General features: G+C 37.0%; 3 protein-coding genes and 1 long non-coding RNA gene across 4 annotated transcripts in view; 1 reads left to right on the top strand and 3 right to left on the bottom strand.

Annotated features, from left to right (window-relative positions):
* LOC139958463 (uncharacterized) overlaps nt 1-922 on the top strand; it is a 4,768-nt gene extending 3,846 nt beyond the window's left edge. The window contains exon 3 of the long non-coding RNA XR_011789795.1: nt 181-922. This is a non-coding gene — a long non-coding RNA (uncharacterized lncRNA). The remainder of the gene's footprint in view (nt 1-180) is intronic.
* Nucleotides 923-12,171: 11,249 nt separating this feature from the next.
* LOC139964416 (protein FAN-like) lies at nt 12,172-40,387 on the bottom strand. The gene is made up of 25 exons (XM_071965977.1): nt 40,177-40,387; nt 38,461-38,568; nt 37,581-37,679; nt 36,174-36,252; nt 35,075-35,130; nt 32,995-33,082; nt 32,179-32,292; nt 31,535-31,720; nt 30,810-30,881; nt 30,041-30,149; nt 29,165-29,258; nt 27,442-27,604; nt 26,659-26,813; nt 23,498-23,673; nt 22,678-22,809; nt 20,192-20,234; nt 19,036-19,274; nt 18,236-18,311; nt 17,865-17,923; nt 17,443-17,578; nt 16,903-17,116; nt 15,260-15,410; nt 14,673-14,775; nt 13,723-13,832; nt 12,172-12,427 (listed from the first exon to the last, which is right to left on the bottom strand). Exons 2-25 carry the CDS (start codon nt 38,496-38,498, stop codon nt 12,336-12,338), a joined length of 2,784 nt encoding a protein of 927 aa, XP_071822078.1. The 5' UTR covers nt 38,499-38,568; nt 40,177-40,387; the 3' UTR covers nt 12,172-12,335.
* Nucleotides 40,388-42,767: 2,380 nt separating this feature from the next.
* On the bottom strand, nt 42,768-45,956 carry LOC139964387 (acyl-coenzyme A diphosphatase FITM2-like). The gene has a single exon (XM_071965974.1). It carries the CDS (start codon nt 45,391-45,393, stop codon nt 44,422-44,424), a length of 972 nt encoding a protein of 323 aa, XP_071822075.1. The 5' UTR covers nt 45,394-45,956; the 3' UTR covers nt 42,768-44,421.
* A 4,143-nt stretch (nt 45,957-50,099) lies between these two features.
* Nucleotides 50,100-71,408, bottom strand: LOC139964379 (tyrosine aminotransferase-like). Its single transcript, XM_071965961.1, has 11 exons — nt 71,178-71,408; nt 66,863-67,049; nt 64,699-64,803; nt 64,113-64,180; nt 60,149-60,307; nt 59,174-59,312; nt 57,891-58,026; nt 56,380-56,578; nt 54,790-54,873; nt 53,942-54,040; nt 50,100-52,795 (listed from the first exon to the last, which is right to left on the bottom strand). Exons 2-11 carry the CDS (start codon nt 67,011-67,013, stop codon nt 52,682-52,684), a joined length of 1,254 nt encoding a protein of 417 aa, XP_071822062.1. The 5' UTR covers nt 67,014-67,049; nt 71,178-71,408; the 3' UTR covers nt 50,100-52,681.
* Nucleotides 71,409-72,089: the final 681 nt, after the last annotated feature.

Genomic DNA, 72,089 nt, shown 5'->3' with positions numbered 1-72,089 from the left:
GCTAATAATAATTTGGTAAAGCTGCTATTCCTGGCTTATAATTTGAGGGACCTAGATTTAAATGTATACCTCCCAATATGTTATAAAATTTTAATGTAAATGTATGTTTATGATAATGTGAGTTATCATGTGCTATATCTGTATCTGTGCTTACACGTATATCATATTTTCTGTTCACAGGTCAATAATGGTGCAGATTTTGGCTTCCTGAAGACAAGTGGGAGGCCATTTGTAGTTAAGAGAAACACTCTTTGTTCGTGAAGACTTAACTGGTGTCGATTTGGGGTACCACTTTAAAACGAAAGTCATGAGGAACCCTTGCCCAAGACTCAACTTTGCATTATTGTGCAGTGCTATACTTTTGCGATTCATGTTTGATCCATTAACTTGTCTTAACTTTGTTGGAAAAAAATCAGATTTTCAGATTTTATTTACAGTGATTTCTTCTCTATCTGTCGAAAGTCAGCCTTTTGTAGACATCAGAAGTTTTATCAGAAATAAATACTGCCAACGTACACATTATTTGTGTTTCTTCTGCTCTCTTTTCTTTCAGTGATACTAGTCAGTGAAACTAGTCGGGTTTAATTCTTTCAGTGAATCTAGTCAGTGCAACTAGTCAGTCGATACCGACTAAGAAAGGTTAGTCGGGAGAGGCACCATCCTGACTAATGTAAAACCTGCTATAAACTAGTCGGTGGCTCATATAAATTAGTCGGTAAAGACCGACTAATGTCACCAACTAATGTAACTGACTAATAAACATTTACCGACTAAAAAATTGTTGATCGACTAAGCTGACGGACTAAGATGACCGACTAAGAAATCCAACTGACTAAGGAATAAATTAGTCGGTATAGCAACTAACTAAGGCTATGTTAGTCGGGAGAGGCACCAGATGGACTAACGTTTTGTTAGTCGGTGAACCAATTTAAGTTTTCAGTGCAAGACTGAAACATTAATAATCATTCTTTTAATCACACGAGCCTGCCAAAGGTCATAAATATCTTTAATAAACGTGTAAGATTAGAGAGTGAGCTAACTTGGTGAAATTCTATATTTTCTAGTAAAGCGTAGAACCAAGCAAATCAAGAGCGACACTTTCTAACTGAAATTAGTGCAAGCTAGACGTGGTGGGGAAAGCGGAGGGGTGGGGGTGGGGCTGTGTGGTCAGGGGCGGTGAAAAGCAGGTCGGGAGCCATCAACCCCCCACCCCCATTTGGAAGTTTTCATGATGTTTTCCACGCAGTATTGCGATTTGTCCTGATGTATATTAAAGGATAATACATTATTATTTTTCCTTTATTTCTCAGGGCCCGCTGGTTAATCGCAGACATCAAGGCTGTAGCCCCTTCTTACCCAATCCCTTTCATTCCCGTCAGATCAGATTAATGTTTGTGTGTGCTTATTAGAACTTAAACTCAACCACATATTCTCGCCATATTTCAACATTTGATTTACAAAGAAGTTCTGGTTCACTATACGACAAGGTTTATTCATAAAGAAGGAAAAAAAAACGAAGAAAAAAAAACATTGAATTTGATCAGGTCTGGATGGGATGAGGATTTTTTCTGCTCCAATGGATCGTACTTGAGTCGGTAATTTACTCAAAGTTTTACTCAAAATTACAGATGCAAAAAGAAGCCATGCAATGGAATGATCAAGTTTATTTTCGTATACCTCATAATCCGTCGGAAGTGTGGATGAAAAAGAAACAACTTTGAAATGAAAAGGAAAATATCTCGATAAATTTTTATGTTATAAAATTACCTTTTAACGTTTATGTGGACAAAAGCAACGTGAAAGATAAAAAGTCTACACTTCAAGGTACTTATGTCTAATTCTGAGATAAAATATAATTTTTGAAAGTTGGACATTGTATGTAAAAATGTCGACAAAAAGATCGAAATTTCAAGCGACATTTTGAGACAAAAGAGTTTCAATGTTCCGTCTAAGCCACCTTATAGCAACTACAAAACTAAACTTCTTCTGGAGAAGATCCTCAAACTTACTGTTTACTAACCCCACCCCAACCACCCCTCCCACACACCCCACCCCTCACTCGGCAGTATAGCTTGATACGCCCATGTACTCTACTTTAGTTCCTCATATGTTTGGTGTAACAGAGGGTTCTGTGGTTTGTCCATTGAGGGAGGGCGTTGTGGTCAAGTGGTTAAGGCAGTGGACTTGTGATCTAAGGATTACAGGTTCGAGCCCTGGCCAGATCATTACGTTGTGTCCTTGGGCAAGGCGCTTTATCTCCATTGCCTCTCTTCACCCAGGTGTATAAATGGGGACCTGCGAGGTAACTTGTAAATATAGTTGCGTGCGCCGGTTTGTGGCTGCACCCTATGGGAAGTCCCCCGGGGGACACGTGGTTGTGGTGCACTGTGGTGCCCCAGGAGATATTGATTGAATTGTGCACACTTTGGTGTGTGGGTGTGACAAGTTACCAATGACCAGGGGTTAATAATCAGCGCATTGAGACTTAAGTGTGTATTTGCGCTTTATAAGAACTGCGTATTATTATTATTATTGATACAGCATCTCATGTTACTCGTTCACTTGGTATATCCATGTATGCAGATGACAATGGTGGATCCAGGAACGTATAAAGGAAGGGGCGGGGTTGTTGGGCTACGTAGGGGATCTGGGTGTAGTTTCATATGGGTTCAGAAAGACAATTTACATGTGAAATGGTGTATTCTAAGGGATAATTAGGCTATAAAGTAGGTCTATAATTATTATCTTCACTTAAGGATGTGCTAATAACCTGATTTCATTTTTTTGTGTGGGGTTGATAATGAGAGGGGAGGTGTGGGCTACAGCCTACACCCCTCTTCTGGATCCACATCTGCATGATACGCAATTCTACCTGCCATTGAACTTTAACATTAAACTGTAACCATATGTAGAACTACTGGCTAATATCACTGACAAATGTGTGCTTGATAGAAATCGAGCCATGTCAGTCGGGATGAATCAAACACAAATTAACGATAAACAATGAAAAGACAGCATTGTAATTAGTAGGCCTAAAAATAGGCCTACAAATTAGCATCAATATAATTGGATTAAGAGATTATCATATTCATAATGGTTTTATACCAACTGTACTGCAGACTGCTTACAATATCGGTGCAAAATTTGACAATATCCCAAAGGTCTAGGCAAGGAACACTACGTTCAAAATATGGATCAGGCCGGGCACTCTCAAATTCGTATATACTTTTAAGAGGAAACGTAATAGTCTGTCCATACTTTGGACAGACTTATGATCCATCTGTTGCAACTGAGTCCATGTTTTGGTCGCCTCGAGAACCGGACAGTGATAACTACTGTATTTAGCATGCCATGATCGTGAAAATGTGAAATCTCGACAGATTTCAAATTGCCACGTCTCACGCAGTTTTATTGGTACTCACGGATTGTACGACATATCAATTGATTCTTAGAAATTTGCGCAAGCTGCCTATTTCTGTGAGAGAACATGTTTGAAAATCAGTCACTTTCAAAAAGAAAAAAAAAACTCCCACGCATGAGCCATGTATAGCCTACATTATCTGTTCTCTGGATCACGTTCTTTTGTAAGTGGCAGGCCTGTTTACTTCACAACGACCTCAAAATAAAATGAATTTGGGAACCTCTATGTTTCGTATTACAATCACTGCCTATAACCCCCCCCCCCCAACCTCTTTTCCTACCGACTTTCTTTAATTTAGATTTTACGCCTTGTAAACGACCCCATATATACGGCCTCTTTTCACGTGCCTCTTGCCGACAGACAATTCTACGTCCCCAATTTATTATTAATTCATTGTCATTTAATGCGCCGCCGTATCAGTGAACAAATCCCCGCGTGCTGTCCTCCAGCTAAATAAGGATATTCTATTTCCAAATTATTTTGAGGGATCTAGTTTGGGCGATGTATCCGACTTGCCTCTTGCATAAAGTGGTCGTCGGGGTCTGAAAACAAGAAATCTGATCCTCCCCTAAGTGATAACTAATCCACTGAGCGTGAGGGTGAAAAACATGAACGTAAAGTGAAACCCACTCGGACTTGGAAACTATTAAAAAATTCTATTTTCAGTAATCCAAGAACTCTGCACTTGATAGAAAGATATATTTAGTGTATATATGTATACGCGTTGCTTTGTATGCGCATTCATATAGCAGGAGTCGCATGGTGAAACATGTACATATGGTAAATATATACCCGTGCATTTATCTTCGCGCGTCCCCTGACTTCATGTACTACCGTGTTATATATATGTAGCTGCAAACACCTTGTAAACACCTTTTCGAAAGCAATTTTTAATGCAAACACGGTCTCAAAGAAACCAGCTAAACCGTATAGTGAAACGTTTCTTGTATTCTGAGGCACTCTCACGGGCTGATTGCACCCATTTACCGGGATTGTATATCACTTTACATCACTTTATTCGCCGATATAATCGGTTTTACGAGCGCAAAAACAAGGTTTATCGCGAAAACCTAAGTCTGTCGAGTCAAAAACAGAGTTTTTCAAAAACTCAGTTTTTCAGATTGAAAGACTGTTTTTCAAGACGGTAAACTCAGTTTATCGAAAAAAAAAATGTTTTTGTTCGGTCCAAAAACAGTGTTTTTCGAAAACACACTTTCTCGAAAAACAGAGTTATTCGATAAACTCTGTTTATGGAGCGAAAAACAACGTTTTTCGATAAACCCAGTTTTCGAAAAAGAGATTTTTTTCGATAAACTCGGACAGAAAAACTCTGTTTTTCGTTCGATAAAAAAAAGGAATAGAAAAAAAAAGAGAAAACACAGAAAGGACAGACAGACGTTCTTTGTAAAACCGAACTTCCAATTTGTTCTGAATTGACCTAATTAGACATCGCCATTTGCTAGTATTGTAATAATTATCTTATTGACCAAAACATAATTTCTCGGTCGCTTTTCTTTGATAGCACTTGCTTCTATATAATTGTGTATAACGAGTACGCATCATTACAGTATATGGCTGTCAATGTGACCTGCTTAACCGTCACATCGCTATCAGAAATGCGCTAAGTTGGAAATTAATATCGATCTTAAACATAACATCAATATTGTTTTGGTGGAGAGTTGGCTCCCGCAAAATCGATTTCATCAAAGACTGTAACATTTATCACTGTGCATTGTGAATGTATAAGTATAGTATCAAAGTAGGTCTACTGTATATATATATATATATATATATATATATATATATATATATATATATATATATATACATATACATATATATATATACATATATATATACATATATATATATATATATATATATATATATATGTATATATATATGTATATATATATGTATATATATATGTATATATATATGTATATATATATATATATATATATATATATATATATATATATATATATATATATATATATATATATATATATAGTCCAGGCGGCAACTTAAATAATCGAGAGGCGGGTCTCACAAGGAAGGGGTGGGAGACAATGCAGTGAATGTCTTCCCTTTCTGCTTTTTTCCACGAAATATCGGATGGAGCATTACTTTGCTCAAAACAAGATAAGAGAAATAAATCAGTGGAGGGGGATGAGGATAAGAAAATTTGCTGACGCCTGGTAATCGCTACATCATTCCCCCCTCCCCCCTTTCCTCCACCTCGCTATCCAAAGTATCACGCGACCTAACCCGATCCCGACTTATAGCCAGCTGTAAAAGTAAAACAGATATATGACTCTCCTTTCGGTTTCTAGGAAGCTAGGATTCGAAGAAGAGTAAATATATTCATTTTATCTCAAAATAAGTAGACGGAGACGGCAACGACGAAGAATATGCACCGAGAGACGGCTGCAGAGAACAGGTTTAGGACTTCACGTGACATTTACACGCCTCGTATAGGGCCTCAAAATATTCAATTGTTTTTTACCCTTCGCGATGTTCCAAGGTAATAAATCAGTAGATAAGTTAGACACGTTATTAGAGGCGGTATTGATGGGTGATTATCCAAGTATACTTTGAAGAATTATCGAGAAGAAAAATGGAGAAAGGATGAAACATAACTAAGAAAATGAGCTGCAACAAAAAGAAAAAAGAAGAAAAAAAAAAGAAAGAGGAAGAAGAATATAAAAGAAGACAGAAGATGTAAGGAGATCCTTTTAACTTCTAGCTTTGTATTATGAAAAGAATGACTGGTGAAATAATTCAATAACGGTTGCTTAGTTTTAAAAAAAAGAGCGAGAAAATGAGGAATGAAAATGTGTGAAGTCAAAATATTAATTCACAATTAACTGGCATTCAAATATAATACAGATACTATAATACAGACAGACAGAAATGAAACTGGCGTGTTTTCATTCATTGCGTAATATGCAAATTAGTTTTCCATGTGCGCATGTTTTGATCCCTATAATAATATTGTAAATTTTGCGCAAAAGGTCCCGATGAGATTCTGTACCGTATTGGGGGAAGGACGCATCGGTGATATGGCGCTTAGGAGATATTTATACAACCAAAGTCTAAATGATATATATTGCGCTGAGCATTTTGATCTATTGCATTATGAACCCATCTTATACTTTACCATTACTTTTTGCATTAGTTTGTAATGTGGTATGACAACTCGTCCTTTAACATTTGTGGTAATGACAAACTTACTTAAGGAGAGTCTTCACTTGGCATATAAGACAGGCTCGGTACGTCAAATCCGTTCAGTGCGACTTTGTTATACTCAAAACAAGGAAACAGATGAGGATGAAAATCAATTTTGAAACGCATTATCGAATGATAATATAAGACATTATTGTTTTTACGAAAAGGAAAAAAAAATAGGGAATACCAAAGAAGAAATGAAAAAGAGAAGATAAAGATGGTCCCGGCTCTTCTCTTGTCACTTCTTCGTTCGTCTAGTAAAGCCTTCCCGATCATCCGAGGAGTGGGGGGGGGGGGGGATCAAGAGAAAGAAACGACAAGAACGCATCTACCGATGGGTCAAAGAGATCAAAGTACATGTTTACGACAGAATATAAATAAAACGATATTTTCTCGCCTTTAGAACAGAGCCCGAAGGGAATTTCGGCGCCTGTTTTGCTTTGCAAATGTCACTTGGGCAAGTCTAATTCGAGCCCCTCGATCACGTCAAATTCAAATGAAGCGTTGAATGTATAAAACCGGTCACATCTATCATTCAACATCCTCTAGGATTCGTCAGGTAAAATTTGCTTCAATTCCACTTGGCAGATCTGTGTTTATAACGGATATTGGGGGTAGTGATTGGATTTTGCGTCGTATGTGTGTGTTAAAGCTCCCCTTGTGCTGTTGAATATGGCCTACAAAATTTGACAAAATTCGGGAAGTATATTGAAATTTTATATGAAATTATATTTTATATATATATATATATATATATATATATATATATATATATATATATATATATATATATATATATATATATATATATATATATATATATATATATATATAATTTTTTCATGCGACAAAAACAATAGTTTAAGGAACGAAATTATCAGTACCAGCACTGCATTAATATTGTACTGTGAATACATAGTGAATTTGCTACAATACTGTGAATTTGCTGCAATTCTTGCAAAGTGTAATTCTGCAGTTTGATATTCATTGATTACTTGTACAGACCACTAGTATTAATCCTGTAATTTGATCCAGTAGCAACGAGACGAAGGTTAACCATAAAATTCCCTCGAGAGTTAATAGTAATCCGTTCGAAGTGTCAATCTTGACGTTCAAGTTTTCGAAACGTTCAAAATGTTGAAGACCAAGGACAGGATTTAAACTATCGCTGTATTTGATCAAGGTCAAGGCCTCGGTTATTTACCCCGCCATATGACTAGCGGATGAATAGAGACCGCCATGAATAATTAACGGCTACATGAAACACAGAAACTCGTTAAGTTTACTAAAAGCAGAAACGTGGACATAAAATAGTCGACATTTTCAATGTCCCATCTGGGCCACCGTAGTATCTACAGCCCCCCCCCCCCATAAACAAATTACATGGTGAAGGCCCCCGACCCTACCGGTTTTCTGTCCCATCACATGTTTATTTATAACTTGCTACGCCACGTCATTATATCAATAGATAACATCTGTACAAAAAACAGCAACATTGTTAGTGGAGCTGTACATTTACACGAAACACATATACTTTACCAAGTCCGCCGGATAAATTATGAAGGAAAAAAAAGAAAGAAAACATTACTGATTACTGAAATGCTTCGGTAATTCTACGAGACTCTACTCTATCAAAATTTGTATCAGCGATTTACTTCCTACCATAGCATTATGACTGAGATGGCAAGGCATTGAAATACTTGAGGCAACCGTGAAATTACAAACATGTTGATTTGATAAGATCTGATCTACAGGTACAGCCCAGAAGGAAGCAAAATGGCATATTTCAAAAGTCTTGGAATATAAGAACAGATAGAAAAACCACTTGTGAATGTTGGCGGTAAAAGGAGAGGAGAGGAGAGGTAGAGTTCCTCTATATTATATAAAGGAACTCTAAGGAGAAGAGGAGAGGGTAAGACAAGCTACATTTTTACTTTTGATCGGAAGATTGAATCTTTCTGATTGAGACAATATCCACTCCCTCCTGTAACTAGGGTGTATATGTTGTTACAACCGTTTTGCTAGCCATTTAAGAAAAGAAAAAATTGTGACCCTTTTTGTTTCATTTTATTCAATATATGCATAATTATTTACGTTCCTGGTGGGGGTTTTTATGAATAAAGTAAACAAAAATGTTTTCTTGTATCTTATGTTATCATGGTAACAACAGATTGTCACAAATTCTACATAAAACAACTGTTTTAAGAGCAGGTCTTTCAAAAAATAAATAAGTAGAATCTAACAGAAACAACACAAGAAAGAAAACCGAGAAATAGTTACATGTTTGGCTGCTGTTTATTGTATAGGCAATTCTTTTATAGTATATCATTTTGTTTTAAAACCAATAACAGCAATTTTCAATGATTGATATTGTTTAGCCCAGCCATCTCATTACAGAAAGCTGCCTTTAGGTGTATCGTACTGTAATGTGTTACAAAACAATCAAAATACAATTGCTTTTTTTGTTAAGAGATAATAGTCACCCAAGGCAGAACCTGGGCATGAATAGCAAACAACTTAAGATCCAATCTCAACCCTAGTCCCTTACATCGAGACTGTACCCGTATATGACCAAGACCATGTTACCTCAAATGTGTATCACCAGTCCCCGGAAAAGAACACATGCTACACATGATGATAGCATGTATTCACATGAATTATAAATTAGAACAGAAATCAGAATGATTGAGGGGAGAAGGGTGGGGAAGGGGGGGGGGCTGGTGGTGGTCAGACTGGTTAGAGGGATATTTTTTTATTCCTGACCTTCAAACCTTATATGCAGGCAGCTGCTCCAAACTATCCCATCCCGCCACAACATACATACCCCCACAGCCCCCCCACCCCACCCCTTTCATGCATTAAAATATCATACATTCAAATAATGAGCTGTTTGTTTTAGAAATACAACAATTATCTTACAATAATGAGTTCATTAGATAAAAGAATAGAATTACGATGGGGAGAAATCATCAGTTCACACAAATATGGAAATATGTAAATAAAATAAAAGTGGTACCGGGAGTCATTCATAGACCAACGATACGTAACATATACTTCAATCAAAAGTAAAATCAATCAACGGTAAAATGTAAGTAGGTAATGAACTTAATCATAATTTAACATAATTCATTTTAAATTAACAATTAAAATCTAACGGTTACAAGCAGCAATGCGTAACCAAAATCCCCATTTTATTTTTTCCTGACTGGAAAGCAATGCCTTCTCCAGTGATGACAAAACTGATGGACACTACTAGAGTTGTTAATTAAAGGCAAACCATGGACTAACCAGCCTAGCCATTGATTAGTTAATTACTACTGATTTGCGATTTGAAATGTCTGTTCATACATACCCATTTGTTACCACTGTTACTACGGGCATGGATCCTAGAGAGAGGGGGAGGGGGAGGGAGGGGAATTGTCTCTTCATCCCCACACAAAAAAATTAAAAGTAGGTATCAGTAGAATCTTGCATGTAAATCTACAGCCCTAAATATGCAGCAGACTCCAGGGTTTAACGTCTAAAATATTAATCATTTTTTGTGGCCTAGAACCAATACATGAGAGTCAGCTTCAACGAGACACCAGGGCCAACCCACCTGAATCTGACCCTGCGTTAATGAAACAACGCAATAGTAAAACTGTGCAACACAGAAAAACTAAGCAAAATAATCAGATGTTAGTAAACAATATCTACAGAGAAGATAAACGGATAGAAAAGAGACTTATAAAAGAATTAAAACTATGGATATGAAGATGAATACTTGTGAAGAATTAATATTTGGAGGGAGTGAAGACTCGCGCACAAAGAAACGTCCCATGCCGGTAATCTGACCTAGATTCGAATGAGGTGTAACAGAAGTGTTGAACACCACCATTGATCCCAGAAAATACACACACAGCTTGCTACCGTCGGTAATTAGACACTAGTGTACAGTCAATACATACAGCTACGGTCAGTACCTACAACACAGTGTACATATAGCAGAGATGGACATCTCAGGTCTAGATAAAAGATAACAAGGTATCACATTTCATTAGTCTGCATTTTGTAGCGACAAGAAGAAAACTTCACTTCACAAGCAACAGAAAGTTAACTTTTTCAGACGTCGGCATGCGGTTTGGAGCGAGTCTTCAATGCCTTTAAACTGACCTATTGGATCTCTCTCCCACAAAGTCTCCAAACACAAGAAAGACTATTCTAGAGATAAATATGCCTGTTGTGAAACTTATTCAACAAACAAACAAACAACTAAATGCAGTATGTTGTGTTTTGAGTCTTTGAAGTTACATGAGTTACTCAAGAGAGGGGGGGGGGGACAATCTGAAAATGGACAGGACTGGAAGAGTAAGCGATTTGTATGATGTAAATATTAGATGGCTGCAACTTTTGAACTAGAATAGTTTGATAAAATTGCACTTAAATTTAAAACGACAATATTTCTATATATAAACCAAATGTTAAACTTTTTCAATTGTAATGATTTTATTCATTTACACTGTCCCATTAATTCAAGAGATAAAAAATGATAAATATTACACAGTATTGTAAAGTAAACAAAAAATGTTCAAGACCTTAGAGATGTCAATCTATCTTGCAAAGACTCTCAACTGGTAGCACTCTGTCCATTGCATAGCCCTGGCAGGGGTGCAACCACAACGTTTGCACAGTGAATGGAGGTGGGGTGGGGGGGGGTTACATGGGTGAGCCTTGGTAAAATAGAGATGCACCTAAACTATATATTTTGTTTGTAACATTGTCTACTAGTGGAGGGCGGTGGGCTGATTTTAATCTGGAGTCATCCCCTACCACCGCCCCCCCCCCCCGAGTGTGTACATAGTAACATGCCCATTTTTCTTTCCACACTCTTTACCAGTGAATGCAGACACCCCAGATTGCAATTGATACAACCCAGAGTGTAGAACGGAGAGGTTTTCAAGCATTGGTTTAAATTGTATAAGCCACGAAGGGCATACAGAGAGAGAGAGAGGGGGAAAAAATCCTATAAAATCCAAACAAAATTCAAATTACTCAGTGTCCCCCCTCATCCAACCTTCTGACAAAATTCATATTATATCATAAGATGTTATGAAATGTGAAGGAATGACAAATGGAGTTAATATAATGACACACTTCCAAAAGAGGGGGAGGGAGGGGAGGGGGGGGAGGGGCTCGAATCAGTTCATATTTATCACCTCCATGGTTTTAATATTCACATAAATTTATTGAAAACGACACAGAATCAAATCTAAACAAGAAGATGAAGATATTTCCTGTCAGACTGTATTTCCCTGTCTGGGTATGTAGTGTGCCATGCCAAAAATGTTATTCATTCAGCTCATGTGTATGTTTGGAATCTCATGAATTAAAAATGATTCAAGTATGTAAGATTTCCTTGACTTCCAGTAACCTCATGCAATTGCCATAACTACATGACCTTTAACCTCTCAAGATGTCATGGGACATCACCACTTCATGTGACATCACTTCAAGACGAATCAGACGTGATAAAAAAAAAATGTGTTTCTTTTCTTGTACCATTGGAAGAGCTTGTTAACTGGAACCATATTATATTAATCTATGAATGTGTGAGGTATGTCGACTGTAGCACCAGTGCACAATGCAACAGTTAGGTTTATTTTTACTGTAATTACATCATAAAATTCCTACCTACTCTCCTACTCTACCTAGGTTTCCATATAACCGTCTTCCCGTCGTCGTGTCCGCACACGACCGTGGCAGATGTTTGGCAAATCTCCAAACTGCAGACGGCATCTGTAAAACGAGAAAAAACAAAAAAACAGAATTGGATGGATGGATGGCAAAAGATAATAGATAAGATTTGCTGCCAGGAAGACATATGTTGAATATGCAGTAATCAAATCACACAAGCCAAACAAACTTGATTATGCCTTATCGATCAATCTGTTTAAAACACCTTACTGACGGTGTCGCTTTGTAAAACATAACCCTCTCCGCTAGCCTTTCAGCTATGCCATCTGTACTATATTTAACCAAATGTGCTTACTAGAAAAAGTCAAGAAGTATTTTGTTAAGGAATGGTTTGTGTAAAAGCAAATTAACAGGCATCCATGGAACGTACGGAAATTGAATAGAAGACGTGTCATAATTAGACAATGAATATTCATATCTTGCACAGACAATGAATAATTTAGTGGTAACATTTTGCATAGTGGTTTTAAGGTTGATGAATTTGTTTTCTCAGTTAAATTTCTATTGTCCTGTGTACAAATCTCTTTGCATTTGTGTAACCATGTCGAGTCCTATATAGAAAATTTTTCATGTCCCACAAATTTGATGCATTTTTATGATCCTTTTGCAAATCTCACGCTTGTTTTTGTCATTCTCATGTGAATTTTGGCAGACTTACGTTATAGGTTATGTCTTCAGATACCCTGGTCTTTCTTTAATCAGTCTTTAAATATTTAGAAAATGGCACTTTGAAATGTCAGAGACGAAGGTCGAGCCAATCACTCGTGGCATAAAACAAACATATTTTGCTCTTAGCTACAAAATATGATGCAGGCTTGTGTGTTTGCACACACTGACCATCTGTTACACCCACACTCGCAGATGAAATATTTCATCTGTTTTGTATCTACCCGACAGGTCCTGTCAAGATTATCTGGAGATGTGATTGCAATCCATCTGCCGACATAACTCTTCATCTCATGTACACTATGCAATTAATGACAAATTATATGGAAGTGTAGAAGGGACATCACCATGAAGCGTCAAAACCTAAGAATTTACTAATATTTTGCACACCTACTACCATCTTGACAAACATAAAATAATTTAAAAAAATCTGACATTGCCAGTTTGCACACTTAAGTTCATCTTATTAAAATGGTAATTTTCAGATCTTTTGAAGTTTTGAGGATGAAAATCTGAGTGTGAATTTGATCTTTTCCATTTTATCGTCCTACATGGTGAGTACATCTTGTCCACTCTACACTTCCGTACAGTTATGCACTATTATTTTCCTTCTATAATCTAGCAATAACTACCTGCGTTACGTGACAAAACGGTGGAATGAGTTAACTTACTGTCATGATCTTGTAGACTGGCGATTGGTTCAACTTTCACCATATCCCAAACACTGACTACTCCTCTCGCATCTCCGACGAAAAGAAAATCGTTGACCCACGCCAAGCATCTACGAATAAAAATAAAATATTGGGAGACATTTTTTAATTAAGCTGCCCGTAGAACATGGGCTGGTGAGCAATCATAAATACACCGTCGTACAACACGTGTAAACAGCTCACTATGATGGTTACCGGCTGTCGCCATAGCCAGGTGGGTTAATAAAAAAAACATAACCTAAAACAGCATATGTAGACAGAATCATTTTGATGTTGACATGCGGCTACCATTATTGGCAGGTTGTTTAGGCAAGTTATCTGAGTACAGTACAATACATCATATGTTCGCATCTCCCTACCATGCAGTGATCATAGGATATGGTGACATGTGATTGGCTTAGTATAGCCAGGCACAAAACATACATGTAATAAATGTCATGCCTCATGCCTGTAACTCTTGTAATTACCATAGGTATCCAGGAAAATGTGCTTCATGTTTTAAAAGTAAATAATAACAGAGACTAATATGTGATTGCATAATCCCCTATTATAATCAATAATCCCAGAGTTCTTCATTATAAAGTTTTTATTATTAATTAATTATTTTATGAACTTATTTTCTGCTCCCCCCCCTTCCCCAAGCACCAATATTAAGTAAATAATAACAGACTAATATGTGATTGCATAATACCCTATTATTATCAATTAATCTCAGAGTTCTTTATTATAGAGTTTTTATTATTTAATTAATGAATTAATTAATTAATTAATTAATTAATATATTTATTTTTATTTCTCCCCCCCTTCCCCAAGCACCAGAATGTACATCATAATTTTAACACCTCAGACTCAACTGATATGACAGGTCTGAGTGAGTTCCATCGTGTAATGATAGGTTAACTACTTCTCACCTCAAAGGTTGGGATGTATTCTTAGCGAATACCTCGGTTCCTGTCTGGATATCCACCACCCTGAGATACCCGTCCTCACCGGCCGATGCTACCAGTTTGTCATCTATCAACAGAAGCACACAAAAGGAACAAAATCTATTAGACTGAGAAATTTGTCATTTGCTGTTGGAGACTTGTTAAATGGGTGCAAAATAGGTTTGCAAGAACTTGGTACTATGGTCATGACTTCCTTGTTAGTATGTTACAACAAAGTGATTGGCTGGTTGCAAATGAATTTTACAAATTGCTGTTGCATTTTGTTTGTTTACCTGTGAAAATACTTACCAAAAGGACTATTTGAATATGGTTATGGGAGGCTGTGGGGGTGGCGGGGGGTGGGGAGGGGACACAAAGAGATTCTATCAGCACAAAACTTATAGGTTGAGTCAATTTAGATTAGGGAAGATTACAGGGAGATGGAAGGGATAGGAGATGGAGGTTGAGGGAGAGGGGAGGTAGAAGAATTGTAGCAGAGGAAAAAAGTTGCTTTTACAATTTTCACCAACTGCTTTTGTAAAACAAAACTATTACTACTTTTTTTCCGTTACCTGGACTAAATTTGACAGTATTAACATTTCCGACATGGCTATGGGAATGTCGATGGACTGTCTGGCTCTGTATATCCCAGAAGTAGACGCTGCCATCTTTGGTGCCAGAAACCAGCGATGCTTGGTCTGACGTTAAATCAAGACATGTCACCTGAGGAAAGTGACAAAAGAGAGGTTATATGAACTGCCACCCAGTGTTGCCAGAAGGGTCAAAGTTCAACTGTACAATGACAACCAAACCCCAAAGATGTAAATATTTGAACGGTATTCTTAATACTGTTACGTTAACATCACATTAACAACGTGAAGTAAACACACTGTTGGACAACCTTTATTGGTATTTGTTTTAGAATGTTCAAAGCATCTTTAATTACTGTGGTTTACATTTTGATGCAACATTTACATTTTTTGCATAAAAAAGAAAGAAGAAAAATGCAGCCTGTTAACAACTTCCTCACATTCTGTATAACTAACTCAAAATTTGAGATTACAAATTTTTCAACCAAATTTCTCATCTATGGATTTTGGATTGAAGTTTCTCAATTTCTTTCACAACTTGCACCCTGAATCTTTCAAATCTTGGAATAATCAAAAGGTTGAAAGTTATTAGTTTTGGCAGAAGAGGCTGGGAAAACTAAAAAACCCCTGCGAATGGACTAGATAAGAGACAGAGTGTCACTGTTTATTAATCCTGAGATTTCTCAGTTGCATAGCTGGACTACTAAAGGTTAGAATACAAAGATTGTGACTTTGTTAGATCCCAAATGACATGTTTACAATGCATTAAAAATAATGTCAAGGATAAGTGGTTCTTACTTCTATCCTTTGGAGCCCTTGCTGATGAAAACATTAAACTGAAGGACTTTGATTTAAAGGAGCATTATGCAATGTCTGAGGTATTTTTTTGTTAGTAAAAGGTAAAATATATCTGGAAAGCGAACAAAGATGTAGAAATATGACCTGCACTCAAAATGTCTTTACTTTGTTCAAATGAGACACATTTCCATGCTACGATATTGCCAACAGCCATCCTAATAAACACAATGTGTTTTCTACCATCCCTGTGTTAAACCAAACCACGCCCCTCCCCCACCCCCACCACGCTCTCTGGTATTGGAATATGGTTAAACTGGTTAATTACAAGCACTTCTGTTTAACTGCCAGGTAGGCAGCAATTAGAACATAAACACATGATATTTGTCCACTAACAACTGCTAGTGAAAGCATCAGCATGATTTCCATCATCTTTGTATAACTGCTTACTATCGGCATATATTATTGAGCTGCTCTCAAAAGCCCGATGATGTGTTACAAATTCAGGAAAAGAAAGAAAGGCCAGTGAAAACTTGATTTTATTGCCAGTTGATTCCTTAAACATTGTCTGATAACTTTTACCAAGTAATTAAAACTGTTAAATTCTAGGCCTGACAACCGAGAGAGATCATGTCATGTGACATAACGTGTTTACTAAAAGCAATTTGAAGACACATCTCTTCCATCAAGCTTTTCCCGATTCATAGAATTCGTTCGTGTGTCCTTTTGTCCTTGTGCGCTCTGAGTTCAACTTCGGAAGATTTTGCGCCTTATAAGTACCATTTATTATTATTATTATTATTACTATTATTATTATTATTAATATTTACCCCCGTTTCGTGCTCCAGTTCTGCTATACAACAAGCGTCTACCTTCTTCCTGTCGTCTATCGTCCGACTGCACGACCATACTTTGACTGAAGAATCCCAGGATGCTGTAGCTAGTAGAGCAGCCTCTGTGTTATGCCAGCACAGCTGAGCTATTGCATCGTCATGGGCCGGTATGGTGTCGACTACTCTTCCAAAATCAACCGAGTAAAGGTGCCTGGAAGATCAAGAGAAAATCAAAATAAACTAGGAGGGAGTGGAGGGATGGGGGGGGGGGAGGTGGGTGGTAGGGGGAGGGAGTAGAACATCTTGTCTTACACAGCAGACTGGTGACACCCATACAGATATAAAACAGCTCAAACAGACAGACAGATCTAAAATCATAATCGATTGTTGTGACCAGAATCCAATGCTGTTTTTAGCAGTTCAAATTGCTAATTCAAGAATCAAATGGAATATTTATCATCTTTTATCTTACTTCAGAAGGTTTTTCACTTTCGAGTCAAGTTAAAGTGGAATAGGAAATGTCTCCTTCATACTCACAATGAGTTATCCCAGGATGCCACCAGTACAAAGTTGCCATCAGGCATGGCAGCTAAGGACGACAGTGGCATGTTGCAGATGTTGATGCTTCTTAACTGGTGTTTATCCTCCATGGAATACAGTTTCAGATGTGCATCTGTGAAAAAGATAAAAAAAAAGATTCATCTTGAAAAAGAGAAAAATGATTCAAATTACAAGGCTTAACCTAAATTTGATAAATAACAGCTAATAAAAAAAAATAATACTAAATAGCTTCTCACACTCTTTTCTGGTCGAATTGAAATTGATTTTAATAGCAATAACAGGAAAATTTTTGCCTGAAATATTGAATAAAGAATGACTTGACACTTTAAACTCTTAGTTTGTTGCAAAAACCAATATCTGATGCAAAATTAGAGTGATAAAACTGGTACATATCTTACCTTTGGAAACGGAATAAATAATCTTTTGATCTGTTGATATTCTTAGAGCTGTCACAGCACTGCAGAATATAGAGAAAAGAAGGAAAAAAAAACATTTTATACAAATAAAATTCAAGTTCAAAATGTTTTTGTTATTCTTTCTTTGTCTCCCCCCCCCATTCCTTATAAACAAAAGTTGAATTGCTTCCTTTGCAATCATTTGGTTTGCAATGTAGCTCTTACGCCTCTTTGGAGGATAAAAAAAAAAGAAATATTCATTTACAGAGAGAAGAGAGAGAGAAAGAACTACAACATGGTGATACTTGTTGAACTTTAATAATGATTATTATTTAAACACATGAAGTAGTCAAATACCAGACATATCCACTCACTCTTTGTGTAGTTTATAGCTGTGCTGTGCCGCCAGTCGATCAATGACCTCTCGGAAACTTTGCTTGGAAGATGGCGCTGTCGTTGATAAAAAGAAATGATAACTTGAGAGAGAGCTCTGTTCGCTTACAAATATGAGATCAAAAACAGATTATGCATGTCGGTTTACCCAACAGGTAGGCGAGATGAGGGCCTAAGGCTCTCCCAAAGTCAGGGAGTCCCAACGGTCATCATTAAGGCCTCTGTGGACTCTTCCAAACAGGACATAGCAACTATACTAATTTGCAGATGGTGTCTGCAAACTCTAATAAAAGGGTGGGGGGGGGGTGGGGAGACTAGCTTATTGTGCCAAAGGGCATCAGAGGATGTTAATTTGGCACTTAATGTAAACTAACTGGCACACAACATACACAGACACTTTCGTCTATTTTTCTTACTACTAAAATAAATATGTTTTAGATTTCTGGGCATTTCTAATAATTACCCCTTTTGTTCACCATTGTCCTTTATTTTCTAACATGTTTCATTTTCATTTCAAAAGCCTTCCCATCTCACATAATACATTCATAAGACCTATATTTGATGAGGGATTTTCTCTCAAGCATGAACTGCCCAGTTGCTTACTTAAAATTTTTCATCACACATTCAGCCTACTTTAAAAATAACAAATATAAAATAGATTTTAACGACTGATTGGAGCAAGAAAGACCTATGATAATGCAAAAACAATCAATCATAACAAATAAGAGCACCAAGATAAAACAAAAACAACAAAAGTCTATTATCAGAAGATCAAACTCACTCTGTGAATCGTCACTAATTACATGGCAAGATTTTTCTTCAACGGAGCCGTTACTCGTCTCGTAGAGCCCATTTTCGGTCGTCGTGTTCTCCGAGTTGATGATCGATTCTGCGGCGGTTTGTTCTGGTTCGGGCTTCTCAAACCTCACCGGGTGTGGTTTTTGAAATATTTGCTTTGGTATTTGGCCAAATTCCATGATTTGTGCTCTAAATGATGCTCTCTCCTCTGGATTTGAAATACTTTAACATTTTGAAACAAGGGAGAAAAGGGGCCAAAAAAAAAAATGCTGATACCAATCAATGGCGGATTTACAGACAATTATGCCACTATTATTTTACGTTGGTTCGATTCAAATCAAGTGCAGGCCTGTAGACTGCAAGATACATATTCTTTTATATGAAAATACAATTTCTAAACAGACCTAATGTAATAGTTTACCTTTTGCACATGATATTTTGGTACAGTCTGTTTAATTCATCAATATTAATTAATTAGTTAGTTTGCATGGCATTTGCATTATATTTCTTTCACATTTCTTCAATTGTAATTTTAGTTGGCATGTCACTGTTAGCCCCGTTTTTAGTTTTTATATTCAAGTGCAGGCCTATAGACTGCAAGATACATATTCTTTTACATGAAATACAATTTCTAAAACAGATCTAATGTTTAGTTTACCTTTTGCAAATGATATTTTGGTACAGTCTGATTAATTCATCAATATTAATTAATTAGTTAGTATGCATGATATATGCATGATATATTTCTTGTACATTTCTTCAATTGTTATTTTAGTTGCCATCTCACTTTTAGCCCCATTTGTAGTTTTATGTTCTGGAAGTTTAATGATATAAGTTCTTGCAACATTCCTTCACTATGTGTCCTTGTACCTCCTTTTCGAATTCAATTATTTTGTCCCTTTTGGGGGCTTGGTAACTTTTTCCTTCTTGTTTTGTTTCTTCGAGTGGACAACAGGTTTGTCTGCAAGGGAACTACAGCTAGCTTGAAGAGCAGTACAATGATCTATGACATGTGTGCCTGCTCTTATTTCAAACGTTTGAAACATCATATCTATATATCAACCATTTAACATCAGAGGCAGGCTGTGGAAGTCATTCGTCAGAATATGAAACTTAAACGAATGGAATTAGTTACTTACTTTTTCAAGTCGATTGCTCCTTCATATGTCAAATAGTAGAATACTGGAAAGATAAACAAACGTAATACGTCGGTTTAGAAACCAAATCGAGCTTCAATAGATTTTACAAATGTACTCTGGGAATGATAACATTCCTTGTTAATTAATTCCAGGTCAATTCAAGTCCAGCCTTATTTATAGGATTTTCCGATGACAAACAGTGTGAAACTTACATTGAAGAGAATAATAATCCATACGCTAGTTGAACACCACATCTCAATATCTTGCACCTGACTTGAGATATGGTTGATTGAATGTAACCTATTTTGACTTGCTAAACCTTCAACTACTCCAGGAAGTTGGATCACATTACTGGGTCTGTGATGTCATCTGGGCAAATGCACTTCAAAGCTTTCTTTAAGATATTATAATTTTCTTTTTAATTTATTACTGAAACCTGATACGTTTGGAATGTTTGCTTAGCTGTCAAAGTTCTGTTTTTAGAATTTCATCACAATTTATCTCTTTTGTAGAAGCATTCTTTTCCTCAAAATGTTATGATGCTGTGGTTTTTCTAAGCAATCAACTTCAGCCACAATAAAGTCCTTTTATGAGTAGTTTAATAGTTACAACTCCAAATCTGACAACAAATGTTTGTGAAGAATCACTCTCAAGTCAACTGAGCCAGCTTTTGAGGGAGTTGAAGTAAGAGTCAAAAAAGTCAACCCAACTCTGTCAAACTGTTTTGTATATCAAACAGAATTTTATATCTCAAACAAGGCTATGATTCAGTTTAAGGTAAATGTTTTGCAATCAACATATTCATAAGACTGATGTCACGATGGTATAGTAAAGAGTCAGGGTGACTCAATTAAGTGAATGCCACCTCATAGGTCTGTTGAGGTTTAGTAAGTATCAAGTGAAGGTATTACCAAGTGCAACTTCTCTTAAATTGAACTATTTCGATCTAAGACTTTGAGTCAAACCAACTTTTATACCACTGCTTATGGTTGCACGGTTTTGGCTTAAGTAACACCATTCTGTTTTGAATTCTGAAACCAGTTTTAACCGAATAACCAGTTTTCATTGCGAACACTACACAAGTACATATGCACACTAATTGTCTATTTGACAAAGTTTTCTTCCACCCAATCTGACACATTTTCGAAACGAAAATAAGGTAATCTTGAATTCCTTTGTCTTTGCAGCCATCTATGTTATACATATGGGAGGAAATTGCAAACAAAACAAAGATATGAATCTTTGTTCAAATGTTTATTAAAAGAAATTTAAACTCGATTGAGTTTTGATTAGCACTTGGTTTATAGAACAGGTGTTAACTGCACAACGACAGGCAAATGCAGCTTTAACATGTACAAAGGCAAAATAAAATAGACCATATATGAAATAACTTTTCTAAAACCAAGTTATACAAACACAGCACAAACTGATAGAATTTGCAGAAATGTGATCATTCAGTTTTCTGAATGCAAGACCTTGAGAAATCATAACAGCCGCTGGCAGTATGACTTCCATGATTGATGACGAAAATGTGAAAAACTGTCCTAAAATTTTGAATTTATGCACATTAACCCATAGGGCTGATTATCATAGTCTTAACACATTGAAATTAACAGAGATCAAATCAAATCAGTTGCAGAGGCCTTGTGTACAATGAGAACGGAAATGCTGAAATATGTTCAGACAGTTTGTTGCGGACTATCGGCCAATCAAATCATTGGAAAATATCTTCCAACAAATCTCAATAATATGACTGTAGTTAGTGGTGTAATTAGCCCTGTACAACTTAAATAAGTGCTAATGCATTATTACCGCTTCCTGAAATGCTTTGTTCATATGATACAAAATTCATTACTTACATAGATTTATACAGGTAGGCCTAGGAATGACAAATTTTGAAATTCTTTTGTCAAGTTTTCTTAGTGTGAATTTGATGAAACCACACGTCAGATGACCTCATAGAGAAAATAAGCCTTCCGGTACTAAAAAAATTGTCATCTTGGACGATGGGACACGTATGAAAACATTTATCTAAATGGATCAATGGTTAGCACTAGCCTTTTTATTGGGGGGCTAATGAAAATAAAGTTCCTGTTTTTCAGCCATACTTAGGCATTTTTACATGCGTTTGTCATGACTGGCTCCTTTCGGTTTTCGTAATGTAAGGAACTGGTTAGAACCACAGTTTCAATAACACAATTTGTAGTTACGAGACCAGTTAACTGTGCAGCATTACCATTGTTTAAACATCGGCAGTAAACACTGTCAAATTTCGCAAAAATATCAGACCTCTCAAACAATGCAACCTAGGTCAGTTTGATAACTCTCAACATGTAAATTTCAACTCTAGTGACTCCTGGGTTTTCTTCTGCATCATCATCATCTTGGAAAACAGGATGAGCAAAGCTAATCAGAAGAAAACCTAAGCTACAAGACCAAAAATAATTCCTCAGAACAAAAAATATAGATTAATATTTCTCGCTCACCATTATCTGCTTTCTCCGCCTCTTCTCCTTTCTGTTTATAGCCAAAGATGAGGTCAATCCAGTGATGGAGGTTTCTAGAGACATGCTCACTTTCCATGGCTTGCCTTAACTTCCTGCAGAAATCTACCGTATCTACGATGAGAGACATCAAGGATTATCTATGTCGACATTTCTAAAACAGATGATGTGGCAAACAGTTTCTTACAAAACACTGAGAACTTTCCAAATTCAGCCAAAATTGTGTTTCGTTCAAAGCTCTAATGTGTAATTTATGAGTATGTATGTTACGAGGGAATACTTAAAGCAGTGCAGTGGTGAGATATTGGACATGAATTCTCAGCTACTACACAAGGGGGCAGTTTTCAATGCTCTGCATATGATTTAGTGTAATGAACAGAACTTGTGCATTTCACCCCAAAGATTTGATTTGAGTGAGGATTTAGGGCATTCCCCTTCACAATGGGTACTGAAAAGGTGGCCCGCAGGGGTAAATCTGGCCCTGGAAAGAATTTGATTGGCCAACAACAAAAATAATCAGCCACCAAGCTTGTACTAATCATGTATGTGGGTCCTTAAGGACTTAGACCCTAAGCTCCCCATCGATCTAATCTACGTTCAGTGAGATTTCGGTTCTGTCTGGCCCTTGCTCCATCCAATTGTTTGCTCTGGTGCCCATAGCAAGTTGATTCAAAAACCCTTCTGCTATACAACTTAACAATACAATACACTCATCGGTTACTACCTACGTTTGTTACCCTCGCAATGAGCCCTTCTGTGCATTAATGGTGTAACAACAACGGTGTACAATTGTGATGTTTACCTTCTGCCCACAGCGGCAAGTCTACGTCGTTGACCTTTGACCCATCTTGTCTTGTACCCAGTTGCAAGTTGTCCCTGTTTTCCAGGAAGTCGGCCATTTCTGGCATATAGAATTCGGGAATGAGTTCCTTCACATCTGACGGTAAGTCCAAGACGTTGTCCCAAGTTTCCTTGACACTGCGGTGGTGAAAAAAATTACAAAGATGACATAGGGCTTGTGGATTGCAATAAACATGTATGTGTAGTCTGAATTCATGTTAGCAAAGATGTCCTTGATTTCTTACACACTGCTATAACCTAAATGTAACAATAACACTGTATCCGTAAATAATGATTACTGAACAGTAACGACTTACAAGATATGATTTCTAGTTGATTTTGGAAATTCCTGAGAGTGCTAGCTGTCCAAAAAGTCATAAAGGGAGATTATGCCAGATGTAATAGCAATAATTGACAATCATAACGTGAGTCTCTACACTAAGGAATACAACACTGCTGCCAAGTGTTGGAATTTCTGTTATCGCTTTGTTGGAGACACTGAATTAATCCTTTCAATGAATATTCATAAAGCTTGAATGTTTCTGTTTAATAGGGAAAAGCTCTGTTTATTTTAATAAAAGAAACTGTCTATTACTATCACTTTTCTGTAATAAGAAGCTTGAGAGGTCCTATGTACTAGCCACCAATCTGCTAGAAATACCAACATTGGTCACTGGTTATTTCTTAGTTTTCATTGCATTCTTCAGGTGCTATTAATTGTCTCAAAGAGACATTAAAGACCAACTATGGAGACTTTTCGATGAACATAAAATCCCACCATTTTGCATGTATGTAATCCTGAACTCACTCCAATTACATTGCTGTAATTAACTTTACCAATTTCGGACGTTAAATACGTGAAAAATGGGAAGAAAAGTCAGCTTTTTATGAAACCTGTTTCAGACATTCCTGAAACATTCCGAAGACATCAGGTGACCATGTGACGTCACTGTTTGTATACCTCACTCACAACGATACTTTTACTGTGTAAAGTTGTATACATGAGCTGCCAAAAACATCAACGATATTACTCCTTTTCCCCCGAAATACCACAATTCTGTGTTGTTGGAGGTTGCAGTTATACCTCATCCAACAAAAGCATCAGCTTTTTTAGATTTCCGAGTAAAAGAACCGACGTAAAACGCCGCAGACTTTGGATCAATTTTTGAGATCCACGCGGAAAGATTTTTCAGCACCCGGAGTATCTCATGCTCATGAGTCCACATGCATGACCCTGCCTCTGTGTAAGCTGCAAATGTCTCATTCTGCGAAAGTTATATTCTGTTGATAGCTGTGTCGGACCATGGCCGGACATAGCTAATGTGAAATTGACCGTAAACAAGCTCTGGACGTCCTTACATGTAACATTATATCACGCAATTGACAGTATAATATTTACCGTAAGAGATGACCGTGTATATACCGTGCCTATAGGGTAGCATTGTTAGTACATGTATGGCTCACAGCATGTGTAAATAGTCATGCTATAGGATTTCATCGCATTTATCTATTTCCTTTGTTGTATTCCAGTATCGTGAGTTCGTGATACATTGTGTTATATTGTCCGTTATGTTTATTCCGGCATCTGCATGGTCCAAGGAGTTGAATAAAAACGGTTCTATGTAGCGATCGGACGTTTTATTTCGTTAGTGACTGTCTTGTGATTGTGGGATGTAACTGGTCAAGGCCTGTTTCAACTAGACCTAACTCTATGGAATTACACAGAGTCACGGTAGTATTTCCCCCAGGATTGAACGAGAAACGTGGATTTGGGTATTCACTGCTAAATTTTGTTTATTGTAAGGATACTTTTTCTGTGTTTGTACTTTTGGATATTAAAACGAGTAAGTACTATGTTCAGCTGAAGCTTAGTCATGTATATGCTACCCTGGTCGATTCGGGTCAGCGTCTTCTCGTAGTTGTTCGATTATGTTTAGTGTCTTTTTGGTAATTTGTTGACAGTAACGTAAGCCATTTTCCCATCACATATCACGCATGAGGCATCTTTTAGGTCTATTCTTCTGTTCAGTTTACGGTATCTTGCGATCAAATTGTATTACGGAATCGCCAAGCTGCTTGCCAGCATGTTCTACAGTATATTGTACCGTACGGACCTATTGGCGCTCCGCTATGTAAAAGATGCTTCCATTTGAGTGGAAATTTTGCTAATGAAATAACCAATTTAACTAAAATTTCTGCTTATAATTGTCTTAAAACTAGTTGTTAACCTTCGTGTGTTCTTGTTTTAAGCTAACAGCTTTTCGAACGCTCGAAATTGGAAGTCAAAAACAGTACAATTAATCGCTATCTGTGTACAAACAGTGCCTATATCAGCATTTGATTTTCGCGGTATACAAACAATAACGTCACGGTGACCAGAGGCTCCTTTGGGTCAATCTCTGTTTTCAGACATTCCAGAGGTTCATGTCACGTGACTACCCAAAATGTCCATTTTCGTGGTCGTTTTTTGATGGGTTATAGTAGGTTTTCGAAGATTATTTTTTACACATGTTGATTATGGGTATGTAAACTCCTAAATTAATGGGAAATCCAAGAATAAAAATTTGCCTCCATAGTTGGTCTTTAAGGAATTATTAAACAGTTGCCATGGTCTTTGGAATAATTTGAAGTGACAAATTACCTCCCAGACACTACTTTCTTAAACCCTCCAGTGTTTTCTTAGCATGTTAAACTTTTACAGACAACATTGATGATTATTTAAATAATACCTCAATTTGAAATGGATGTAAAACCAAAAGCAGATTTGAGATTACAAAGGATCTGCTAATTCGTTATCCTTTTTTTTTTTTGTCATTGATACTTGATCTAGACATTTGAACAGCAAAACAACTTTTGACTTTGTGACGAATCCCTCAAAGTTCCACAAACAGAACAGGCTGTATTATATCTTTTAACAGGTTGTACACAAGATTTCTTCTATACACACACAAAAAAAAAAAAAAAAAAATTAAGACACAGTTCACATGGAATGTGATTAAATATTGATGATTTAATCTCCATGTCAGCCGAGTTAATGCAGAATCTCTTGATTTCTGCTGAATCCGATAATGCAACTGTTTATTAAAGAAGGTAATCAGAGCAGAATGCTAATTTCGCACAAACCTTCTGAATAATCTATCGGGCTGGTCAAATTTTCCATTTTGCAGGCAGAGGGCATGCTCTGGTGCCTTCCTGAGTAGATAGTACAGCACGAAGCCAGGAGTCGAATAATGTGATCCGTAGAGAAACTTAGGTGCGGGCATCTCTTTGTAGCGATCCTGAGAGACCAAAGAGAATTCATCTCGATATGTCATTATGATATAGAACACATATTCCAGCCTACAGGATAGTTATGTATATTACACTAACCAGCAATTCAACGCATGCTGGCTTTGAGGTGACACACGTATGACAAATTGGCCATTGATTCTTGCTAAATATGGATTTGTTTTACTCAATTTTGAAAGTACCTGAAACATTCATCTTTTTATAATCTACCTAAATAATAATTACTAAAGAAGAGTTTAAAGTTTCTTCTTTCCCTCCTACAATATCACTATAACTATTCCAGTTAGGGTGGGAGGTGGGGGGGAGAGAGGTTAAGACCTTGATGAAAGTTGCCTGATTTTATTGGCTGAAGAACACAGTGGCTAGGAGGTCATAGGTGGGACATCAGTGATGTAGGCAGCATATTCTGGATGCCAAGCTACAGAGGATAAAGGGTGAGACAGACAACACACGAACCTAGTTTTAATTCGACGGTGAACAACCCTGAAAATTATCCATGTCTTCTTGTAAAGAAGACTGTTAACATCCATTGGCCAAGCCTTCCCAGTCCACCTTCCTGACTCTCCACAAATACCAAGGTAACAATCATAAAATAATTGAAGAAATCAAGTGGTGTACCTTAAATCTCTGAAGCCTTTCAGGACTAAGAGCGCCGATGGGTTTAGAGAGGTCGCGATATGTCAAAGGTTCCTCCAGGTCTAGATTAGTAGAACAGTAATCTGCTAAGATCCACGGCATCACTGGATACTGGGTGAGGTCATTGAAGCTACGGTCTGCTTCACTGGAGACAAATGGAAACAACAATTAAAACGAGAGGTAGGGAGGGTTCCAGATGGGGTAGAGGGTATAAGAGGGGAAGGGAAAGTGTAGGATAAATATCTTTGCACAAGAGGCAGGGTTCCAGCTGGGTAGGTGAGGGAGGGTGCAGAATAAATATCTTTGTGCAAGAGGAAGAGTTCCAGCTGGGGTAAAGGGTATGAAAGGGTAAGGGAGAGTGTAGGATAAATATCTTTGCACAAGAGGCAGGGTTCCAGCTGGGGTAGAGGGAAAAGAGGGTAAGGGAGAGTGTAGAATAAATATCATTGCACAAGGGGTGGGGTTCCAGCTGGGATAGAGGGTATGCGAGGGTTAGGGAGAGTGTAGAATAAATATCCCCTTTGCACAAGAGGCAGGGATCCAGCTGGGGTAGAGGGTATAAGAGGGTAAGGGAGAGTGCAGGATAACTATCTTTGCACAGGAGGCAGGGTTACAGCTAGGGTAGAGGCTATAAGAAGGAAAGGGAGGGTGTAGAATAAATATCTTTGCACAAGCGGCAGAGTTCCAGCTGGGGTGGAGGGTATAAGAGGGTAAGGGAGGGTGAATAAATATCTTTGCACAAGAGGCAGGGTTCCAGCTGGGGTGGAGGGTATAAGAGGGTAAGGGAGAGTGTAGAATAAATATCTTTGCACAAGAGGCAGGGTTCCAGTTGGGGGAGAGGGTATAAGAGGGTAAGGGAGAATGTAGAATAAGTATATATTTGCACAAGAGGCTTGGTTCCAGCTGGGGTAGAGGGTATGAGAGGGTAAGGGAGAGTGTAGAATAAATATCTTTGCACAAGAGGCAGGGTCTTCAGCTGGGGTAGAGAGTATGAGAGGGTAAGGGAGAGTGTAGAATAAATATCTTTGCACAAGAGGCAGGGTTCCAGCTGGGGTAGAGGGTATAAGAGGGTAAGGGAGAGTGTAGAATAAATATCTTTGCACAAGAGGCAGGGTTCCAGCTGGGGTAGAGGGTATGAGAGGGTAAGGGAGAGTGTAGAATAAATATCTTTGCACAAGAGGCAGGGTTCCAGCTGGGGTAGAGGGTATAAGAGGGTAAGGGACAGTGTAGGGAAGATCTTAATTACTTTTTCATTCCATTCTTTGCCATGTTTATGACTGAGAAGAACAAAAGAAAACAACAGTTTTGGGAATAGGACGGCATGCCAACCTCAGTGACCTCAGGAACGTTATCTTAAAATCACTGTTCCGATCGCGTTCTATCCAAAAAGTTCTCTGCACTTTAAAAATTGTTTAATAATTTCTGAATAAGCATGCTTTGATACATGTTATGCCTGTTAGACTTTTACCACAATAGATGTGAGAATGCTGATGTTTAAGATGTGATAGAGCTATATCCTTGCAATTAATCATACAAGTCTAATAGATATTCAGAGCTCTTCCTGAGCATATATCAGTGTTACGTCATCATGGTATCCTTTTGATACCATTAGCCTCACGTTTGTTTTAACGATACTTTTACCCTGTGAATTATCACACTGCTTTTCCAAGCCTCACATTAGCTCAGTAATCTCAGATCGACTCACCTGTTTAAGAACATCAGATAGTCAAAATTTGAGACCTGCCCTGTTTGCCATCTGTAGGTCATGTTTTCCTGACCAGTGTCAACCACCCTCACAGCTGTAACAAACCAAATGTTTGAAAATACTTTAGTATACAAACTAATGGCTGAAGATCAGTGACTGAATTGTCAATGTTAAACTCTGGAATAATGCCCACACAGAAATCAATCCCCCTCCCCTAACAAAGCATATTCTGGAATATTTCACCTACCCAACCAGCAAGAGCATACTACATACTAACCCCCCCCCATCCACCTCCCCTCACGGCCACTGAAGCGGCCGCACTTCAAATTCGGCCGACCCAACCAGCATCCTCTCATAAACCTTATCCTGTCATAGGCATAAATCAGATTTCGTAGTTAATGTTGAGAATCTTGCTGATGATAATGATAACAACTGCATGGCAGGATCGTCTGTGCACCATTGGTCATAGAGCAACAGAGATCAGACCTGTTAGCTAGGGGGGAGGGGAAGGAGGGGTAGGGGGTGGGGGAAGGAAGCTAGTTCATTACTTGCATTCTTTCTTGTGAAGTGAGGGTCTGTAGGATTTGTCCCAGTTCTCTAAGAGAGGTAGAAATGGATTGATGTGACAAACAGGGTTGTAGGATGGGGAACCACTGCACAGTGCCTTCACAGAGATCATTTTCTAGTTTATAACTTAAAATTCATGAGAGATGAGGTCATCATAGATTTTTGTCCTATCCTCTTCACTGGCCAGGTGAGAGGTAGAGGTAAGATTTACGTGAGGAACAGGGCAGTTGGGGAGGGGGGTGGGGACACCTTAACCACCACACTATGCTCTTTTCCAAGACATCATCACATAACTGCTTTGTAACTTACATTCCTGAGAGATGAGGTCATCATAGAGTTTGTCCCTCTCTTCTTCACTGGCCAGTGCGAGGTAGAGGTCAGATCTATGTGAAGCTTCAGAGCAATAAATTTCAATTCCCTGAGAGAACAAAAAAAAAAAAAAAAAGAGAAAAACAGACAGATTTAATAAATAATATTATAGCAAAGATTTTTCTGTTTTCAAAAGTGAGGATTTGTAGATATATTTACAGGTATATTCTGTTCTGTGACTTTTCTCTATGGTACTGAATCAATATATAAAGCTTCTTGCTTACAGCATTACTTATGAGTCCCTGTCTTTTTCCAATAAGTTTTCCTAAAACACATTAACCTTTTTGTTTTTACATTAAAATGAAAGTTCACAATGTTTAGATACAAATGGCATATTAATAGAATTTTCGAAGATTATTAGAGTAATGGAATACTGAAATGACTTTTTACAATCATTTCATAAAAATGTCACAGGAAATGAGTCAACTAATAAATAACAACTTTTGATTCTTATAACAGCAATAAAGCAGAATAAAACAATAAATAAAAAGTGAAAGGATGAAGGATTTAAAAAATTTGATACATTCAGAATAGGTTGCATTTACTCTATGACATCATACTCTTTATCACAAACTGAAAGTTTAGCAATAAATTTATAACAAAAATCAAAACCAAATCTCCTTCTACAAGCTTTCAATCTCATGTCTCATAATTTGTTGACTTGAAGGTTTTTAGGGATGACCCAGTTAGTTAAATTGAATTATCTTACCACATGCTGCTGTAGAAATCTCCGTTTCAATATGAACTTGATGTCAGTTAGTTTGAACTTCATGACAGGAACCTACAGGACAAAAAAATATGTGAAAAACATTTTAATAATAATAATAATAATAATTATAATAATGGACACTTATAATGCGCCAGTATCCATCAAAAAAGACGCTCATGGTGCAGTGACACAAACAGTGCGACAGCTAAACAGAAAACAGTAAACATAGTACAAGACTAAAATGCAAGCAAAAATGGGCAACAGTGAACAATTAATTAAACAGTTTTCATCAGATGAGTCCTGAGAGAGCGTTTAAAAGAAGAAAGAGATGGACTGTGTTGTACATGTTCTGGAAGGCTGTTCCACAGAGAAGGGGCAGCAGCAGCAAAACCTCTTTTGCCCCATGATCGATTTGAGTGATTTTCACACTGAAGTAATTTATGGTGTGATCTCATGAAACTGCGATTTGCGTGATATGGTTGCAGAAGTTCTGACAAGTAGAATGGCGAAGTTTTAACAAAATAGCGATACGTTGAAAATCAATATTTTAAAATAAGAGGAGACGATTGTTGGATCTATGATGTCAAACATAAATTGAGTATAACAATATGAAAATGAAAATATGAAAATGTATTGATTAGTCTTGTAACCTTATCTCGGGTGACATCATCAATGGTGTTTATTCGCAGTAAGAATTTGACATAATACTTAAATGTCAAACTTACGTTTTCTACATTGTTAAATGGTTGAAAATACAGCCTATCTGAGGTTAACAGAATGCGACCGGGATTCACCACCAACGGCATGATTCTCTCAGCCGTGGTTTCCAAGACGATTTTCTCAAACAAGTTGTCCAGACGGCTTGTGTCAAACGGCACTCTGTTCTGTCTGGAAAACACTATAGCTGCTATCTGCAAAATACAAATTAAAAGATCAAATTTTAAAGGGTAGTTTATAGGTCAAGTTACTTTTGACAAACAAAAGAGGACAATAATTTAAGCATCCTACTGTAATTTGTTTGTGTGTGTTCAATTCCAACATGGGACCTGTGAGATACTGTATGTTCATTCAAAGTTTTGTAAAAACAAATGAGAACTTTCATAATTACAGAGATATCAGAGATGTACAGCTTAAAAGCAAATGTTTTACTATTTCTCAAACATGTGAATTCAATTTTCTTCAGAGCAAAAGAACCCCTTAATGTTACATTTGCACATTTTTTTGGCTAATCAGCTACAAATCGGAAGCCAATTCGAGCGTTATTCACCCTGACAGCTTGGTACTAAATCTTCGCCACGTTCATCTTTTAAATACTCCACTCATTTCAAACTTTTGGACTAAACATGAAAAAGAAGGAGAAGGACCGTACCATTGAATCATGATCGAGTGTAGGCAAGGTTGAGGCTCGAAGAAGCTGGCAGGCGGTGGCAAGAAAATCTTCTGACTTACAGTAGTTCAGCTCAAATATAAAATTTGTCCTGTTCTGCAAGCCAAATAAAAAAAATTTAACGTCAATATTTACAGCTGAAAAATGACCGGCAATAAATGTAAACAAATCAGTGAGATGGTTACTTGGCGATCATCAGAGGACAGGAACTGTATGCTTGAGGGAGACTTGAAGCAAGTTTGTACTGGTACTCATAGCTGTGCTTGTACTCCACCTTGTGGATTTGTACTCATTTTTGGAAATCTAATATATTACTAGAACAAGATTAGTACTCAAACTTTAGCCAGACAAGAGCTTTGTACCCATTCTGGTACTTACGGCAAGAGGACCACTACACCACTTGTACCCGGAGCTAGTCATGCAGTCCTACGTTCGCTGGTTCAAATCCCAATCTAGTCTGCAATTTCTTTGCTCTTTCACGAAAAACCGAATTTGATCAGAAAGACTGCATTTGCACGGCAAATACTTTCATTGAAGCCTCGTGGTATGTGTTATGTATATAACTTGTTGCCATAACGGCGCCCCATAATACCATCATATTGTTTATACAGTATTTATGAGTAACGACATGTGACAGCAGACACACACACAAACACATGACTAATGTCTAGACCTCTTATTGCATATTCTATGGGAGTGCTTCATGTCTATTTTGAAGCACATAATTATGCGTACTACTTTAAGCATTTAATCCTTGTAATGCACAAAAAAAAAGTTGGCTAAAATAAACAAACAAACCTGTTTAAACTTGAAAGGGCTGATCATATTATCGGCTTTCATTTCGACGATCTGTTTGCAATGTATTGCGATAGCGTTGGTGGTCTGCCTGCCAAAGAGAAAGAAAGAACAGAGAAAAAAAATCAGAGATAATTAATATTATCTGCTTTCCTTTGTCTATTTTCATATCCATAAATCTACTGGTAAGGAAAAGCATAATGGGGATTGTTTACAGAACAGGAAAGAACCGGGCAGATGTTTTCAAGAGCTTTAACTATCCTATTCTAATATCGATCTTAAGTTGTTCTTGTAATGTGATAAATTTGGAATGTTTGCTTAGTTGTGAACATTATCTTCAGTTTGGAGAATTTTGTCCCACGATCAGTTTCAGCCATAGGAGTATCGTTATAACATTACCTCTGACTAGTTTAGTTCATTGGCAAGTAACAGCTAATTTACGAATCTATGAAGACGAATCTATGTGACGCTGTAAAGATCATGGGCTTTCCATGTACACAGATCTGTAGAGAGCCATTGTACATAATAACATCTAACTTTTCATCTTGCTAAGTGTGCTGTTTAGTTAGATCGCCACTTTCCCATAAAACGTTTGATTAAATGGGCAATCACTGACAAATGTCTCAGACTAGAGATTGCCAAAGATAACCTTTCACCTTTCCACTTCAAACTGAGGCATCGAAAAGGACTAGGTGTGTTAAAGTCCCCTGCTATGAGAGCATCTATTCTATGATACCGATACTGTAGGTTTGTGCAATATTATAAAACAGAATTCATGGTTTAACTATATTGGAATATATACTCCTCAAGATGATATGTCAGACCTTTAATACAGCACTACATATAGCTTTATAAAACACTGAAGCTGACCAATATCTGTCCAATTAAAGGAATTTACCAACAGCAGAGTTCAGTTAGTGTAGTATTATGACAAGCCCGGCTCCTCCGACATGTAATATTATATCGGGACTCGTGAGAGAGATGTACTGGGGTTATCTTGATGCAGTATTTTTTATGGAAACTTCTATACCACGTGAGAAGAACCTTCTCGAATGTTCTACAGACACATCGAATCTATTTTTAGAAAAGGCCCTGTGACATGATTCAATAAGATAGTTAAAACTTCTCGTGGGAAAACTGAATCGTCGACCTAGATAAATATATAAGGGGCCTGTACGGTGTCTCGATGGAGTTTTTCGGGAACATCAAAGAGGCAGTATTACTATTTCTTAACATCTGCAGTACACACCAAGTGTGTAAGATTCATCAAATTTTAACCACCTGATATAGCCTGTTGAAATGTGTTTCAGCTTTTATCCACTGCATTTGTAGGCTTAAAAAGGTTTTCAACATTTGACAACCACTGACCACGAATAACCTTTGACATCCACCAATAACAGAGGCACCCACATTGCAAGTATGATATTGATCAAAGCTAGAGTTATCATGTTTACAAGGGTTTTTCTTGGTTTCTGCCCCTGATGACCTCATATAATGCTTTTGACCTCCATTAAAGTTCTACTAAAAAGACATATGTTGGAGGAGCAACTATGACCCATCTATCAGATTCACCAAATGTTAGCTGTTGGGTGAGCTTGTTTACAAGCTATAGTGACATTTCCTCCACCAGGACCTAAAATGACCTTTGACCTCCAACCAATAATGAAAACACAGATCCCTTTAGCCTTCAGAAAGGGATAAAAAATGGGGGGGGGGGAGAATTGAGAAGGGGGGGATGATGCTACATTGAGTTTATGGACCGATTATTCAATGTGACAGATAAACAAAGGCAAGGCTCAACGAATCTTTGGAATTAACAGGACAGTTTTAAATTAGTTTGACATATTAAGCTATCCAATCACTACTTCCTTTCATTTCATTACATTTTACTGCAAGAACAGCATTTGTTAGTCTCTTCAACTTTTTTTTATATTTCCTTGTTTTTAAAATAAGATTAGTTACAATTGCTATTTCAAGCAGATCTTTTCTTTCTTCATACATTCTCCAATTCTTCTTAATTGTTTTGATTGTCAGTTGATGAATAAGGTCTTGTATAAGTTTCTTTCATTTCTCTACAGCTTACCTGGCAATGAGGGCTTGTTCATGTTCGATGATCTTGTCACATCGTTGAAAGGGAAACTACGAGGAAATGAAACAAACTTAACTTTCTTGAGATTGCTGATTGAAAATTATCCAATTCCTCAATGACAGACAGCTTAAAAAAACATACAGCACGTTTCACTGACTTTGTACGGCAGCCATGCAAAGGCACCATGTTTAGGTAATACAATGCATACAGTACCTCTAAGGAATGGGTTCTCCATTAACTTACTAACCTGGACCAGACAGAAACACTGGTTGGAGCAAAGGGCAGAGAGAACCAAAATTTTACTTTACCTACATTGTGCAATGTGCAGGACTGCAGGTTAGGACAGTAGGGTGTTCTAGCCTATTACATAAATACAGTATGCCTTTAGGGCCTGCATTACAGATGAGTGCAAATTCAATATATCTTTTGCAGGCCAGATTGCAGCCACTTGAGAAGCCCCGCTATAGCATAGCATATTTTGTGTTTCACTACATTACACTCAGGAGAATACCTGATCTGTAGCTTTTTCTCATACTACACATCAGCAGAGAATGTGAAATAATCCCTTTACTACATCGCTACATTCCTGTAATCATAATGTTTTGAGAACATAACACTGTAAAAATTGGATTTTATTTTTATCCTTGAAGGTCAGGAATTACACACACAAGGAATTAATTAGCAAAACCGAGGAGTAGGAAGATGGATCACAGAAGAATGTGGATTTTAGTTAATGTTGAATATGTATCAAGCCTATCACCCAACTTGTTTCAGTTAGTGTTGAATATGCATCAAGCCTATCATACAACTAGTTTCAGTTAATGTTGAATATGTATCCAGTCTATCACACAACTAGTTGAAAACCTGCAACACATATAAAAGCTCCATGTTTTAGTTAAACACTAGCATAGAAATTTCAACTACTTTTATGAAGGTCCTTGAAAAATCTAAACTCAACAGTTGAAGAGCTGTGAAGGCAACTTCAGTGTTCAATGTTTGCAAATATCACATCACACGATGTGCATGACTCATGATTCTCTCATATATATAATGTAAATGTCAATGAACAGACTAAGGTCATTTCTTTTCTCACCTTTATGAGTGGTTGGGAAGTATCTTGAGGATCAAAAACTAAACTCTTGGAGCAAACTTTTAACCTGCCTCTTGACTTCCTGTTGAACAAAGTTGAAAAATTTACAATTTCAGGTCCATGATATACTCTCTGCAAACTAGTCACAATTTTATGCATTTTTCGTTACTTCTTCCTTTCTGTCTGTCGTTTGTTTTTATTTTTTATTATGAGACTAGGCAAGCTAAACCAACATTGCAAAAGCAGGAGGGACAAAACTGTCATGTTAACACTTTGATTAGCAGAACTTTCTGAGATATACGAATTTTGTAATAACTTAATAAGACAATGAAAATGCATCAGTTCCGTGTACAACAAATGCTGTTGCATGGCAATTTGTGCATTTATATAGCAGTTTGTGATGTCACTGTAGATAAGTTGTCCCCAAGCTGCAGCTGAAGTGAATTCTGTACTTGTATTAATTTTGCAACTTTTGCACCCCTCTGGCAAACCAACAAAAGTAAAAAGATCCACAATAAATATTATCTAGATATGTTGCAAAGTGGCTTTTGGAATTCTTTGTTGTAAATTTATGCTAGTTAAGAGATACACTATAGTCACAGGTTGCAACCTTGAATTAACAATGTAACTGTCAATGAAATCCCCTCCCTCCCAGCATCCCTGCCCCTCTGGAACAGATTTACCTTTAGGTAAGAAGTTGCTACATAAATACTATAATGAGTGGTGTAGCAAGAGTTCAATCAAAGGGGTGCTGTATATACAGTAGCAAAATTATTTTGTATATATGAACAGGTAATGATACCAACAGGGTTACCAACATACTGTAGCTCAAAATTTACGGAATAATGGTGTCTTTTACTGCCTGGGCCACATGGGTGCGCGAAGATGAGAGGGAATGATATGTTCTGTACATCGCTGCCTCCATTAACCCCTGAAGTACCTTGGAGCACTGTACTAAATCAAACTGATGTCATGTGGAATAGCCTCCACATCCACTTGTACTGTGAGGCATATGACTATAAATCTGTGTCTCAGTTACAGAAAACAATACCATCTTATTTACAAAGGGATACCATCTTATTTACAAAGGGATATCATCTTACTTGCAAATCTACTTTGGTATGTCTGTGCTGCAATACACATCAATCTTTGTCTTATTGTTTACTGGACTTTGGATCTGATCTTATGATCCACATCCATTACAGAAATATTGGAATTGCACTGTAAACTAGCTAATTCACTTAATTCCATACTTTAATAGTTTAATTATTAGTTTCTTTACCTTTCCTCAGTTTCTGGTGGTGATACATCAGTTGGTATTAGGTTAACACTGAAATATTGGAATTGCACTGTAACCTAGCTAATTCACTAAATTCCATACTATAATAGTTTAATAATCAATTCCTTTACCTTTCCTCAGTTTCTGGTGGTGATACATCAGTTGGTATTAGATTAACACTGAAATCTTCAAAGTAAATCTCACCAGGGTCTAACATTAAGAGTGAAAACCTGTCAAGAATTAAATGAAGGTCACAAATTAATTCAACCGTAACAGACCAAAAACACCTCAAAAGCAAAAAAAAAAAAAAATTACTGTCATGAAGAAAAATTATGCCAACTAATGAAACCATACACCAAACCAACTTCCCCTCCCCTCTCACCTGGAAAAATTCCCATCCCTGTGCAATAATGATCTCCCTTTGGAGAGATCCCTAAATCTTGGAATCGATCAAAAGATATGAAGCATTAAATTTTACCTACATGTTCAGATGTGTAAACTTGTCTATTTTCTTGTACAGGTCTTGAATAACAAAGTTCACGCAAATAAAGTAACAACAGAGATCTTTTATTCAGTAAATTTTGAAAAGAAGAAACTGAAAGACTAGATTTTCTAGAGGATCAGATTACAAGTGGTTCATAATTTCTTGAACATGCAATGGATGATAAATAGAGTACTACAAGAAATATCACTGTGCAAAAATGTGCAGTTCAACCCAATTTAGAAACCGTTATTAACTTAAGGTCTGTGAAAGGTGGCATCAAAATTGACTTTTGAAGACCAAGGTTTAGAAACTCATCACAAATCTGACAGCATTCCACGACTGAGTCGCATATCAACAGAAGCTGCTGTAACTCACCTAATGAAGAGGGCCTCTGGCAATACTCACAGTGTTCATTATTTGGCAATAATATTAACAGTTAAATAACTAGTAACGGTGGGATGGGATGGGGTGGGGTGGAGGCTGGAGGGAGGGGTAGTGCCCAACTATTCAGAGTTTATCTTGCTTACCTATCTCTGTGGTCCTTGAATTCTTGCACAAATGCCATTTTGGGGGTACTTCAGAAACGTTGCTTATGCTGTGACTACCGTACTCAAGGCAAGGCTGTAATGCCAACGCTGGCGAAGAAACAGTGGATCAAGAAACAATTTTAAGCAGCAGCTGTTAACATACAGTACATGTTACAACATTTGTAGTCAATGGTACACCAAAATGAGGAGAGTAGCATACTATACAGTACATACTGTAGCATGGTGGGCTCATAATTGACGCACTTAAGGATTTGATCAACGATTTCTATCAAGGAAAAAATCCAAATCACTCAACTGTATGTGTTTTTCATATGTGTAATTCCTCAGAAATGTTATGATCTCAAAATATTTAAGGTTCTGTGCTTATGCACCGTACAATTGAGCAGAATTTGACCACAAAATGTCTGCCGTGTCAATTTCAATGTCAATTCCCTAAATTGACACATTCGTCGATAAGCTAACTTTAGTGTAGGCCTTAGTATACATCCATTGACTTTAGATGCTGCTTGCTATGTGCCCTGAGCCTCAGACAGGTCAGGTCCCAGAGAATAGTGTTATCATATTGAGGTAATGTTGGTTATTTTTAGGATTTAAGATTTCCAAATGCCTAAAAAACGTGTAAAACTGGGTGGAGGGTGTTAAAAGCTTGAACAATGGCCGTGGCTATTCTTACGACTAGTCGTAACAATTATTTATAAACTATTCTTACGACAAAGGCGAATTCAAACGCAGTAAAGTAAATAAAGCAACTGCGCATGTAGTAAGGGTGACCCTAACCCTAACTTTAACCCTAAACCCCAATCCTAACACTAACACTAACCCTAACCGGAAATTATTGTTACTCCTGGTCGTGAAAAATAGTACTACTGTCATAAAAATAGCAACTGCGCATGCGTAATCAGAAATTATTCTTACGAACAGTCGTAAGAATAGCCACTTTGTTAAACAATACCACAATTTAGTCAGCAAAAAGCTGAAATGGATTCAAACTCATGAAATATGTCATTCTGCTTGACTGCAAAAAGTTTAGGTGGCCTGCTGTATTGTTGCTAGTAAAAATTGAAGGTGCGTCAATTACGGGGGTACGTCAATTATGAAGTTTTGACTATATAGGCTGTAGATGCGATTCCTGCAAGGGCTAGTGAACTTTGTACTTTACTTAGCCCCGAGGCTACAGTAAGCTTTAATCTTAATGTTGTCAAATCTTGTAGGCCTAGCTTATGCTACGTCAAAATGTACAGCTCTGACTATCATGAATTTAAGCCTATTTTTCCTATATTCTGTAAGTGTAACTGTATTGGCCTATTACTTATCAATCTCACCTGGTCCCTGTTCTAAGTATTATTAGCCTAGCCTAGGTAACTAATCTGTGAAATATGATTAATCCAACTTTCACAGTTCAAGAAATGTAGTTTGCCATCCAGGCTACTTAAGTTTCTATCATGTGTTGAAAGCTTAACTAGTGAACTGGCCCACAGACACCTGGTGTTTGTTAAAAATTTACAATTATATCCATGGAACCTTCTGTACTGTGTACACTAACTTTAGCCTACTGAAGGCCTTCTCTCGGTACAGACTAGGTCACACTAACAGTGTACAGTAAGTTACACTGCAGTACAACAGCCTAGTCTAAGTTAAGGTAGCCTAGGCCTATGTTTCTGTTTTGAATGGTAACTTTAGGCTATGGTTTCTTACATTATGCAGGAAAACACTGACCAGCACCAATACAGGATCACTAACACAAAATGCTCAAGTCCATCTGAATGACCAATTGCTTTCTTCTGGGAAATTATCAACGCATAGACATGCAGCGGGCATGCACTATACTACATTGCTTTATTTATGGGCACTTTTTCGAAGACAGCTAGCTGTAATAACTATATATAGTAGTAGTAGTATACAGCTAAGCAAGGTCAAATGAGAGAGATCAGCTGAAACCACCAGCTGAATCCAGAAATTAATTCTGTGCTGTACACACGTTCGGAAAATTTATGGCAAGCCAAATGTTTAAAAATTAGGAAAAAAACGGTGAATTATCAGATAAACCGATAGCAACAATCATCGTTATTAACTCGATTTTAACATTTTGACAGGGTCGTTTTAACATTTTGGGTAGGGCCGACGGGACCGTTGTATTTTTGTGAAAAGAAACCTAACTTTCATAAATACACGTATAGGACTAACCCTTTTTCAATTTTCGTCAAGAAACTTGAATTTGCGTTCTTCAGTGTAAACAATACCCTTAGGTTGAGAATTGTTATTGAGCGATGCCCTCAGAATTTAATTTTCAACTCCAAGTTTAACTTCGTTCGATCGTTGTGGGAAGGGGTTCAACCACGTCAGTGAATGTCCCTCCCCCCCCCCTTCCTCAAAAGTACTCTAACAACCTAAACTGGAGAGTGCACATAACAATTTCTATGAGAGTGCATGAATAAAGCTTACGAAACTCACTCCAAGCTGATAATGTCGGCGCCATCACCAGTTTACAACCATGCATCAAATAAGGAGAAACAGATCACATCCTGCTATGCGGCAGCAAGTATACTATTGAGTATAAAATATCACTTATTTAAAGGATTTTAAAGTTTGTTTTGTATTTTGCCACATTTGCCGATCCCCGTTTCATATCCGAAAATTTCCCGGGCAGGGTTTGTTCTCCCCTCAGTCCCACTGGCTGCTCCACTATGGTAGGCCTAAATGTGAAATCAAACATTATGGAGCCACAGAACAGCATCGTAATGATGTGATAAAGGGAGTTTAAATCTTGATTTCTGTTGGGAAATTTAAAGAGCACTCATAGAGAGAGAGAAAGGGACAAAGTCTTGATCAGTATTTGTGATTTTGCGTACTATATTAATATAAGATTCAATTCAAAAGACAAACAAAAACATGGTATATATTATTTCAAAGTAATCAGTGTCCCAATATATCTCTATAATTACAACAAAGCAATCCACCAATTAATCATTCCTCATTCTATGTAACCCCATGAAATTGTTACAGATATAGTATTACACTTTGCATTGCTAATTGTATTCAAAAACAAAATATGAAACATAATGACAATACGTCATTGTTGTCAAAATGGTAATTAGCAAGTTTTATCTTCTTTTAATTGGTTGATACTCCTCGAGCTGGTTCCATAGAACTCAATTCCAAATGATAATTCTTCACATCAAAAGTATAAATCATATGTACAGAGCTTAGTTCTCTCTAAACCAGGTGTCTGAAACCCATGACCCAGTTTCATGAGGACTGAGCCATGACCCACCAACCCCCCATCCCCCAACCCCTCAAAAACAATGCTCACATGCATGAAAGCTACATAGCTTCTACTATGTACTATACTTGATGCTAAAAGTATTTCTAAATCGATCTCTGTCGACAAGCCTTAAAACTATCTGGATAAAGTTTTAATATCTGCAAAAATCTAGCGTGGCACAGAAAAATTCTTTTAGCCCACTTTTGGGTCGTGCTCCAGACTTATGCAAGGAATCTACTATCATGATGAGGCATCACTTTCACCACCCATTCTGGAAACCACCCACCTCCCCGCAACACTTCCCACCCCCCTCATCATCCTTGCCCTCCCACCAGGCATAAAATACAAGAAGCACCAATACTATCACATTGCACAGCATATTTCAAGTTCAAACCCTGCATATGTTTACATAAAATGTTCAATGGCATATAAAATTCAATTAATATTTCTTTTCCCTAATTTACTACTACAATATCCTTTCAAGAAAACCCCAGCAGTCAGGAAATAAACATGGCATTATGGTGGACAAAGGTGATAAAAAAGAACCCTCATAAACATACTGTAGCACTTGACACACTCACATATAACATTAATGACAGGATCAATGCACAATGTAATGTTTTAGACATTTTCTTTACACTTGACAAAGGTAAATGTCATTCATACCCACATTGACAAATATGTGAAATTCTGTTGAAAGAATATGGCAGAATACACTAATGCAACAGATATAAACCAGTTCAAAGGCTCATATCAAATCTGTTTTTTTTTTCTTTTGCTCTATCAATAGCCATCTGGCTGTTTTTTTATAATGAAATAAGTTCAAATCAAATTTGAAACAGTAAATATGAAAGAACACCTATTATACTTAGTTGAAGATCAAGAAGAAAGAAAAGAAGAGCAAATATTACAAAAGCCAAATTTAGACAATACTGTAATGCAACAGATATGAACCAGTTCAAAGACTCATATAAAACATCGGCAATCATTCATACTTTTGGTAATGGTACTGCATTAAAAATAGAAATTAGTCGACTCAACTGTGTATTATTACAGACAATCTGTTTTTGTTTTGTTTTGCTCTATCATAGCCATCTGGCTGTGTTTTATTATGAAATAAGTTCAAACCAAATTTGAAACAGTAAATATGAAAGAACACCTACTATACTTAGCTGAAGATGAAGAAAAGAAAAGCAAATATTACTAAAGCAAAATTTAGACAAAAAGGAAGATCATTGTGGTCCTTGTGGTATTTGTTTTCTACGATCTGGACAACTGATTCAGTGAGGTACTTTCTGGGTGAAGTATTCCCTACTCTCTCAATGACTGTGTAAAGTCCCTACATTGCAACATTTATATACTGTCCTGCACACTTCACAACATTTGCAAATGAATGTTCAGTTGGCTGTCTGATAAAAGTTTGTAGAGTACTGCAACAAAGACAAATTCAGAACTATGGACAATACTTATTTAGTTTGACCAACAACTTTTACTTCAACAAGGTACTAAAGCCACTTAGAGGTAATTCATTAAAGAAAAATAGGTGTGGTGGTCCTGGTATGTACTGTAGTACATGAAGACAATACTGCAGACAGGAATAACAAAAGCTTAAAGGTATGCTGTATTGGCCCCAAGTATGCTAGATATTCAAATATGGTCACCTTTGGTCAAATTCTTGGACTGTTTTTATTACAGCCTTTGAGGAACTTTTCCTCACTGGGACATTCAGTCATCTTGTGTGTTCCTTAAAAATGTCTGAGAACAATTTGGTGTGTAAAGACCTCCAGGAAAGAACTTTTTGAAAAATTATAGCAATTATAGCATGCTATAATTTGGGGCCTATACTGACTACCTTTAAGCACAACTACTTGTGGTAAATTTTTAATGACATTGTTAATGTTAAAACAAATGTTAGGCTACATATTCTGAGAAAGTAGTAAGTCACTTGTCAATTGATACAAACATTTGTCAAAGATGTACCCATGTACAGTACATAGTACTTAGACCTATTCTAGTGAGAAACACTTCACAAAATGTTGCAAATGTACAGTTCCTTGAAACTGTTTTCTTGAGTCATAAATCTTGTGGTCAAGGTACAATACATGGAATAAGACGATAAAATAATTTCAGTAGTGAAATGCAAGCATTGCTAAAATGTACAAGGTTTGCATATATATTTTCGAACTGAACGCAGTGGGTCGTAATTAGACTATACTACTGGTTGTTAATGTAGTGAATGTTGAGTTGAAAATTAGCAGGACAATAAGTACAGTAACTATTTTTGACAGTTAAACTTAAAAGGTAGTTCTGTTCATAAAATCTGATAAAACAATATATATATATATAAAACTTTCACTCAATTTTTTATATTTAAATCAACTTAATTTGCTTTTCTTTGAACAAAATAAATAATTCAATATGTATTTGCCAATCATCTTTACAACTATAATCTTGCTCTTCACTTGTATCTTCAAGAAAATTTACTGTGATTAAATCAAGTACAGTAGCAGGTCACTGGTTGACAAATATAACAATAATAGCCCTACGATATGTAAGGCTTGCAACGTGGTGCATTCCAAATTAATGCATGTTCACAATTTACACTGAAGGATAGAGCTGCTTGGTATAGTATTTCTCTTAAATGCTAAAGGAATTATTTTTCAGGGTATTGACTACTTTCACATCAAATCATTCATATCTTCCTTTCTTATTCTTGATATGATATTCAGCACCAACGGATGTAAACATTTATAGATAATAAACCACATTGTGAAAGCTATTAGACTTCCGGAGATAGTCTCTAGAAATGTATGAAAAAATATGCTAGTTTGAAAAACCATTACGACCCACAGTAATTGTATAAAACCAGCAAAGATGATAACCAACGTATACAGGATTACATAACTAAGGTTAAAGTATCCAGACGACATTATAGTACTTGTCTGTTGCTCATCTTCCGCAAGGTCGATTCCGTTACGGGTGGCAGTAGATGCATCTGATTGATTTCCTTGACTAGGTGCTTCAATTGGCTGCCGATTCAACTCTAAAAATGGGAAACCGTGTTTCACCCTATAGAAATGTCTGAGAACTAATATTGCAACTTCTTCTTGTATAATTAAGAAACTCAAAAGGAGTAGGAAGGCATGTCCAGAAATATCAAATCCGGTACCGTCAATTGCTTCTGGCTGGCCGTCTGTAGTGTTTGTCGTAAACTCTGATGTTGCATACTGAACTTTTGGCATGATGAAATTCGTCCAAAATGACCATGTTGCTGTACCTAAAACGTAAACACGAATGATGCTTAGAAAAAGGTACTGAATTCTTCTGGATGACCGGATAAAACATTCCATAATGCAGTTTGGTGTAGTAACGACAAGTGTCCACAGCCATGCCCACTTGTTGAACACTTGGTTCCAAACATTTCGCGAATCTGGTACTACGTTCGCAGGTATTAATGACAGAGCACGAATAGCCGAACCAACCAAAACGACGAGTACCAACAATATGATAACCACGTACGTATTCAAAAGACGGCGTTTGTCGAGAAACTTCCTTCCTTCGTTTCCTCGAGTTAATGCAGTATTGTCTTCGGCCATTACTTTACGACCGGTTCTTCGGTTACGAACTTGATTTTTTTGAGTACTTGCCATTTTGATTACATGTAGCAGTACCTTCTGGTTGTAACTTTGTGTATCGAATGTGTAAGTAATCCATTTCGATTCGGTCTATGGTACGCGATACGGTCACACAGAAATTAATCAAGGTTGTAAGGTAACCTCTTCAAACGTCCCAAAGGGTTATTTCAACCATGGAGGTAAAAACATGTTTCAACATTCGACTGTTATAACGTCACACATACCAGCCTGAGGGAGGCCACGGTCAAACCGGAGGAAAGTTTGGTCGAAGAATAATTTTCAAAGTAAAGAAAACTTCACCCATATCTTTCCAGCAGTTGAGAATGATGTATCATGCCTATTGTCAATGCGAAAACGTTTACTAAGCTTTGGACTATTGAATGAGATTATGACACACACTGAGGGACCACGAAAAGTGTCTAATACTATATATTCACATGCAGTGAACCGTTATACAATTGTTATTTTGCTTCGCCGTACGAATCTGTAAGTTTAGTTGAAGTGAATAGCTAGATCTCGTGTGATTGTTCGCAGCAAAAGCTATTGTTGAAGCGGAAAGGAGTTACTAGTATAATAGCTGAACTCAGTAAGGGGTCAAGCAGTTCTACAGCTTCCCCTCTTAACGGATGTGACTAACCTATGATCACCCGGGGTACAGTTTATAACATTTTATATGCAATATTGTTTCACGACCAGGTTCACCAATATCATTTTCTTAACTCACGTAACTCTGTGGTTTTGCCGGAACTTTTAATTCAATTTTCGGCGTGTAACGTAAACACCATTTTAGATATGCTCATAATAAACTGTGCCGTTTCGCTTTTTCACTTTCCATGTGAGAGGTTATTTTAATGTATGTATGTATGTATGTTTGTATGTATTTTAGATGCTCCTGCAAGCAGGAACTCGCGAAGAAGCCATCATTGGCTTAAAGGGTGTGAAGACTCGCGCAAAAAGAAACGTCTAATGCCGGTAATCTGACCTAGTTTCGAATGAGGTGTATAACAGAAGTGTTAGACACTACCATCGATCCCAGAAAATACACACACATAGCTTGCTACCATCGGTAATTATACACTAGTGTACAGTCAGTACATACAGCTGTGGTGGCACAGCACAGTGTACCATGTAGCTCTAAACACAAACAATACAGCGATGGACATCTCAGGTTCAGCTTAAGATAACAAGGTATCACGTTTCATTACTGTACTGTCTGCATTTTGTAGCGACACGAACAAAACGTCACTTGCAAGCAACGGAAAGTTAACATTTTTCAGATGGCCGCACGCGGTTTGGGGCGAGTCTTCAATGCCTTTAATGAAAGCCTACGACTTCTCAATATGTGCAGTCTTAAACAAACTAAGATGATCAACTTGCAATGGGTCTGGTTTGAATAAGATACTTTTTTAAAAAGAAAAATCGCCCACGACAGAGACGCAGTGGGAACGAACGTGCCAAACAACTTGATCCATTCTCAACATAAGTCCCTTTACAGTGAGACATTTGATCATGACAGTGGTACATCACGTGAAGTACCGTATTCATTGGAACCGAATGATCCGGCTGGTTAATAACTTGTTGTTCAACTGAATCATTCCTCAAGTTTTTTAATTGAAGAACAGTACTGGGCTAAAGGCAATTTTCCAATTGCATCATCTAATAAGTTGCAGCACGTTCACGGGTGACCGGTTTAAGGTTAGGAAGAACTTTAAAAAGTCTACTCATGCAGTGTGGTGCAATGTTAAACTTCCTCGCATTTCTATATATTTTGGCCGAATTTATCATTGTAGATATGGCCATGTCCCAGTAATTATGCTTCTATTTTAAATGTTTTTTACTTTTCATTAGTTCTTAATTTAGTAGTACAGTGTTGAAACTATTCATATTCAAGTTTTGGGAGCTTCTTAAAGTTTAAATCTCTCATTTGTCTCTCCCTCGCTAATACTTTCTCTTTTATTTATTTTTTAGCGGGGGAATTGATATTTTAATGCATGGTTTGATTACACTTTAACTTTCGAATACCACTTTAACTATCAATGAGATCAAATATATATGTACGAATTAAATCCTTGATGAGAAGGTATACTGTCCCCGTCATGTCCGGACAACAGCAGCTTGGCTGATCATTTAATTGAACTCGAAATGATTTAGCTTAACATTGGTAATAATGCAACTACGGCGGAAGGCTCGCATGTACGGAAGCGTAGAAGGGACATTGCATTGACGAGTTACCAACTTGACAAAACGACAATTTTCTGCAAATTGACGGGTCAAACGTCAATTTTCTGAATTTTGTCAACTTGTCGAGATGGTAGTAACTGTGCAAATCGTCAATTTGCAGAAAATTGATGCATTGACGAGATCCGTTATCTCGTCAAATTTTCTGAATTTTGTCACGTTACCATCTCGTCAACTCGTCAATTTGCAGATAATTGTCGTTTTGTCAAGTTGGTAACGCGTCAATGCAATGTCTTTTCTAAGCTTCCGTACACATGTCATGTTCTGATGATAACGATCATAACGGTAGCATAATATAATATATATAAATTTAAACTGTGAATCTCCGCTGCACGTTATCAAAGATTTGGATCTAAAATGCAAAATTATGTTCCCTGGTCCCCCTTTCACAATCATTAATTAGCCTAGATTGAGATAATGGGAATTATTATTCTAGACCACATACAGTACTTTATTCTGGTCCTTATATGGGCTCCTGGCCTTGAGACTTTATACCCCTAATCCCCCTTCTTGACACCCATTTAGTGGGTGTAGGGGAGGAGGTTACTTGGGGAGAGGACTAGGGAAAGTCAAGTGTGTCTCTTGAGACAAGAAACCAATGGCCGAAGTTTGGTGAAGGTGATAATTTCATCAAGGGTTCAAGGAAAAAACCCAGGTTTTGCTTTGACTTTTTGAGGATGTTGAAAATATAAATCTGACAAAAACAGAATATGGATTCGCAAAAGGATCAGAGATGTGTGACAGCCAGTGGCGGCGGAACCGGGGGGCTTGGGGGGGGGGCTCAGCCCCCCAATAAAATAGTTGAGGGGGCAAATGCATGATAAGCCCCCCCCCCCCAATATTTACCAAGGCTCCGAAACGTGCATCTGCCCATTTTTCAATGCATACTTGTCGATCTGTCCGATGCACACGTATACTCTATAGGTGTAATAATTTTAGTAATTGCTAGGGGACCCTCGGCCCGTCCCCTGGCTATAGACCACATTGTCACCCCAACCGCGTCTTCACGCCCTGTGAAAAGTGGAAGCAGTGAGTGTGAGTACCGGTAAGCTTAACACAACTTCATCTTAGGCCAATGACTTGCCTCATTTCAGCCAGTTCTCCAACATCCCCTTACTTAGTGGCGGAGCGTCCATATATACAGTCAGGGGGCGGATGACGGACTCAAATGGACTGCTGGCGCCCTTTTCAGCTTTTCACTACTTTTTACTTATTCGCGATTTTTGACTATTTTATTGCGCTCTCATATACCTATTGACATTTGTCATATTCTGTTGGTGTAATTTTCCGACAAAATGGCGACGACACCTATTTATTCTCCGTTTATCTGCAAATTAGCAAGGCCCGGAAAGGGTTATTTCCTGCAATCTAGGGAGTATCTTTACTCAAAAATTTTCTGTACGCTCCGCGCCAACCTGTGGTGGCGCTCCGCTTAGATAGTGTCGAAAGCGCCCCTACAGACCATTCTTGCCCTCCCTGACCAATACTCTAGCTCCGCCACTGCCCTTACTACACTCAAAAACATCTTTGCGAGTACACTACGAGTAATAGCTACTCTCTTAAGAAACCATCGAATATACACATTACAATGTTTTTACAGACTTTTACGTGCAATCTGAGAAATTGCAGGCTTGAGACCCATATTTTAGGGCTAGGTATTCGCAGCATAAAACACTCGGAAAGTGCCGGTTCCGGCCATCTGGGGGTTTGAAAAAACCCAAAATTTTCTTGTACGCTCCGCGCCAACCGCTTAGATAGTCTCCACACATTAGCCCCCCCCCAATAATTTTTCCGTTCCGCCGCGCCTGCGGACAACAGCAACTTGGCTGATCATTTAGTTGACCTCGAAACGATTTAGCTTAACATTGGAAATAATGCAACTACGGCGGAGGCTCGCATGTCATGTTCTGATGATAACGATCATAACGGTAGCAAAATATAATATATATAAATTTAAATTGTGAATCTCCGCTGCACGTTAACAAAAATATGGATCTAAAATGCAAAATTATGTCCCGGGTCCCCCTTTCACAATCATTAATTAGCCTAGATTGAGATAATGTTATTCTTCACCACATACTTTTTTCTGGTCCTTATATGGGCTCCTGGCCTTGAGACTTTATACCCCTAATCCCCCTTCTCGACACCCATTTAGCGGGTGTAGGGGGAGGAGGTTAGTGGGGGAGGGGACTGGGGAAAGTCAAGTGTGTCTCTCGAGACAAGAAACCAATGGCCAAAGTTTGGTGAAGGTGATCATTTCATGAAGGGTCCAAGGAAAACACCCAGGTATTGCTTTGACATTTTGAGGATGTTGAAAATATAAATCTGACAAGAACATAATATCGATTCACGAAAGGATCAGAGATGTGTGACAGCAAAATGTTCAGATATATCTGCATGGAAGAATCTGTAATTTACTTTGCCTGACACATCTACATGTAAGGTATATCATAACCACGAAAAAAAAAAAACAAGAAAGAAAATAGTTGTTCCATTTCATATCTCAGCTTTTATTTCTGCTTATTCGTCTGACTTCATAGACCAATTAAGTATCTTTTGAAATGCCATAAAGAATAACAATATGGAGAATGCACTGATGCTACTCAATTTTCAGGTCCTCTCATTAAAAAGCAGGCTATTGATAGCCAGCTTTTGATGCTATTGATAGCCTGCTTATTGATAACATTTATAAACTAGATGATTTTCCAAACCTAGTTTTGTGTTCATTTGCTACTTATTATAAACTTTGAAAACTTGATTTCATGAAAAGCTGAAACTCTGAGATAGTGAATAGTTTAACATTGTTTCCAATGTTTCTTCTTGGCCAGCATATATGTTTTTTTTTTACAATTTTTTTTTTTACTGTAATTGATCCGAAAAGCATTCCCAAACTAATTGGATTTACAGAAAAAAAAGGAATAAAAAGTAAAAACAAAATTGGTCAACTACATTTCAAGTGAAGCAAATTTCAATAAACATCTTTCAATTCAAAAAGTAGCTTAAATGTTACGAAAGTGGAAGTTAACAACAGCAATTAGGCCTACAACTAAGCGCCCACCCCCCAAAAAAAACCCACCAGTGCAGTAACAATACTTGAAAGAAATTAACCTTTTCATTAGATTACTTGAAAAGTTTCTGATTCAACAAAATCTCTCTCTGCAAACCCATCACCTGAAAGGATCGATTTTAGGGGAAAGGGTTGATCAACCCATCCAACAGTTTGATCCATCCATCGATGTAGAAACAAAGAATGTTTATTCTGAGTATCATCCAAATGTCTTTGTGAGGGGGAAGGGTTATCACTTTCGGAAGGGGTAGGTTGTACTAGTTGTATTCCTAACTTTCTATGAATTACTTTTTGCCTTTTTCATTTATGTTACATTTTTTATCTGTCTCTTTAATTCCTCAGGTAGCATTCTTCATATTCATATCAGTATAACTATTTAAGCTGTATGATCTTTGCTTTGTATTTCAGTTGTGAAGAAAACAAACAATAAATGAATACCAAACCCCCTTCCCCCCCCCCCAAAAAAAACAAAAAAAAAAACAACACACAGCTGACAGACAACTGCATTTCAGACCTACAATCAAAAATGAGAGTAAGTAAAGTAAGGTGAATATGTTAGATAAGATCTTATTATTTTCTTAAGAAGACGGTTGGTTTTTATTGCAACTTTTCCATCTTTGTCAACAGCGGATGACAATCTCTACCAGAGTTCATTACACAGGTTACATGTCAATCCCAGCTCGCAGCTGATAACATCAGATGCTTTATCACAACAATATCTACACACAACAGAACACCCCCACCCCACCCCCCACAAAAAACTGTACTTTGTGGATTAATCTATCCTTACTACACACTGCACTGCAGATGATTGCAATAATACTACTACTACTTATAATAATAGCAACAAATAAATCAATGACAATAAAATAAATTATGAACTAAGTAAATGAATTTAATAAAAAAAAATTAAAACCTGTTGGAGGGAAAGTGGCCACAGAATACTTTCATTATGAGAAAACAAAGATGTTGTGAAAAATGTAATTACTTCAGGGGGAGGAAAGGGCCGGGTCATAATACCATTTAGAAAAAGTGAGTTTTTTTTCCTTTTTTGAGTGTGTGTAATAAAACTTCTGTTTAGTCCAAGTAACACAGGGTCTGATGATGTACCTGTGGACACCATACAAAGGTTAAGGTTAAGGTGGAAACACTTGGTAAAGCGCACATTACTGTAAAAACACTCAATGGCGCTGAACAACAAAACAATTGTTACAGCTTCACAAATCAATTACTTATCCTTTTATTACAATTTTTAATACATAAAGGACAATGTCTCGCAGGAAATACCATACAAAAATGACACATCAGATGTTTCAAGAAAAGTTCCTGACAAAATGAAAGACTGCACAGATTTTTACATCCCTATTTCTTAGCAATCATTCAGAAATCAGACAGAAATATTATTCTCACAAATTTACCCTCATACTTACTATGGAAAAGGTGAAAACTCACCCGAAAGTGTTTCCTTAGTGCTGTTAATACCATGTTATTAATGCAATGTATAGCATCCAAAATATATGTATATTTTTTTTAAAACTTGGTTTTGCCTCAAATGTCCTCATAATAGTGATGTGGTACACTTGGACCTCTGTTTGTAATATATGATATGCCATGCAACAAACTCTATTCCTCATTGGAAATGAAGTATTTTGAACATTTTAAGCTATTAAGTAACACATGTTGTAATGGGACAATGGAACGGTAGAAATCTACAGCGTCAAGTAGAACTGCCAAACCTTATCATTTCAACAACAATTCTTAGAGTACGTCTATAATTTCACAACCAATTTACATACTTGATAAAAAAAATTGATTCATGAAGTAGCAATTTAACTTAAGAAGAAGTAATTATCCTCCCCCCTTTCAAAAAAAAAAGAACAGGCCTCTTTCAAACAAACACAGAATATATTGGCTGATAGAATATCTCTCTTTTCAAAATAATTAATTCTTCTTTCTCACTCTTGTACTTTTTATACTTTTTATTTTTTATATCATGCCTCAAAGATTCTTTTTGTGTCTTATGCAAAATTCCTTGATTCTCTGGCAAGCAATCTTCACTTTCTCTGGCGGAACTGAAAGAACTATGCGAAAGAAATTTGGATATTCAAACACCTGTAGGGAATGGAGCAAAAAAAAAAGCAGTTGTGATATCAGAAAAATTGCATTCAGACACGAAGACCAGTGAAAACATAATAAATGTGTTTTAACTGGTTTGGATTGTAAAGTATTAACATATTTCACTTTGAGAAGTATTTTGCACAATATGTATCTTATTTATCTTAAAAGTTTTACTTAGATATCTACATAATGAGCATAATGAGGTAACACATTGGAAACAAGTTATTGTGAGGTCATAAAAGTCTTGAGTTTTGTGTTGCATCTGAGGACATGAGCTACAGTGTTCTGTGTGTTAGACTTAGTAATCCAGTCACTTTCATTTATGACCCTAAGATGTTTAAAGGGTCATTTCTCAACATTTAAAGTGTGAGGATGCTGAAAGGAATCCTCTTCCCGAAGTTGGTATTTCTTATGCAGCTTAAAGCAGCATTTTGCGTTTTGTCACTTTTTTTACATATATCAATCACAAAACAGCAAACTAAGATATTAGCCAAGATTTTTCCCTGCCAAAAGTGTTAATCGGCCAGTAATTAAGGACATGTGCAGATGATGAGAAAAGTGTCCTCCGACAAATACACATGTCATATTAATCGCATACAGTTCCCCCCAACCCACTAGTTTGAATTCAACCAATCAGAGATGCAGGTTTAGTTATGAGCCGTTGCTAAAAATAGATTCAAAATGTCAAGTTGGTAACTTGGTACAACCAGCGAGCTGGCACTCTAACAGCTCTCTGGTACAACTGCCATAGACAATCTACACAAATCAAGCATGGTGTTGTATTACGTATTGGTCAATGACGTTCGTAGCTTTTAAATATGTATATTATGGGCGAGGTTTATTTGGATACCAACGGAAAATATCTTTGAGAAAAACAAAGTTGAAAGTTGTAAATTTTTCGACTTTTATGCCACCATTTGAAGTAAGATTTGAATAGATAAGCTAGTAATGTATACCGTTATGGCATCGTGGAATCAGTGAGGTTGAGAAAACCATAGAAAAGGACGCAAAATACTGCTTTAAGGAGAAACAACTTGGGCCATTCCTACCATCACAGTTACTTGTGAGGATGTTACCTGTCCTTGATTTAAGTTATTTACAGAGGCTTGGATTCTCGCTTTGGATATCACATAGACTTACCTTGGCAGGGAGACAAAAGACAGACTCTTCACACATGAGTTTCTCAACAAAATCTTGGTCATCTTTAATGTCCCTGAAATATTCTGAATCCAACCCACACTGAGGATGAGAGAAGAAAGAAAGACCAATGGAATTAAACTTCATCAATTATATCATACTCTTAGCATAGCACCACAATGATCTATGGTAGTCATGTGGGAGTTAGGAGGCGGCTTGAATTTGACAAATCCAAGCCACACTAAAGAGGAGATACAGTAGGACACACAGAACTATATTCATCCACCCGTAGATGGCTAAAATCGGTCCCAAAGTAATAATTGTAATCACGTTGATTCATACTCAGGGCAGAAGAATAGGGTATGGGGGAGGGGGGGGAGATGTGAGGCTAGGAGTGTAGGCTTCTATATGATTGATACAGATCACACTATAAAGGTGTGAAATCTGCACGTGAAGTGATCGAGATTAAGAAAGCAATCTCAAACTAATACTTAGAGACTTAAAGAAGAATGTAAAAATTGTATTTCTACAAAACTTTGCCAAAAGAAAACAGAAAAACCAAAACATGGTTTGTTATAACACATTGTAAATATCTTTATTGAAGATGTTCTAATTTCATGTTAAGCTGTACATTTCATTAATTAAAGTTCAAGTTCATTCCAATATTGTTCTTGAAATGTTTCCACTTTACAATTTAACTTTGCTCCGGTGTAGTCTGATGAAACAGAGTAAAAAAAGTGTTGAATACTAAGTTCTGGACTGGACATATTCATATGGACTGGACATACTGGACTGGACATATATAAGCTATGGACATATGTACATATGTAGGACCAAAATGTGATACTTACCATTAAATACATTGCACCTTGTGGCATGACAGGTGTCAAACCATCTACTTCATGTAAAGTCTTGTAAGCTAATTTGGCATTTTCCTAAAAAAAAAATATGAGAAAATAAAAGGAAATTAGCAAATTTTTGTATTATTATTTCCTATTGTTAACTATCTAAGAAAGTGGTTTGAAATGAAGTTAGTTTTATTAAAATACATGGAAACCTATTACAAAGTAACTTTGTAGGTCTGAAAAAATAAATGTTGAAAAGCAGAAAAAGAAGTGTATGTTTCATTGATGAACCAGCAGATTGAAAACATTAATAACTCCTGAATTTCTTTTCAGCAATTTTAGCATACTAAAAGATTGGATGAAATTGCGTAGAGATTGCACTCAGGAATTTTGATATATTGACAATATCTAGACTAGTCTTAGATCCATTGTACTGCTGTGATAGTCTCTTCAGCCTAGTCTTATTAATATTACTTTTAATTCTTGGAGACTGTCCTTAGGCACATACACTGAAAATATTTATGCACAGAAAAGATTTCTATGAAATCTAAAAAATTACTTATGATATTTCACAGTGGTGGTGGGTATGTTATTTTTGCAAATAAGGAGTAAAAATTAACCAGCTCCAAGCAATTGCTACCCACAGGACAGCCTGACTAAGTGCTCATGCAAACTGCTCTTAACTGGAACAAAGATCATATCCAACCCTCCCTCCCAACCCCTTTCCTCCCAACTCGGGCAGTTAGCAAACCTTAAAGTCCATACAGACATAATTGGGCAATGTAAACTAGCTTCCATCATGCTGAAGGTATCACCCTTTGACACAAAGTCCCATCCATGACAAGGTTGATGTTTTTAAAATCTTAGACGTGGTTCAGCCAATGGTTATCTGTAAGCCTAAACAGCAAACAATATCCAGAAACTAAAAGGTTCATAAAGTATATCAATCTAGCAACTGGTGAAAAACAAACACCAACTGGATAGTTAATTTCCTGTACAAGGAAGAAATACTGACAATAATGGACTCAGCTGCCACTATTTACTCCCCTGTCGATTATTTATTCCCCAAACATTTAGGGCCTTGATGGTTCATTCACCAATAAACAGGCCTATCTAAGCAACTTATTCCTTACATACTGTAGCATTAGTCATTATATTGCAAACGTACCACTCAGTGAAGAATTGTAACCAGATGCTATAAATGTTTGAAGATGCTATTTTAAGTTGATCTCACTTAAAATTGCTGGTATCACTTGAAACGTATGGTGGATGGCAATTTATTTTACCTTACTTCGTACAGTGTGACTGTAAGCTATATGCAACAAATGCTTGTTAAATAGAAAAGAGACACTACAGCCAGGCAAACTGAAGCAAATTAAGAATCAATTCAAGGCATTTTACTTGGCAAGGCTAGCCAGCTAGATTCTCTAAAACAACACTTTTTTTTTTTCTATTTTCATTATTATCAGACACTAACATCCCTTAATGATGCATTTGATTTAGCTGAACAGGGTCAAGTATGTTTTTGTGATTAATGAGAGGAAAGTCCAAGATGGAATTTACTCAATATAACATAGTGAATTAAGTCCCAATCACCTCAAACACTTCCATTGCATGGCTGTAAAACTCTGGTTGAGTGTTGTCAAATATGGCTGGTAAAGCCGCTTGTATGAGGGTGCACGGTCCCAGTATTCGGGTGGATAAGTTGAAAAGCCCCTTGCGAACTTCCTCGTGGAAGGCTCCCGTACGACTCTGCATTAGTACCCAACCCATCCTCCAGCCGGGACAGAGGAACCTGAAGAGAGAAAATTGAGAGCCAATGTGAAGATATAAACTAAGAAAACTAAAAACTTTCTATCTAGCTATTGCTACTATTTCTTAAACGAACACAAATAATAAAACATTCTGAATCAATTCTGCAAATATTATCACAAACTGCACTGCTCTCTACAAATGGAAAGACTTATAAGTCATCATTATACTTGCTCGCCAAATCCAACAAACACAATATAAACTCCTTACAAGAGGCATGGACCTACCATGAAAGTTGGAAACATATGTTTTGTAAAATTTGTCAAAATATTATCTGTGCTACACATCATCCTTGGAATGCCTCCCCACCCCACATATTTCAACATTAAAAATGACAGCCTTATAAACACGGCAGTACGATATATATATATTGTACATTATAGTCACAACGGCAGTCTCAATGCCACCTGAGTGCTTACATGATATTCATTGATACTGTAAAGAAATACCAAACATTTGTGCAATAACAATGTAGCTATGCCTAGCAGCTTATATCACATCACTGCTGAATTTTACATGTGACTTAATGTTAGCTTAACTAACAAATCATGTCATTAAATAAACATGTTTTGCTGGAATGGTGCCCACAAGCACCTGCCCCCCCCCCCTTATTCTCCCTCCTTCTATCCCATACCAACAAGCTTAAATCCTACCCTGATAATTTCTGGACTCTATGAACAATAGAAGTATATTAAATGAATAGTCCAGGTAAAAATTTCTTTTTGATATGTTACAGAGGAACATACTCTAAGCATTCTAGTGAAATTTGCATTCAATTCCTATGTACCGTTTTAAGATATTGATAGTTGAAGTTATCTGATATTCTACCAAAAGTGAACTTGAAGCAAACAGGTGTGATGTCATACTTGCACACTGACAAATAATGTTTTGTTTTTTCTTTATTTTTCAGTCTATTGCTTTGACCTTGAATTGGATAGGGTTACTAGTTTGTGTAAAGGGTATTTGAAGTTTATAAAATACCAATACCTATGGTACATTTACATTATGGATGCATCCAATTGTAGAGAACAAAATTAGACGTCAATTTTAAAGGAACACAAAACATTATTTATCAGTGTGCAACAAGGACGGCACACCTGTTTGATCCAAGTTCTCTTTTGGTACGAAAGGTGGCAACTTCAACTGTCAACATCTCAAAAACGGTACATAGGAATTGAATGCAAATTTCACCAGAATGCTTAGATTATGTTCCTTTTTAACATATCAAAATGAAATTTTGACCTGGACTATTGTTTTAACATATTGATAGTTCAGATTTTTGTTTCAATGTCTACCTCTTGGCAAGCCCTCCACATGTCAGGACGGGTATTTCATCAGCTAGAGAAGCGACTGAATAAAATTTAGTATTGGAAAAGACCATGTTCGCATAGACCTCATCCGCAATGATTGGAAGTCGGTGTCGCCTAGCAACTGCACCGAAATGAGAGAGAGAGAGAGAGAGAGAGAAAGAGATATGATTTAAATATTACAGGTTTAATTATGTTTAAATACTTTTATACCAGTGTTATCCTGAAACCATATTTATAAACCAGTACTTTCTAATTAATTACAGTACATGCTGCCTTTATTATCAAATTTGATACATCGATTACCTGGGTAGGAACGCCTAGGCTGAATATCTAACTGTACTTCATTATGCACATGTTCAGACCTACACATTCACTCTATTTGTCGAATACCATACAGCATCGAGTCTATTTGCCTATGGTTTAAGGCAGTAAAGCATAGCAAAGGACATATAACCTTTGAACATGTCAGTTATATATTTAAAGGTAGCATGAATAACATCTTACTCTGCAAATTCACTCTGTTTTTAATACAATTTGAAAAGCATCGACTTGATTTGATGATGTATCGCCCAATACGATAATCACGTTGAGTTTACATTTGTCAAAGGCATCGAGATATGAACATTTTCATGCTTTTTCACAGACAAAATCCAATTGTATAATATACAAGTCTTGATGCTTTTATTTTCCTGTTATAACGGTATAATTTGAACAGAGCTGAAAGACAATGTCTGACAGATGGAGTCTAAAACCGACCAATCACAGCACCCTGGTTACAAAGTGGTAACATTCACAAACAAAATATGAAGTATTTCCTGATTTGATGATACAGATCCAGTTGGATCCTCATTCCATTACTCCTCACCACAACTAATCTCAAGCATGGGTTGACTTCTCTGAACAGATCCCCTTGGATCCTTCATTCCATTAACTCCTCACCACAACTAATCTCAAGCATGGGTTGACTTCTCTGAACAGATCCGCTTGGATCCTTCATTCCATTATTGCTTAATACTACAAACATATGCCATGCGTTGATCAGATCATACAGATATGCATGGATCCACACTTCATTACTTCTTGCTACTTCAAGTATCAATTATTTCACTACTTTTCACCATTAAAAAAACCCATTTCTAGTATACTTTCCTAACTTTACACCAATCTGTATGGATTCTCATTTCACTTTTGTCTACCATCACAAATATAAATTCTTTGTTCCTTTGAAGATACAGATTCTGATAAATCCTCATTTCATTGCTGCTTACCTTCACAAATATCTAGTAAATGTTCCTTCGAGTATACAGATCCACATGGATTGGAGGGGTTGGTTATTACGATAGAGTTGGTGTTTTCATCAATCAACGATTCCAGATGTTCCAAATCTACCTCCCAAGATCTCTCAGGCTGTAATAAGGGAAATAAACCAATCAAGGCTGAATCAAGATCACACAATAAAGATAATATCTCAGCAGTGCCCATCCCCGGTTCGAGTCACTCCCAGATTAATGTATGTCGTCCAGTTACAGAGTTGTTGACAATTAACAATTCATAATCATGGACGTTAAATAAGAGTGACTTCGGTCAGCTTGGGGCTTTGATAAGCAAATGAGGCTTCTTCCCGAGTTCCTGCTTGCAGGAGGATCTAATATACATACATACATATACACATACATACATCATGTGACACTACACCGCACATACATACAGCATGTCCTATGCAGCTTGGATGCAGTATGCTGCAGCCTTCTCAGTGTCCTACTCTTCACACAGTGACTAAACAAGCCTTGCAACAAGTTTGGTCACTTGATTGATATACTTTAAAACGACAGTCTGCAAGTTATGGAGCCAGATCATAAAAGTGGGTTGGAAACAATTTTTCGGCAGGGAGCGTCAATTTCTTCCAGACGTCACAAACTCCGTTTCCAGTTTTTGGAGTGTGCATACCAAGATTGATTGAGTTATTCTTTATAACACCGAGTCCATAGTCCAGGATAGCTTCATGCAATTGACAATGTTTTTGCCTTGAAAATTGTACCAATGGAATACAAAAATCACAGACAATATATCTTGTAAATTCAATGATATATTAGCAAGCTTGAAAGAGTTATATCAGGCTTATCAGGTGTAATGTTTGTTGAACCTTTGTGGCAAATTGAACTGCACTACCCCTTCCCTTCTCCACCAACCCACCCCCCTCCCCCATTATATCCAGAAGAATATGCACACATGGGTATACTTACCAATAGTCGGTAATACTTTGTATCAACGTTGTACGCTGTACAGATGGTCCAATACAGAGAGAAACCTGGCTTAGGTATAAGAACATTCTGCCCGGGATTAGCCATCACGAGGATCGCCATTTCAAGAGCCTCTGAACAGCCACACGCAAACACTACATCCTGAAAGTAAATTTGTTTTGTACTTTAATAATGTTAAAGAATGATACTGGAACTAACAAATGGTACAGAAGTTAAAATACACATATGTTTCTTCTAAATGTTATCAGAGACATTGAATTTGTTATTTCCAGTGACTTTTGATGGTATGCAGAGGCAGCAGAAGTGGTTCAATGGGGAGGGGGGGGGAGGGGGAACAGGGAAGGTGTATTGTCCTCGATGGGCAGTGGGACATGAGACCTTGATTTCAGGAAGCAAAGTTACCTTTAAACTTTCTAACCTAATTAATCCTCTGTGCATTCCATCCCACAAACTGCAGTATTTGAATGTTTTCTAAAACAAGGGCACCTTCTTTAGTATGAATGGGTACCCTTGGGGTTTTTCACAAAACTGGGTAGGCATGTGCCCCTTGTGCTGGGCTTCTGACATGAGATGGTGCATTTGTTATGGAGAAGACAGGTAAGAAAGAATTGCAATAAATTCCACAGCATACAAAAATGGTTCTATCTGGTTTATGAATATGATAATTGTGTATCTGTGTTTGTTTGCCTCTTCCAGTACTGCTGTACAGTGCTTCTTCTGGATACTAACTGTTGTAAGAATAACAAGGTACCAAAATAAAAAAAAATGTCTCCCATTACCCCACAACAGATTTTGGTTTGGGCAGGAACCTTTATGGTCTGGCTGTAGGGGGATCAAAAACTTTACAAATAAGGTGTGTAGCTACTGTATGTGTTGGTTGAATGTGACTCCCATGTAGAAGTTCTCATGGTCCACAGAAGAAAATTTCAGTTTAGACATTGAATGGTGCATTCTGAGACATTTATTTAGACTATATATTATTTTTATACTTACAGTAGGTCTTAAACATAAGGTTGTGCTGAGAAATACTTTTGAATTTTCAAAAAATCCTGTGACTGAACATTTTCTCCAGACTGATGGTGGATGCGTGGGATGGAGAGAGGGGGGGGGGGACTTCTAATATACTGTAACATTACAACAGAGGTTAAGGCAAACTAGTGGGTTTATCACAAACACTTATTAACTGATAACTATATCTCTAAAATGATTTGATAAGGAAGAATTTTGATTACAATATTGACTGTTGGTATTTATTTTGCTATTCATAGTTCTATCTTTTAGATATGTGATGATAAGGTCAAACCAACCGTGTCACGTACACCTGATTCAACGTTGATAACAAAAAAGATCATGTGGTTTCATGATTTGATCTTTTTTATGAGTTTCAAGTTTATTAAAAACCCAGTATAAGTACATGAAAGTACATATTTATAAATAGGATATGAAAAACAGTTAGGAGTTATAAAGCTTAAAATAGCATGTACTGTATGTACAAATAATATATCCAAAGTTAATAAATGAATTAAAGTAGGTTTTGTGGAACAACACCCTGACTAAATATGGCAGCCATATAAGCAAAAGAATTTTTAAAACGTACAGTTTGAAATTTTGGCGTGATTATCCTATTTCTCAAATTATAATTAGTCTGTTAAAGAAGTGACTTCAGTTGGCCTTACGAAGCGGATGTTTCTCGTCTCTATCAATTTTAAGAGAAATCCTTTTAAAATCTCCCATGGCTGCATTGTTAACTTGGTTAATAAGGGTGTTAACATCTAGGCTAAAAATTTTGGCACAGTAATGCAAGAATGATCTAATTCTAAGAAAAGTTTAGAAATCAAATTTGGCCAAGAGATTTGGCCAAGAGATTTGCTCATAAAATTGGAAGAGCGCAAGGTTGTTTTAACTAGTGGGACATTTCCGGTAATACCGAGAGAGTTGACAGATTTGCTTAATGAAATAATCATGCAAATATCTTTATGATGGGAAATGCAACTTTCCAAAAATGAAGGGTCAAAACAACCTTGTTGTAGGAGAGATGCCAACATCTTTCTTGCCTCTGTTGAAATTATTACATGCAGATATCATGTGGGAATACTGAAAAAAATATCTTGGTAACTGTTTGCCTGTCAGTAGAAATGAGTAATTTACTGTAGGTCGACAAATCTTTTTATGGTCTGCAATTAATGTTTGTGGACTAAATATTTGCCAAAGTCATTGGAGGATTTTGAGATTAAATTAAGATACAGAAAAGATCAGCTAAACAAACCATTAAACCCCAGCTAGTAAAGTCAACTAGATATAAAAAGCAACGATTGTTATCTCCAGATCCAGAAAGCATATCGGCAATGTTTATGAATAGCTCACACAGTTCATATAACTCAAGACCATATTTAGGTAAACATTTTGTTTGGCAAAACTCTTGAAATGGTATCAGATATATGATAACAGACAATTTACAGAACACAAAACTTGGTATTGATCCAAACCAATGGATAAGTTTTTTTCTGAGTTTTTTTATTAAATGTCTGCTTATAAATCCGGAGTAGGTGATTACCATTAAAGCAATTGTACTGTACATGTAAACCATGAATGAATTATCCAGCTAGGGCATATGGAACCATTTTGCCACTGTCTACGAGATAAATTCATTTTGTTACTAGGGCAATAATTCTCTACAAAAATTCCTGAATTTTTTTCTTCTCCTTGTCAAAGATAGTGCACTGAGTTTGTGATTGAGCTCGCCAATGATATGAGAAGCAAAAAACTTAGCCAGACTCTATTCGCAACATGAGCAAAGAATATGAAACATTCATTTCGACATGTTAACAAATATCCTCCTTTGAATCACTGTACTGCCAATACCTTTTAAATCAAGGAGATTGGTTAATGAGGGAGGCTGAGGCCAATGGTAGCACACACCAGTTACTTTGTCATGTTTTGTGTTAAAGGGGCTTTTGTCTACCAACTTTTAATCAGATACTACTGACAAAAGACCTGAGAGATATTCTATATTTTTTTGTATAAGAATTTATACCACTGTAAGTTGTGTTGTTACACATACCTCCCCCTTCCCCCCCCCCCCCACTGTCAAAGCAGGCATGGCAAGAATGGGGCCATTGGTCAAAATGAGGGTCTTCGTGAACAGGCATAATGAATGTATTGTCATATCCAAAATACAATTAAGGATAAAAGAAGACTTTAAAATGTAAGGGGGGTTAAACCACCCCCCTCCTGAGGCCAAACCTAGCTCTTGACACACTCCCTAAGGCCATATACACTGCCTGGCATGACCCGTGGTGCACAAAAATTCACCAGTTCACACACATATGTTTAACCTACTGTACAATATGCCTTACAAGGAACAAGTAAATTGATAATTCATGATTCCATACATAAATCACACAGAATTGTTTTAAAATACAGGGACTATACATCACTGATTTCACAAGTTGGTGACTGTTGTAGCTTAACAGTCGCAAAACAAAAGCAAACAAAAACCTTGTCATATATATTTTGATTCTGGAATGCATGGTATTCAGTAGTTGAGGCCTGCATGTTTTATAGAAAATATAATGTGGACGAATTCTTGGGTAAGAGGTACAGCACTGGGTATGATTGCATTAGTTAACTGTAAGCAAACATAGAATTCGTCCATTTTCTGCGGAACGTACTAGAACAGAACAGTTTCTATGGGTATACATGCAGCTGCAGTATTTTATATACATGCCTACTATACAAGTGTTCACACTATTTGTTGACCTATTTTTGAAGAAAAAAATTGAGAATTTTTTTTCCAACCCATATTCTCCTACTTGACCCTGCCTCTGGGACTATAGCCCCCCCCCAATCCCTGGTGACCCTAGCTTTTCCCCCATCTTGAAAGGCCTGTATACAAGGGCCATGTACTGGCTTTATACGTACCTACTGTAACATAGACGCTACTCACCTTGGAGTCCAATGGCAAATCAGGCAGCGAAAACCTCTTAGCAACAGCAGCCCTACCTGCTTCATAACCTGTCCAGAAAGATTAAACAAAAGTCATCAATACAGTAGGATAACTTTAATTACAAGTTTATCTGCCTTCACACAAGGCCAGCTGTGCAGCTACTGTATGCTATATATCAGTTTGCTAACATACCAAAACCCTACAAATTTAAAGTACTTCTTAACAATTTTACGGTCTGCATTGATGCGGGGGGGGGGGGGGGTGGTGGCGGGAGTCAACATGTACTGTACATGTACAAAATATTCATCATACCCCCAAATTAAGAGACTCACTCTCCTTAATCAGACTTCCAAAATTGATTATGAAAACCAGAGTAGACACCATGGATGAGACTTACATGCACACACACAGATGGAGCAGTTCTGGAGGATAAAAGGTACTGTAGGGAGCCTCAACCTTACCCACAGAAAAGATTTACAGGTTATGTTGGGATGGGGGAAGGTGGGAGGGGAAGTGGATTCAGAGTACTGGCACAGCAAACCAACCAGCAGAGGGAGCATACTGTACTGCCTCTCTCGTCACTTACCGACAGAGGGAGCGTAGCCGTTACTTTTCCCGGAATCTAAAGCCTTCTTCACTGCATCTTTCATTTCTTGCGACGGGCCGAGGTTTCCAAAAACGGTTGGGTCACCTGAAGAATAATATATTAAAACAAAATCAGTCACATTGGAAAAACAGCAGAAATTAAAATGCACTATTTAGCAAAGACTCGTAACCTTGGAGAATTAACGAGAGGGTTGGGGTGAGTTGGGGAAGGGAATATGGCCAAGTTATATTTTGACTTATTAAAGGCTAAAATTATTTCAATACCAAGATAAACTATCCAAGCAATGCTCTAGATTTACTTCAAGTTTCATTTCTATATACTGTACAATAGATAGCTTGAGTTGAAAAGCAGTTTAGAGGAGCCTTTGGTGATTTACTGAGTCAATATATATTTGAGGTGGTGATTGAGTTTGATGAACACAACACAGCATTCAACCTCAACCTCAACCATTTCTGGAAATCACTGCAGTCAGTTTGTAGAAACACTGGATTTCAACAATTTTTATCCAAAGAACACACACATTTTTCACTAATTTCTGTTATTGTGAAGTAATAAACAAAGTTGTGTCACCAAATAAAAGAATAACAATTTTAAGATAAGATTTCATTCCTTTAACTATTTCTTATGATTGATATTATTTCCCCCCCCCCCCCAGTTTGAGAATATTCAAAAGAGTTCCCATTCAAGTACAGTAAGATGCTTTCACAGAATTTAAAAAATGCATTAAATCGGGATCATTGCACCCCTTTTTTGGGCTTGCCAGAGGTTACATTTTGAAGGGTCACCAAGTATGCATGGGAAAAAAGAAAAAAAAGAAAAGAAAATGAAGACCAGGGCATTATAGCTATGACTTGAGCTAGCTGGGTATCTTTCTGGGAAGTCTTAACAGATTTGGGGACAATGCTGTAAATTATGTTTAAATCACAGGTCTGGAGATATACAATAATTAACACTCAATTGATCTTCCACTTCCGTAGAGAATATTGAGGGCTGCTCTTCAAATGTCAAGTGGAGATGGATTTAGAAAGTTGAAGGTACTCTGGTAGGCTGTGACGGAAGCAGGTCACTTCGCCTAACAACCATTTCGCCCAACCAGCCTGGTCATTTCGCCCAACCGTACCATTTCGCCCAACCAGCCTGGTCATTTCGCCCAACCTTGATTAAATATTATACTTCAAAAGGAAATGTTCGGGAATTGTTAAGGTTACAGGATACGAACCGAATATTAAGGAAACTTGAGGATGGATCAGTGTTTTAGGGGTTAGGTTTGAGAGGTTTGATAGAAAACGTTCGATTATTAAGGAATATAACCCAAAATAAATCAAATTGAACTAGTGAAATAGAAACTGTGATATTATTCCACACCGATTCCCCTTTGTTTGTATAATAATATAACTTCCATTGCAAGCGTAACCGCCTTGTGTAAGTAGTGTAATCCTCCCATTATACCTGAAATAACTGTTCAAACTCCGATCGATATCGAGCGGACCTCACTTTATTTACCTACCACCAAGTAACATAACCCAAAATAAATCAAATTGAACTAGTGAAATAGAAAAAGTAATATTATTCTGACTGAATATTAGTAATAAAAAGGTTGGGCGAAATGACCAACAAGGTTGGGCGAAATGACCACATGTGCTGGTTGGGCGAAATGACCAGGCTGGTTGGGCAAATTGACAAGGCTGGTTGGATGAAATGGCAGTTGGGCGAAATGGTTATTGGGCGAAGTGACCAGAAAGCGGCTGTGACTACATAACAGTTGATATCAAAGCTTCTGCTGGGCTTCTTGCTGGTACACTACAGTGTGTGTCTTCAGCAGGTTAGGCTCTCTAGATCAGCACTCTGGACATACACAAACATTTAAAGAGACCAAATTTCGAACTTTAAATGATTTGGCAGTCTCAAAAACTTAGGCACACCTACTGTACATGTACAGTAAGTACAGTAGTCAATTCTCACTCATGACTACCGTAAATGTCACAAAAGTTTCAATTTCATTACGACTATAAACAGAACAGTCGTACCATACCGAGTAAATACCCCAATATTTGTGAATGCCGAATATTTAAGTAATTTTTAATTTCTAATTAAAATCCTGTGAAACTGCTTGTAATACTAATGTGTTTTATTGATACTTTACCAATAGACAGGGAGATCAATTCTTTTTCGGGGTTAGGTTCCAATTTCATTCCGTCCACGACAGCCCTGATGGGATTGTAGGTGCGTCTAGCCATGTGCGACGAAGCTATTGTCCATTTGGATTTCTTGTTTGGCTGCCCGTTGTTTTCCATTATACTAATTCTATAAACCCACTTTTCAAGTTTTATCTGAAAACAAAAACCAGGAAATGGAGAGACATGTTATTTATGGTACTGAACACAAACCTACAATCAGTTTTCAGTGCTTCAAAAACAGGGTATATATATACCATGGGGTTTTAAGGGTTAAAAGGGTACTACAATTCCAGGACCTGGCTACAGTACACACTCAATCTACAATGAAAATTGACGATGAAAGAAAAACTGTGGATTGAGTTATTGACTGTTTTCAATTACACTGTTCCATTCTAGAAAACTTATATATATACTGTACCTAGGTGTACTGTACATGTATTGTAGCATCCTAGTGTTATACACTTTTATCGCAATGATTTTATACCATTGTCGATAGCCTACCGGTATTTATACTCATGCAATATCACTTTTACATGTGTTTCAACGTTATGCGTTTTCAATTTCATGTCTGTTTTAGAGCTCTTGTGTTTGAACAATTTCCATTGTATTTTTATGCATGTGGCTGAATAAATCATGAATAAATCATCTATCGTCGGTCAGTCGGTCGGTCGGTCGGTCGGTCGGTGATTAATTATATACTTGTTTAACCTATGTTATATACACTTGACAATTTACATTTCTATGCAGGGTTGATCTTTTAGGTGGGAAAAACCTGGTAAGTAGCCAAGAAAAACTGGGGGAAAACCCAGTAAAAACCAGATGATACTGATAAATTGTGATTGTTGCAACCATCTGTGGGAATGACTTCTTCAACTGAATACTCTCATTCAAAAAAAAAGAAAAAAAGAAAAAGAAAAAAGGAACACCCAGTTACGGCAATGTTATTAATGATTATTGTTGAGAAACCTCCTTGTTTAGTTTTGATACATGTATGTTAGTGACAGTGTGTTGGGACTACTGTATGCTACTAAGTACTGTAACTCATGTAACAACATACTGTACTTGTAAATTATTTATAAGCAAAACCAAATTTACATGTAATTTACATGTAGAGTACTGTACACCAGTAACAAACAGTAAGCCTACCGTACAACTGTTTTAACATTAGTCTGTCAGTTGGTAATGTATGTTAGTTTAAATGCAAAGTACTGTTTACTGTACGTACATATTATCTGTTATGTTTCAAGACCAAAGTTGCAACTACTGCACTGTGGGTACTGTACTGTACTGCACTTTCCACATGTTATTACTTTCATTAAGTTGGTTTCATGTTTGTTTCTCGGTAACAAAGAGGAAACATTTCTCTCTTCGAAACTGTTTTTTCAGGAACTTCATTTTTTATGACCCAATAAGACATCTTAATTTATATAATGACCCTAATTTTCTAAAGTGTGTTAAATGTTTATAATTATTTGAAGGAGGCAAACAGAGTAACGCAAGTAAAGCTTGCTAAAATATAAGCAGAACGCACTGCAATTCGAATACAAATTACTCTGATATGAAATAACAAATGTTGTGAATTCTTGTGGGTTTATATGAAAAGACAAAACAAATCATATCAACATCACAAAATCAAATTTGCATTATGCAGGTTTGTATGCTCATTAAAGATGCTACGAGCATCTAGGTTAATTCTGGCAAACTTGGACATCATTACCGTAACGTAAACCTTCCCTTTACGCAAAGGTTTCACACTGTAATCCCAATCACACAGTACTGCATGTTAATATGTCAAATTGTTTAAATCATAAATTTGCAGCTCTATAGCTGTGAATACATGTGATGCAGGAATTTCCTGTACAGTACTGTACAGTGTATGTCCGTGCAGAGTCAAGCTGTGTGTACAGCATCCATACATTTGTACATCTAGGCTCTGAAATTTTTGTCTCTTATAAAAAGTACTCTTTCTTTCCTCCTGTGTACAAAAACTGCTATACATCTTGGACTTTGACAGTAATTATTTAAGAATTTGCAAGGCATATTTTGATACTATACTGGAAAAATTAAATCCTAGAGTAAGTGAAGAATTTGTTTTCCTACTTAGAGACTTTAAATGGGGCTCAGGGGCTGGAGGGTACTGTCAATGAGATAGCCGGTTCAAGCCATGCTATTATATCTTGGTATATTATTTGCACAACTATGCACAACTCCTTCAGGAAGGGTATAATTTCGGAGAGGGGAAACAGAATAGGACCTACAGTACTCTAAATGGGTAAGAGAGGAGGGTGATACTAAGGTGAAAAAATGAGACAGGGATAGGTTAGGGAGAGTTGAAAAGAGAAATAAAATTCATCTATTTTTATGAATAGTAGCAGAAGCAAATAAACAGTACTGATTCACAGGTATGACGAATGACTAGATGTACGGTAATGTAAACAATACTTCACATGGAATATATACAACTTATCATAAATGATGGGTAGTTTATTACCCCAAACATATATACTTAGTTACCTCATGAACCTACTGACAGTTATACTTTGTGAACTTTACCATACTGTCCTTTCAAGTGAAGTACTGGATACAGTCGGTAGAATTCAGTTTATTCCAACATTATTTCTAGCAGCACATTAATAATACTGTACTCTCTGGGATACTGTTGGCCAGCTGTTCTTACACTTTCCACTACCTAGGATCGAAGTCCATGAGGACTGAAGTGATGACCCACTACACCCCTTCCCCCCTCAGGATCCCTTTTCAGGGGGGGGCTCGAAAGCTACGTAGCTTAGACTATGGACTTGATGATTAAAATAACCTAATTGATCTCGGTTGGCACCTTCATAAACTGTAATTTCTTTTGACATCTGAAAATCAGGATGAACCCAGGGAAAATGTTTACAGGTGATCCACTTTTAGGTCACACCTCATAGATAGCAGACTATCGCCAAGGTGACAACCTACAGTACTGTACAGCAGGTGGAATTATGAATCGAGTCAATCGACTCCATTTTGCTTGAAAAAATTAAACAAATTTACCCAGAGTATTAGGAATTGCAGGAATGTTGGCTACAGTATGTCAAGTAGATCAATGTCCTCCAATTGGAACCCATTACACAACCCTACACAATTATATTATCAACCATCACTGAATTTTTTATAACAACTAAATAAAGGCATCATTATCATTTATAGTTTGCAATATACTGTATATATTGAGTGTAACGATATATGTTGATCAATAAATGCAGATGTTATGAACTTGTCCATATATCACAGGTGACAAGATTGGTAGAACTGCTGATATTTGATTACAACACTTGCAGGTTGTCATATTGTACATACTGTGCTATAACACAACAGTACACAAGCAATTGGGCTTTACAGAGTAACATTGGAACAGAGGTTGACCAAATTTTACTTGATTGTTCAAAGTGATCTACTATATATATATCAATAGCACGTTCATATCAGCTACAGTATTTGAGAAGTCCATATCAGCTTGTTTGTTCTTCGTGTATTGTTTTTCAAAATGCACTGGTATTTTTAATGTTATATATAAATTTTTAAAAAGTTGATTCACTAAGAATCACTGGCTAATTTATGCGTCTGCTTGAATCTTGTTTCATAGAGGTATACGGCTGCTTTGTCTCACTAGCATTCCTACAGTAAATCATTGTTTTACTGCTTTAGTTTGGATGGAGGCAGACTTATATTATAAAGAAATTCTATGTGTACTCCAAAAGAAAATATGAAACTATTATTAGACAAAAGTAGAGAAATTAGATATGACTCATAATTGACAAATACGGGGTAGGCTATTGTTTTAGAAAATATATATATATATATTTCATTTCATTTATTTCGTCTATACATAAGAACAATAGAACAAAGTGGTATAGTATAAACAGGACACTAGAAAAACAATAGTAGTTTATCGAGCTAGCGACCAAAATATAACAAATAACAATGAAAGAAGGTAACAATTAAGAGTAGAGAAAAATAAACATGAGATATATAAATATATTAGACCCTTAGATTTTAAATTTCCCACAGAGAGTTGTCCTACCTACGATAAGTTTACTTTTGAGTGGGAATACTTCCGTGTTGTCAGCATACTTCTGCACACAAATGTACTCATACTGGATAGTTGTGCCTACAAATTAGAATGGGCCAAAGTAAGCAGACTTAGGCTTATCGATCTTTCGCATCAGTTTCACTAGTATACATTACAACTAGGCCTAGTGTACGTCACTGCCAGACCAATGCCTTACGTTAACTTACCGAATAGTAGGTTGGAGATCTTTCGGCTAGACTACTTCAACTCGTTGGAAAAACAAGTTTTGATCAAATTTTATTTCAGTTCTACGTCCAGAAGTTACTACGTCGATAACCGCGTGAACAAAATGTCTACCGTCGATGTGGTAAAGTTATTACTAATTTGACATCGACTGTAAGTACACACACGCACACAGTCACATCCGTTACTCTCTCACTGTCACAGAACCGAACGTGTTTTTCATAGTAATTACTAGCACGTTTTGACGTCGAGGGCTCGGTCTAAATTCTGCGATGTGATTGGTGCCTGTAAAGGCTCGTCTTGTAACGTCACAGCAAATGAAAGTGCAATGTAAACATTCCTTATCAGCATGCAATATACTTACTACTCGCACGGACTGATAGGATTTGACGGGTTACAACCGGCTTCATCTAGAGGACTTATTTGCCATTCTTTCTTCAAGTATGGCGATGCTACTTGTACTTGCATTACTCTCATATATTTGTCCTAATGGAACCCCGATATATTACAAAATAGTGCGAAAGAAGGCGGCGGGATTTTAATTGATGTTAGTTATTATGACACGCCATTTATTAAACGTAAATGTTTGAAAAATATACAGCATTGAAGCTACATGGTTAGAGATCAAGTTACCTTTTAATAGAAACATGTTTTTATGCCTAACTTATAGACCCATAAATGCTATAGAGTAGAATGGATAAACGTATTTCATAACATGCTTACTTCACCATATACGATACCTGCCAAGAGATCGTTGTCATAGCCTCATAGGAGACTTTATATTTTTAAATCTTAAATGAAAGTAACAATAAGACATGGTCACTAACTTTATGTCGTTTTAACCTAGAACTAACGGTAAAAGACCCAACCAGAGTTACAGAAAACACCTGCTCCCT

This window comes from Apostichopus japonicus, chromosome 3 (assembly GCF_037975245.1).
Source record: "Apostichopus japonicus isolate 1M-3 chromosome 3, ASM3797524v1, whole genome shotgun sequence".
NCBI lineage: Eukaryota > Metazoa > Echinodermata > Holothuroidea > Aspidochirotida > Stichopodidae > Apostichopus > Apostichopus japonicus.
Note: the sequence above shows the minus strand (reverse complement) of the source record. Positions and strands in the feature narration are given on the sequence as shown.

Coding starts and splice junctions, on each gene's coding strand:
- LOC139964379 (XM_071965961.1), bottom strand. CDS start 67,013: ATGGAAAACAACGGGCAGCCAAACAAGAAATCCAAATGGACAATAGCT. Junction 54,041..54,789: donor AAGGTGCAATGTATTTAATG/GTAAGTATCACA, acceptor TCTCATCCTCAG/TGTGGGTTGGATTCAGAATA. Junction 52,796..53,941: donor TCTTTTGTCTCCCTGCCAAG/GTAAGTCTATGT, acceptor CATTCCCTACAG/GTGTTTGAATATCCAAATTT.
- LOC139964387 (XM_071965974.1), bottom strand. CDS start 45,393: ATGGCAAGTACTCAAAAAAATCAAGTTCGTAACCGAAGAACCGGTCGT.
- LOC139964416 (XM_071965977.1), bottom strand. CDS start 38,498: ATGGCATTTGTGCAAGAATTCAAGGACCACAGAGATAG. Junction 27,605..29,164: donor TATCTGATGTTCTTAAACAG/GTGAGTCGATCT, acceptor ATTTGTCTCCAG/TGAAGCAGACCGTAGCTTCA. Junction 19,275..20,191: donor GGAGCAATCGACTTGAAAAA/GTAAGTAACTAA, acceptor AAAATGTTAAAG/TATTTCAAATCCAGAGGAGA.